The sequence below is a fragment of the Gasterosteus aculeatus genome, chromosome 12 (assembly GCF_964276395.1).
Source record: "Gasterosteus aculeatus chromosome 12, fGasAcu3.hap1.1, whole genome shotgun sequence".
Taxonomy (NCBI): domain Eukaryota; kingdom Metazoa; phylum Chordata; class Actinopteri; order Perciformes; family Gasterosteidae; genus Gasterosteus; species Gasterosteus aculeatus.
Genome location: NC_135700.1, coordinates 13,766,074 through 13,836,410, shown reverse-complemented (window position 1 = coordinate 13,836,410; position 70,337 = coordinate 13,766,074). Strand labels below are relative to the sequence as shown.

The 70,337-nt window shown below is 43.4% G+C and overlaps 6 protein-coding genes across 12 annotated transcripts; 4 read left to right on the top strand and 2 right to left on the bottom strand.

Moving 5' to 3' along the window:
• The first annotated feature begins 14,332 nt into the window (after positions 1–14,332).
• On the top strand, positions 14,333–33,789 carry LOC120830797 (chromodomain Y-like protein 2). The gene is made up of 7 exons (XM_040195713.2): positions 14,333–14,944; positions 23,497–24,103; positions 26,602–26,819; positions 30,024–30,196; positions 30,280–30,490; positions 30,627–30,770; positions 30,886–33,789. The coding sequence occupies exons 1-7, from the start codon at positions 14,921–14,923 to the stop codon at positions 31,042–31,044; spliced, it is 1,536 nt and encodes a 511-aa protein (XP_040051647.2). The 5' UTR covers positions 14,333–14,920; the 3' UTR covers positions 31,045–33,789.
• Positions 33,790–35,654: 1,865 nt separating this feature from the next.
• On the bottom strand, positions 35,655–37,817 carry cmc2 (C-x(9)-C motif containing 2). 7 transcript variants are annotated; one of them, XM_040195758.2, is made up of 5 exons: positions 37,329–37,605; positions 37,067–37,138; positions 36,534–36,604; positions 36,369–36,440; positions 35,655–36,271 (listed from the first exon to the last, which is right to left on the bottom strand). In XM_040195758.2, the coding sequence occupies exons 2-5, from the start codon at positions 37,101–37,103 to the stop codon at positions 36,188–36,190; spliced, it is 264 nt and encodes an 87-aa protein (XP_040051692.1). In that variant the 5' UTR covers positions 37,104–37,138; positions 37,329–37,605; the 3' UTR covers positions 35,655–36,187. The 7 variants fall into 7 exon arrangements, with proteins under 7 accessions (XP_040051692.1, XP_040051702.1, XP_040051720.1 ...); XM_040195768.2 differs by having other exon boundaries at positions 37,459–37,597; XM_040195786.2 differs by lacking the exon at positions 37,067–37,138 and having other exon boundaries at positions 36,534–36,650; positions 37,459–37,817.
• Positions 37,766–41,206, top strand: cenpn (centromere protein N). Its single transcript, XM_040195725.2, has 10 exons — positions 37,766–38,538; positions 38,708–38,753; positions 38,848–38,907; positions 39,089–39,162; positions 39,265–39,438; positions 39,536–39,637; positions 40,032–40,086; positions 40,233–40,342; positions 40,446–40,569; positions 40,887–41,206. The coding sequence occupies exons 1-10, from the start codon at positions 38,368–38,370 to the stop codon at positions 41,006–41,008; spliced, it is 1,038 nt and encodes a 345-aa protein (XP_040051659.1). The 5' UTR covers positions 37,766–38,367; the 3' UTR covers positions 41,009–41,206.
• A 588-nt stretch (positions 41,207–41,794) lies between these two features.
• atmin (ATM interactor) lies at positions 41,795–48,497 on the top strand. The gene is made up of 4 exons (XM_040195701.2): positions 41,795–42,196; positions 44,109–44,234; positions 44,489–44,688; positions 44,797–48,497. The coding sequence occupies exons 1-4, from the start codon at positions 41,966–41,968 to the stop codon at positions 46,544–46,546; spliced, it is 2,307 nt and encodes a 768-aa protein (XP_040051635.2). The 5' UTR covers positions 41,795–41,965; the 3' UTR covers positions 46,547–48,497.
• A 54-nt stretch (positions 48,498–48,551) lies between these two features.
• Positions 48,552–52,315, bottom strand: LOC120830814 (uncharacterized). The gene is made up of 3 exons (XM_040195737.2): positions 50,814–52,315; positions 50,465–50,675; positions 48,552–50,138 (listed from the first exon to the last, which is right to left on the bottom strand). Exons 2-3 carry the CDS (start codon positions 50,657–50,659, stop codon positions 49,302–49,304), a joined length of 1,032 nt encoding a protein of 343 aa, XP_040051671.2. The 5' UTR covers positions 50,660–50,675; positions 50,814–52,315; the 3' UTR covers positions 48,552–49,301.
• LOC120830820 (protein phosphatase 1 regulatory subunit 3E) lies at positions 50,952–54,798 on the top strand. The gene has a single exon (XM_040195745.2). It carries the CDS (start codon positions 51,598–51,600, stop codon positions 52,519–52,521), a length of 924 nt encoding a protein of 307 aa, XP_040051679.2. The 5' UTR covers positions 50,952–51,597; the 3' UTR covers positions 52,522–54,798.
• The last annotated feature ends 15,539 nt before the right edge of the window (positions 54,799–70,337 follow it).

Sequence of the window (70,337 nt, the reverse complement as noted above, 5' to 3'; positions counted from 1 at the left end):
AGTTTCCTTTTCACTTTTCGTTGGACAAAGTTGGATTACATTAAACCACACAAAGTTTAAAAGTTACGGCTGGACGTTGCTGTTTGTAAAGGGCATTCCAGTGGCCTGGCCAAACACTTCAGAATGACCCGGCGACCTAGGAAAGTCCCTGGGATTTACTGAGGACAACCTTCAAAGACTACCAAACTACTGCAGAGGAACACAACATTGTTTGGTCAACTGTAACACCACCGGGACTTCCCCCAGCCCCTCCATGTCCATCTCCATGCTCATCCGCGCAATAATGAGGCCATTTCTACGCTCCATTCATCATGTAGGGACCAAAACGGCAAATCCTTGTCAGAGCTGAAAGAGTGATTCCGGCTGCCAGTGCATCACTGCCGCTGCTCCGCTGTGGACACACAAAGTGGTGGACAGATTATGTTCACCAGACGGGGGCAATCTGTTACAGTTGATTTAGTCACAGGGATGACGGTACAGTGCACCAATAACAGTCTGCACAATAAAGTGGTATAAAAACAGAAATGAGTAGCCATCTTTGTTAAAGAAAAGGAACGATTGAAGCCCGTACAAGTAATCGCCTCCCACATTCGACATTAACCCCTGAATCGCACTGGAAAGAGAATACGGGGAAAAGTTAGAAACCAGCATGGGGGCAGTTTGAAACAGACACAATCTTATTATGCCGCATTATACAGACTCTTTAGAGCTGCCCACACGTGTATAGTTTCATCAGCGTTGTTATCATTAGCACTCTTCCTCCTTCGGTCGTCATCACTGAAGTAGTTGAATTACACCGTAGAACCGCGCGATACTCGAGCGCATCCGTCCACTGTGCCAGCAGCCTGAATCTGAACCCCTCACTAACCTTTAGTGAGCTAGTGCCCTTAAAAGTAGATGGACCTCGCAATACCAGCATTACCGTACGTGTGTTTGTTTTGGGAGGCATCATATAATGAGCTCTAATCCTGGAAATGAACACGTCTCTTTGCTTTTGTACAACCGTAATACGAGACGGCATCGGTGGCAGGCAAACCATTCTGTGCTGTAGCCATGTCTAATGGTGCTGTAATGCAGGGCTGCAGGGCTGTGTGTGCTGGGGGGAGACGGCCCTCCCAGCAGCCCCTCAGGCCATCGCCTCCGGTCCATTCCAGAGGAGAATCTCAAGTGTTTCATAATTTCCACTCATAAATGGCTTGCTTTGATCACTGAACTATAGCGTTATGTCTTTTTAGCAGAAAGCTGGCTGCTTGACAACCCCGGATCATCAACTTTGTTCATCCTTAAAATTATTTCTGCTTATAATCGAAAAAACAGACAGTTTATCTTGTAATGTACATAATCGCGTCACTATTACAGTACATTAAAAACGAACCGTGTAGGGAAAACAAGATATGGGTAGATATGAAAACCTTCCCTCAGGCAAACCATAACAGTCCCGATAAACATGGAAAATGGTTCCTTTATTTCATTTTCTTTTATTTCTTTATTCCCGTTCACTGGTCTCTGAGGAGCGCTGGCATCGATTGCTGATTTAATGAAAGCGTCTGTTCCTCTCCCCCATTCCTCACTCCTCCAGGTCACTCTGCTTAAAATGCTTCCGTTAATCAGATTTCAGTTTAAAGCCGTAAATAGAATGAAACGTCCGGGCCAGGATTCACTCCCCTTTAATCTAGTCTTCACTCGGTCGCTCCCTTTTCTAAGAGATTCCCAACTGGTGCAGTGAATTCAGAGGCCTTCTCTTCTAACAAGTAACGACTTAACAAGTAGCCTCTCTGTGACATAAGACATTGTTTCATCATTTAATCTAACAAGCGCAACTGGGAATCAGGCTTAAATCTGGGCTTCTCAAATTTGTTATATATAATGGCTATTGGTCAATTAAAACAGGTACATGCTGATGAAAATAATGGGCAAATCAACCAATACTGAAATCAATCATTAGTTGCAGTCCTGGTTGGTAGATACGTTGAGACAGAGTTTAATATCGTCCAATAGCAATCTTGATGAGATGCTGAAATTCTGTACAGCGGTTGATCCTATTACACAAGGGACTTTATTTATGTGTGCATAATTATAGCCAATCCCCTCAAGGTGCTCTTGAGACATCACAGTCCAGAGGACGGGAAGGATTTTAAAAAAGCGACCTTGACCTACTACCTCTAAAATCAAAAATCACTTCATACTTGAGGACAAGTGGACATTTTTCCCCAAATCTTAATTTGCTACAGGTGTTCCAGGCAAATAACGAGAATGGGACAAACCTTCAACCTCCAAAAATCAAAATCTCCCCAGGCGTTCCTGAGTCACAGCGTTGACTCGACCAGGCAGACGGATCTAAACCCCGAACCCTCGTCCAGGTGGAAGACTTGTGTGTTCAATGTAGTGTACAGTGTAAATGCTAAATGGATGTGTCTGATCTAGTCTTCAACCACTCGAAGCGTCTTGGGACTACACACCATTCTCCCGTTCACACAGTTTTATACACGGATAGCAAGGGCCACCTGCGACTGTACACTGTACACCAGGGCCGTCTAGTCAAAGAGTGTTTTTTCCTCATACAATTTGGGGTTAATCAGCATCAACATGAATTAAATAGAAGCCGATCCTCTGATTGAATGGAGACCCGCGTGGATACTCAGCCACCGTCTCCTGTACATGTTGTGTTTCCTATACCCTGTGTGCAGTTATACCGTTTGCAACAAACAACAAAGATTTGGGCTGATTAAGTTCAAGCTAAAAGGATCCTATAGATTGATATACTTTACTTTTTCTTTCCAGCACATGAGCAGCACTTAGACTGCCATGAGGGCTAATCATCACATTGTTCCTGATGAATAACCAGCCAAAACGATTATGCACTCTACAAAAACTCTTAATTAGCAAAATCTCTTCCTCAATCAAGTATCTAAATTACATTAGTACAGTTCAGTGATTACTGACCAAAAGGAGGATTCTTGAGCTGTAAAGAATACACTGGGCCATAAACGGGCCCATCGAATGGGTGACCACTCACTGAATGAATCATGTCCTAATAATTAAATTGTGTGGCATAGCGAGAGTGTTAACTTTAGTGGATGCACATTGAGCGGTTCTGACTTCTCAATAGGCTTTTAAAGAAATTAAGCGATGGACTTGGACAATAATTTCTCTTTTCTGGGTCATTGATTGTACTCTTTTTTGGCTCTTGCAGACACATTTTAAGATGTGCATTCAGGGACTCTTGCATTATCCTTAGAACCTAAAGACAAGTCAAGGCAGAGAAGGGAAGCAGCTCTGCACTGTAGTCATGAAAATATTTATTTTCAACTTTAATCTTCAAATATCTTAAGATACTCATTCAATTACGTGATTGTTCAAGAGGTAACCGCAGTAAAATGGGAATTTCTTTTAGTAAATTTGACAAATTAGCATTATGTGTAAGTCACAATCACTTCAAATGTAAGAATAAGGGCAAACAACACCATCTTAAGCACAAGGGTCCCTTGCTGACTATGTGATCTAATATCAAGGGTCTAAATCCGTGCATATACAGGGATGTGACATTTGTTAACACTGTTTAATTTAACGCAATGTTAAAATACATGTTTTAGTCAGAACTATCTGGATAACATTCATCATGAGTAGCACTTGAATCCCGCTAATGTCTTTATCTTAAAAAGGTCAGTAGGCTTTTCGAGATACTGTTTACTTCATGTTTCCACAGAAACCATAAAAGCCTCTTCATAGACTCGGAAAACAGCAACAAGCAGCTGTGTTTAGTATCTAAAATATTTAATTATTCAAGCTGGTCAAAATAACGCTGATAAATGTGTTGCAATAAGAACATTTGTTTAACACATGGAGACTGTCAAAACAGGAAAATTAGCCACATCACAGAAAGCTTTTTCTTCTTATTACGTGTTCATTTTTCTTTTTTTGACCTCAGAGAACCAACAATTTGCTGCAATCTGTTGGCATCCAGCGATTAATCTAGTGGCTGCTGAACAGCCTGCAGGACGTTTGATTTAAGGGCCGTCTCTGGCCTCTGCTTGAGCATCTGCATTCCATTTGGGGTTTATTCTGATACGCATGAGCAACCTGTCGGCATGTCATAATATTAAGACAATAATCAAATTCAATTAGTGTCCGCCTTCCTTCTCTTTTGCGCCTCATCCTTCCGCTGGCCATGTTTTAACAACTAGAGAATAAATGTTACTGCCTCTCTATCACATTTCCCAGCTATCCGAAGGGGCTTTACCAATATTAAGCTTCTTCCTGATCAATAAATAGAACTGTAGGCTAGTGCCATTTTTCACCTCTAAAGCAGCCTACCTGCCTCATGATGAGTGATACATCCCCCATGCAGGGTGTAATCTAAAATTACTCATAAAGACTGATTAGGGCCGAATCAGAACCGTCCTCTTCAGATTCCTGTACATATCATCAAAAAAAGGGCCTTTTAAGAGTAAAGCAGTCGTATGACAGACGAGCATTTCCAAGCACGAGGCCGGGGTATTGTGCGCGTCATGAAGCTTATTTTATAGGGTCCATGATAGATGTTGTTTAGAGCGATTTAAGCAGCCCTTATGCTGGTGTCAGCATCTGACCCCTCAGCAGTGATAAAGCTATCAGAAACAGAGAGTAGAACCAGAAGTGAAATATGGAGGGAGGGACATGCGAGCCAGATAAACTTCTGCATACTGGGCACCCGCCCAGCTAGGGGAGGGGAAAGCCTTCATTCTTATCTGCATACAATTCAGGAGAGCAGAAAGAAGGCTTTCAGTGAAAGAGATTGTGTCCACCAACGACCCAACTTCTAAAACAACTCAACTCTAAAAACAAGAATTGGAGTCGGAAACGGAAACAGAGTTTCTTCAAAAAAGGAACATGTAAAAGCACAGCTTTAAATCTAGTCATGCTCATAACGGTCTTGGAAATGAAAACCAATATCAGAAAAATGCTGATCAACTAAGAACAGATTTGTTGATCAATTGGTGAAGAGGATGAACAGACTGTGTAAGTTACACTGAGTCGAACACTATGTGTATCGTGCCTGTGTGTTTAGATTTCACCATGAAAATGATTTAGTCACTTGTGTGCTACCAAACACATCTGTAAGATATACGACGTTTAGCTGCGATGTAACATTTCAGTCACTTCCAGCTTGTAACAAGTAAAAGACAATATTGTACCCAATTACATATACCGTGCCCACTTTGACAGCCCACCTGGACTTATTTGTCTGCTTTCAGAAAACGATGAACTTGTTTATCCACCATGCTCAAACCCGTTGCGTAGAAAGATCTCAGTCAAAGGTCAAAGGTTTGTGGTAATTGCAGCAAGTGAATTTAACTTTGTTTAGTCGGCCCTTATTAATCTCAGAATTAAATAAACTGGCATTTGCAATAGATAAAAATCTAATATATAAATTATATACATTTGTCCAAAATCCGAATTGCATTTAAAAAAAAGCTTAAAATGAGCTAAATGAGAACAACGAATGGCGCAGGTAAGGAAAAGTGCTGGCACAAAAAAAAAAAAATACTTTATCATTGCAGTTACTCTTTAGGTATTGCACAGCCAATTGGTCATTAAAACCACCTCCCCTCTTCCCTCCCAGCTCTATAACACCGAGCCTTCCCCAAATGAGTGGTCGGTGTTGTCATGTGAAATTGAAACCTATTGGTTGTAATCAGGGAACACGACAGATCCGTCCCCTCTGTGGGCCGGTCACCTCTACTCGCTCGCCCTTTTCCTGTTCTAGTCTTTTCAGCCTTCGTGAGCCCCGTGTTTTATTCCTCATTTCTGTCCACACACATTGGCCTCGTCATTTTTCACCCAGCTGACTGATTACTGGGTACACTCTTCAGCCAATCTCCCACTTACAGCGTTTTGTCTTCTCTGGCTTTATGACATTATTACAGGGCTTTATCACTGCCATCAATACTCCTGACCCCACGGTGAGATGTTTCAACACCCAGTCCAGACTAGGCATAAACACCAGAAACCCACAAATCTCTAACACACACTGCATTACAGCGTAGTGTTAGATGGACAGAGACCTGAAGCAGCGCACATTTGATTGACATCATTTTTTCACTTTCAAAATAATCATCATCATCATCATCATCATTTACGCATCGTAAATGAAGTAAACTTGCTGTACGACACAGACTCGGATCAGCCTGCGATGTCATTTGTTTCTGTCTGGCTGCACAAAGTTGACTGCGATAACAGAAGTTCAATAGTTTGACTAAACAAGCATGTGTGAAGTTTGTAATGGGATTTCCAGTCCCCTAACTCGAAATGAAATTCAGTTTGAAATCAATGGAAACAAGGCAGTACTTCCTCTATCACCCAGTATATAGATGCAACATAGTTACATGGTCAAGACGTCAAGTCGCATAGAGAGCCAATGAAAAAAAGATGGTGGAATCTTATGGATTTTTTTATTTTTGTCTCCGTACACATCAAACCTTAAATGTTTACTCCTTTTTTTTAAAGATAATGTTAAACTTCAACTAAAAAAAACTGAACTGACATAACGGCAAACAATGGAAACGCATTCAAATCACAATATTAAACAGGATCACAATATTCCTGCAGTTCAGTTTATTTGCACCGTTGGAAAAATTAAAAGGATGAAAAGAATGGCCAAAATTAAAATGTATTGGCAGCTTTCCCGAAAGCCCTTTACAGAATGCAAGCCAAGTGGAAGTGAGATTTTTCATGTACATTTGTCACAAATTGTAACTCAGCAATTCTATGTTTCAGTTAATGCTAAATTTATGCTTGGAAAAGAAACATAAAAAAAGGCCTTAACATTAAATCCATTTTATAAACGGAAATGCGGATTCATCAGAGTGTATGTGAGGGGTGTCCACAGCAATGTTGCAGAGGGAGTATTCAAATATATACAACTTTTATTTGTTAGTTTCATAGCATGTAATTTCAATCAATGCCTACAACAGCAGAAGTACGTTTTAGCTTTTGCATAAACCTTCTCTATCTCCCGTTCGTAATGGGAAGAACTGAGCAATTACCAGACACTCACCGCAGTCTAGCAAATATGTGTCTAATAATAAACATTACAAATATTAAACAAAAAATGAGCAAACACCTAATCTAAGTTTTACACACACTTCCCTCAAATTGAACTGAAAATACTTGTGTGTGTCTATGTGTGCATTAGCGTTGGTTATTTGAGTGCAGTCATGCGTGACTGCCCCCGGATGGGTGGATTTGTGCGTGCGTGCGTGCGTGCATGTACACACCGGAGCAGGAACACATACAGTAACTTGATTGCAATTGGGAATTTTAACATGAGAGAAGCGTAATCTCGTTCTCACAACAGGCCGCCTCAATGTCAGAGGAGCCCTGCACTGGTGGCAATTACTATTGACATCACGCTAATTGTAGCTGAATAATTAATCCTTACTGTTCTGGAGTAGGGGGACGTGAAGAGGTGAGCTGGATGTGGCAGAGTTGAACACTTACGAGCAGTAGAATGGCAACTAATTGGATTCAGGATCATTGTATTTATGGCACAATCACAATGTTATCTATTCCAGTTACGGTCGGGTTTAAAGAGACACAGTTGCCTTAATTAGACTCTCAAGACAACGGCCTACAAATTAATAACAATTACGCTATGAATTAAAACATCCTCACACAATGTTCTTGAAGCTAAACATACAGTATTTAAACAATTATTGGATATGCAAGGCTGAATTGACATCAGGGAAACAAAGCACACTGTGTAAAGCGATTCAATTTGTAGCACTTGTCTTCCCTCTGCTGGACTATGTGTGAACGTCTCTCTGCTCTTCCAGGCAGTGCAGTGTGTTATACTTTAATTTAATTTGCATTTTATCATTTTTGCCAAGTATGAGGTCAGAGTAGACCCCTTGATTCAGGCATCTATTGTCTATATTTTGTATTATGATTAAAACCAACAACTGTTCCCTTGAAAAATACAAATATTCCCTTTATACTCCAGTGTTGCTTCCTGACCTTCGACCTGCCTGAAGGCACAGAGAACCATCTCAAAAAGGGACAGACAGAGTAACATTGTATGCAAGTGAAGAGTGCAAATATATTTCTTCTTCCCCACTAAAAAGGAACAAGAGGATTTTACATTTTAAGTGTAGCCAGACTTTCTTTGTAATGTGACACGAGTAGAACCCAATGGCTTCACTCTACAGTAAGACAATGTTGCCATCTAGTGAGTAAAAAAAGCTAAATTATTTTTTTTAAACCAATAACAGGCTTATTCCTACTCTTTGTGAAAAAGATATTCCATTGTTCATCTCATGGAAAAGAATGTAAATAGTTGGTTGCAGTGGTTTTCAACTAGGTACCTACTTAGTACCAATAATGGGGGACACTTCGGGGCAACAATAAAGTGCCCCCCCTCTCTCCCCTCAGTGGATGACATTGGGCTGATTTGCCCTGCAGATCACCTTTATATGTGCATGTGGCACAGTGTCCTGTCAATGATACATTCATTTGTTTATCAAGCCCTGGATGTTGAAAGCTTATATGGGGTCAGATTTCTGAGCATTTTCCAAACTCTCAGCACACAATAATACAAGTTATAGTATTTTGAGATTATTCTTATATTGTTCATCTTAAAAGTAATTAAAAATTCTAAACATTAAATATTGAGTGTGTTTCCACCTGACGACGGTGTAACTGGCCTCTACTCTTACCCTAATTATTTATGAATGGTTGAGTGTAAGAGTCAGACGGAAAATCGTGGAGTACAGCAGAGGAAATATGTTTTGACAAGTATATATTAGATGTTGAGCAATAACGTGATCACTTACTGGTAAACTTAGGGCACTGTCCAGGGCAAACTGTGTTGTGACGTGCAACCACAACTTGGGATGGGATTCATCTAGCATCGCTGCTTTAGGTGCTACGAAATGTTGCCTTAAAAAAAAAGAGACTTTGAGCATTGTGCAGACGTTCTTTGTGCCTTTAAGGTTTGGGTGCACGTGTCATTGGGAAAATAAAAATGTTTTCCCTACTTTGACTACAACCATTTCTGTAAGAATTTCAGGTGATATTTTGCATTGATGGAGTTTACCAAACAATTTTATTCAACATCAGATGTTATAAAGGCGCTATTCTTTCCTGGCAAGGACATTTGTGTTGATGAGGCAATTTGTTCTGCATCATCAACAGAGATGAGTGTATTGGGTTGGTTACACGCGTAAATAAATAAATAAAAACTCATGTATTTCTTTGAAGGTATTTAGATATTTCTAACCACAAACTATCGCACATACAAATGAGTGCCTTTGTCTGGTTTAAGGGGCGATTAAAGTTTTAATGGTGATGGTGGTATCACAAATAAATTGTCTAGCAAGAGAAGGAGCAGAGAAAATAGCAAAATGTTAACATATCTATAAAAACGTACAGCAGCAATTACACCAAATCATACAGTCAATTGAAGATCTCAATGACTAAACACACAGAACTCAGGAAAAGGTCACACTCAAAAGCACACACTTCCAAATGCACGGGTTTGTCAGCACTCACAATTTAATTAAGGTTTATAAAACGATAAACTAACGATTGCCTTTTCAGACAACACACAACTTTTGAGCTCAAAGACACAGAATTATGCATCATTCAATTCTGCAGCATTTGTTAACTTGCGAAAACTGCTTGCGCACGCACACACACGCACACACACACACACACACACACACACACACACACACACACACACACACACACACACACACACACACACACACACACACACACACACACACGGATAATTTAAAAACCATGTATACACGGGAAATGTATGCCGGAAAACAACACAAATCCAGAGGCAACGCAACGCATGAATCGAGGTTGGTGAAATGAGACGCAGCAATTAAAACACCTGTTGCGCCTCCCGACCAACGCAACGTCACTCAGTCGTGCACATGTGGCTCCAACAAACCCGCGTCACAGCGGCGTTTCCTCACACACAGCATCTCTCAGCAGAAGCCAAGCAGTGAGCCCAATCCGCCATTGACTCTCACGAGGCAGCGGCCTTACCTTTCAGGTGGTTCTTCCTTCGAGATCGTTCAGTTCCGTCTTCCACCAACTAGGAAATGTCCGCTGACGTTGGGCACGTGCCGCTGCCGGCTGGCCGGTCACGACCGCAGTTCCCAGCTCAGCGAACTTTACTGCTTCCGTAACTCGACGCAATTATCCGTCTACGTTTCTTCATTCACAACACAATGGCTGCCGTGACGTGCGGTGAGGTCCGGCTGGGAGGCACTGACTCTTTCAAAGTCACATTCACAAATAAATGAGTTTAACACAGTAGCGTAAATTCACCATTCAACTGGCTGCCTGCACTTTGACTACTGGCCATGTTTCATATCTCGTATCGTGTATTATTTATTGATACGGGGCAGATGAAATCAAGCGTTCTTATTGGTTGATTTTGCGTGACCTCATTTCAGCTTCTAGCTCGGTGGCGATCGCCTAAAAACAGCCCGGAAACGAGCAGTTTGGGGAAATGCGAGCTTTCGCAACCGATTTAGGGAACATTTTAGCCAATGAGGAACATTCAGGTGGACGTCATGTGCGAAGTGAATGAATGAGACGCAAAAATTAAAGTCGATCTCCTGGCTAATCATCAACCAACTTCTGGTGCTAGGCTTACAAACGTTCCCAATGCGGTTTGTCCGATGCATAGAAACAGTACGGGACACATGCTCTTACCTTTTCTTGTAAGTTACGTTAAGTTCATTCGCCTCTCCTTCTGGACAAACATCTCGATGACTTTGGTGGAAAGTCCTCTTTATCTTCTTTTAGTTTCTTCATTATTTTTGTCTCAATAGACATTATTGCTCGGGGTGAAAGTCGTCTTTGGCCCGATTCAGACTGTATGTTTTCAGTTTTCAAGGACTGCACTTGACGTTCGCTACTTGACTGTTTTAGCTAGCACATGCTAACTATGCTATGAGTCTGTAATACGTGAAGAAAAACAACAGCAGAACGAGCCCGCGTGCTCACGCACGCCCCCTTCAGACGGGCAGAGGTACTGACTCCTTACTGTTTTTTAACTGCGCCGTGATGTCAGATTAGCAAAACTAACATACGTGAAATACAGGAACCAGCACCATCGCCTCCCGGCGTGAAGGGTTGGGGGTTTTTCCCGAGATTGAAGGGCCCTCTGCATGTTCTCCCAGGGGCAGTACGGGTTCCACAGTCCAAAGACCTACAGCTCAACTTAATTGATGTTTTGTAATGTGCTCGATTCCTAAATCAATTTGTTGTGCTGTGATTGTAATTCTACACAAAGGTTATGGAAGGAGAGGGAGGGAGGGATGTCTAATTAGAGGGTGTGAACATTCTTTTATTTCGTGACGTAGATTAGTTCACAACTGTCAACTCTTAGAATTGGCCTTGCAAGATTGGAACTTATTCAAAACTGTGGATGTTTTTTCAACCATGAACCGTGTTTCATGAATGTACAGCTACATTCTTTAGTTTACAGCTAAAGTGCAGTGGCACATACCTATAAGACTTTACAGAATCTATATGGGCTTTTGATAAATGTACCTCGGTGCCCCACTATTTTTAAGGTGTGGCTGGCAAGGTCTAATTGGCTTCACTTCAACGTTGGTGTAGAAAGATGTGTAATATGTTTAAGCTATCACTCTTGAGTATGAACCTAAACCAGCATAGTCCAACCACATTGTCAGATATATTCTTGAAGAAAACTATACAGCAGTTGTTGTAGATACTGAGGCGCAAAAGCTAAATGCTAGTTGGCATTCAAGGGAATCAACTGGTTCGGTTTATGTTTCTAGGTGGAGATGTGCTGTGTAATGTTCTCACTGCCGTTGGCCCGACATGATTCTAGGTTGGCGATGACAGAATCAACATTACATTCAAACATCTGAGCGGACACACCCAGGAAAGAGTTTTAAGTGTGCACAAGAAACACACAGTATTGTTGCACCACGTGGAGAGGACGGTTAGCAACGTGGGAGGTAAACCACAGGAGTCCAGATGTCCTCCTGCCAGCTCAGGTGGCAAGACATTTTGAAGAGGAGAACAAGCAGCCGCAGCAGTGTGAAGCAGTACAGGGACAGCCAGCTGCTCAGAGCTGCAAGTGTGCACTACTTGAAGGAGTGTTGGTAGTCCAACTGGACGGAGTTATTCTCATTCATTTTTAAGATGCCATGAATAAAAAAGTGAGCTAAATTAGCAGGATGTTTCCGGATTTGAAATAATTTATTGCAAAGTATTTTACACAAGGTGATTGGTGCGTGAAAAACTTCATAACATTAAAACTAGCTGTAAAACCTGTTTAGTGATAATAATGATGAAAGTCTTGTTAAATACAGGGTACCTTTTAATTACGATAACTTAATGTTGTGTAACTTTAACTCACCTGAAAACAATAATTATCAAACAAGCGTTCTCTTGTTTGATTTGCATAAAGTGTAACGTAACATTTGACTTCATTTGTTAGAATCTCCAGAAAACTCAACATACAATAAAATGTAAAGACATTGTAAATAATGAATTGCATTTCACATGATCATTTATTCATGAAGATGTTATTTTCAGAAATACACACTGCTTCTTTTTTTTCACACAAGAACTGAACCCATGCTTGTAAAATGAGCATGAAACGGCATTACACAATGGCTAAAAACATAAAGTTTATTAATCATCATTAATTGATGATTTCTAAGCCGGAAAACTAAAATATGGCCTGGTTTGATATTTGTGGGATTGGGACTTGTTATTCAAGATGAACGGACAAGTCCCAATCCCACCTGTTACAACAGAAAACAGCAACTGAATCAATCAGAAATAGTGAATTTGTCAATATAGCATAAGAAGGGATTAATGATGTACAGTCGGGTACCTGCATCATTTGAAAAAGGTGGAATACTGCCAAGAGCAGATACATTTGTCACCTATAAAAACATGTATGACAAAATGCAGCATTATGTGGAAAACTTCAATCCAACTGCTATTTTATTATAAATAACGAATTTACCCCGGAGGGATAAAGTCTTTAACCATCTGTCACCTGACCAACAGCTAACTATCCAGACAACACTTCCTGTTTTGCCATTTCCTCATTCTTCCCACAGATCTACAGTCAGAACTCAAACAGGACAAAATGCCATTTTGCCACCGCATTGAGGAAAGTCCTATGTTTTAATAACATTTCTCTTCTCGGCCGGTTAGAACACAAGGGAAAGTCTACAAGAGCTTTTGGTTGCAGAAGGTTGGCGTAACAGATGTCCTGAATGCACAGTGTTCATCCACAGAGACGCACATATATTTGATCTGATGTACCATTTCAACTAAACGCCCAACCTTTACCTCAAAGCCAAATAGTGTTCTCAGCTACTTGTAAGATACATAGACTCAGGTGTACTGAGGATATTATGGAATACCAGGTAATGATGAGAAATCGTCGGGAAAGCAGGCGGGAGCTCTTGATAATACACTCTGAGCTCCATCGTGACATTCAGATGGAGTAGGCAGTTTATTTCTCAGCTCAGCCAAGACCAGTCACTTCATGTTGGTAATGTCGATGTAGTCTAAAAACTTGCAACTTGCACAAAACTACACATCATCTGCACTGAGTCCCAGAGTATCAGTATTTGTTTTAACTGACGCAGACACAGAACTGAACATCAGAATACCTCACAGTGCTGCGTAAAGTTCTAGAAGGGTGATTTTTCTTCTTCTTTCAGTGTTTTTTGATTGCGTGTTCAATCGTGCAGAGGAATGTGTGGTCAACATTTAAAATTTAAAGAGAAAGAATGAATGAAAGAAAGAAAGTCAATGACACAGCGATACACATTGCTTGCTTTCCACACAATCAGTTCATCTTTTAAAAATTCAATTTTATTAGAAACGGTGTAAGAGTCAGTTGGCTCATAATGATTTACATTAAGTATCAGTTTATTTTTTGTTCACTCCTGAGGAACTTGTGGACATTTCCGTTGCACCACATCACTTTAAAGTCACAAATAGCCGAACCGATCATTAATGAGAACATGCTAAATCATTTGATGCTTTACCACACCAATCTTCAGCTGTGGAGTTCAACCCTGACAGTGTTTACTGGATGACAAGCCCCGTGTCCTTTCTGGATGGGGCCATTTGTATCGGTGCAACAGGGTGAACGTTAAATAACACATGGTCTATTTTAATTATCAATCCATTTAGTTGGACAAATATTGCCACGGTAATGGCCATTTCTGTGGGGGACACTCCGTTCGATGGAAGTCGATCGGCCCGTGCGTGCGCCTCACGAGCGTCAACACGCACGATAGTTGTGCAGCTTCCTGTAAGTAACCATTCGCTGCGAACAGCTCCAGCTCAAAGTGCTCCAGGTGTTTCCTGAATAAAAGCTTCGACCCGGTCATCCGTGGTACCGCGAAGTGCACAGGTAGCGAGATCCGAACAGAAGCGGCCTCAGCGGGGAGCCTCCTCCATCCGGCGTGTCGTCCCCCGTTGGGGTGGTTGGATCGCAGCGGAGGGCGCGTGCAAGACCATCCGGCCGATGCATTCTTAGCCGGGGACTAATTTAGTGTCCTCCACTTAGCTGTCTCTCTCTCTCCCTCCCCCTCTCTCCCCCCTCTCTCTCTCGCGCTCTCTCTCTCTCTCTCTCCGGGTAAACAGCACCGCCCCGACGGTTGTTTGTTCTAAGTGTGGAGCGATCCGTCGCACAGCGCCGGGCTCGATTGACGCTGTCTGTTGATCTGCTAACTGCGGATTGCTCGGAATAACACGGCTGCTCGCTAATTCCCGTCTACCGGGGCTTTCACCGGAACACCGACAGAGTGTTTGGGGCCAACAAAAAAAAAAAAAAACCCACAGAGAGCGAGAAGGAAGCCGACGCGGCAGGCAAGAGCGCCGCGCCGCCGGAGTCCGCACCCAAAGAATGGCTTCAGGAGACCTTTACGAGGTAGGATAACCCGCGTCCGGCGGAACGGCTCCGCGGTACAGACCGATAGTGGAATTAGGAAGTGAAGCGGAGGGCGTCGCGTACGTTAAAGAACGAGAGAGAGAAAGCGGCGCGCTGGAGCCCTTTAACGGGCGAAACTAACCGCTCTCGTGCTCTTCAGCGTCGCTGACGTGTGCTCGCACTTTGCGTCGCTTCCGATGCACTTTGTGGCGATTGTTGGAAGTCGAGAGAAGAGATAACGTGCCGACCCCCCGCGGGGGGGTGAACTCCGCGCTCCGTCGCCGAGTTGAAAGTGGTGGTAAAGTGACAGCGACGTGGTGGAGATGTCCAGGCGGAGTGATGCCTCTCAAGGTGCGCATTATGTGCCCAAAAAGACGGTCACCGCGACCCCCCCCCGTTAACGTTTGGATGCCTGGGAAATTGAAACCCTCGACAGCTTTTTTGTTTTTTGTTGTAGGGGAGGTGGGCGTAAAAGTTGCCCAAATGGGCGGCAGGAAAGTACATCCGATTGTCAACAGCCTGTGTGTCATGCTGACGTGATGTCATGGTGTCATGATGACATGGTGTCATGGTGTCATGGTGTCATGATGTCATGGGGGCGACAGATGACGGGTGATGGTGGGTCGATGTCCACGGTGAAGGTCAAACAAATGTGTGATTGGACAAAACCAAGTTTTCCATGTTTCAAAGGAAGTTACGTGACACATTTGAGACATGATAGTGTCCAGAGGATGGACTAAAGAAAGCGATTGACAGTTATGTTTTCTTTCACAGTAGGTTACAAAAAGCAACTCAACTGGATGTTTTGAGCTTTTTACTTGGGCTTCTTTGGATTTGGCTGAATATTCATTTATTCATACAAAGTAACTGGCCTGCTTGTTTAATGCTTTGCACAAGTCGCATCACTGAGTTATTACCAGCAGCTGAACGTTACGCTAACGTCAGCCTCTGAGATCTGTGCCGTGGAGCTGGGTCAATGAACAAAGTACTTTTGCATTTAAATGAGTAATACTAGTTTGAATTGGCTGTTTATTCTTTAGAATAAAATGGCTCGATGTGTAGCAATACCTTACTAATCACTGACTCATTTTCTATGCAGCCTTTGTTTTTGTTGTCAACAATGTGTTGGCGGGGATCGCACATCCACAGTCTGTTGAGTCTTTGAATTGTTTCCCCACTGACATATAAACAGCCCCACCAGCGATCGCTCTGTTTTGGATGATCAAGATGGATCAGCTGACCTGAGTTGGCTTTTAATCAAAAGAAAAAATGTATATATAGAAAACAGTGTGTCTTATTGGGTTTTATAAGTAATTATTTTCAAGTCTATGCGTATGGAGTGCCAACAACGATAACCTAGCTAATGATTTTATGTAGAAGTGGTTCATTTGATGGAGCCACAGGAGATTGAAAAGAGGAATTTAGAAAGAAGATGTTTTATGAGGTGGAGCATGGGCTGATTTGCTTTGGGATGAGTAAGCATTCATCTCCAGGACTGAGGGAAAGGGGCTGAAACCATGTTGCATAAATCTAAGTAATTCTCCGGATCTATTTTCTCCTATTTCAGTATGCAGCCTGTAAGCACTCCAGTTCTGAGCGTCCCTAAATTTGGATCTTTTTCGTGCCTCACTGGAAAAATACGCGATTGATCTCAGTCTTAATTGAAAAGAAGGAGTAGTAACTTGTGGCATCATGACAATAAACCGATATGTAGGCTGATGTGTGAAAGTAGTTGCGGCTGAAGGTACGTTTTAGTGCTGACTTTGTAAAATGCATTGGTTGCAGCTGAAGCACAGTGAATAAACACAACAATGTCATTGTTGATTCCACAATGTAGTTACGAAGACAACAGCTGCTGGGATCAGCTGCTGTTCAGAGATGCTTTTGTTTATAAAGTGCATTCAATACTTAAACATGGATGCACACAAAAGGATTGGTAGAAAGCCTAGTTACTTTTTTAATAAATGTAGCCTAATTTGAGGTTCCCCCTATTCTTCCAAACTATCAGGACTGTTTGTGTTTTGTTGTTCCCAAAACCGGAACAAAATTAGTAAAAGAAGCTTTTAAATGTACCACAGAAACTGCATGGAACAATAAGCCTTGAGATACAATAATAAGTACTTTGTACCATAATTATAATCTACTGAATATAGGATGCCTCTGCGTAAATGTCTTATTTGCTTTTATTTAATCTTAATCAATTCTGTGCTGTTATGTTCATTTTTCAGATGTGTTAACAGTCCCCACTGTATGATTAAAGATCACTTTGATCTCGCTATAATCTCAATATTTACAACAAACAGCCTTTAAACGAGCAAGATTCAGAGCAATGATTTAAATATAATAAGTATAAGATTTACATGTAAAAACAGTAAAAGTAAGAACCACAATAACAGAGCACATAAATAAATCGATGCCAGGTTTTTTAAGGAAAGGCACGTTTTAGGGTGGAAGGGACAGTCGAAGTGGCTTTTGGTCTCAATTTCTGCCTCGTTTTACCTCTAACAGGAACTGTCATTGATCGGTTTGGGTTTGGTGTACGTAAAGTTACTAATTTAAATGTACTTTTCACAGACATAAGTCACAAAGTGATTAACAGGAGCAATTATTCAAAGAAGAAAACATAAATTACACCATGTGACCATACAAAGGCCAATCATTTACTAGAACGGTTTTTAAAACATGAAATCGGTTTCAAAAGCCACAATAGTATTTAAAAAAATGCAGATTAAAAGCAGGTTTGGAGCATGAATTCTACTCCAGTCCAAACACGTGTATCTGGAGCTCATTTTCAACCAGTCACATCATCAGCAAACATTCGGGGGGGCAGGCAGAGCATTCCACAGCTTTGGTGCAACTCCCTCAAAAGCTCGGTCACCACGGGTCTTAAAAGGCGAGTGCGTGGGACGGACCGAAAATGTAACAAGTTTGTCCCGAGAGAGCGAGCTGGTAAATAAGGGCCAAGTATTTCAGGCACAAATGCAGGAGTCTGACCGAGTGAGAATTTTAAAATGGATCCTAAACGCTGCAGGGAGCTGGTGAGGAGATCTGAGTGTGGGGGTGATGTGAGACCAACTATTTGTCATGGAGAAAGCTGACTGCAGCATTCTGGATCACCTGCAAACGTTGCATTACATGTCATTTAGCTGACGCTTTTATCCAAAGCCACTTGCGTGGCATTTTGAACCCATGGTTTTCACATTTTACAACCCATCAACTGGTAAATTGGAGACTTACTGAGTGAGGAGAAAAGCGTGTGACAAAAATCAACGCCAGATGAGATAAAAGCACGTGGAATCATCTCTTGTTCAGGTAATACAGATCTTAGTTACTAATATCTCTTAAGTTGAATCAACGAGATCTGAACAGCTGTTTATTATGGGGGTCAAATGACAAGGAATTGTCAAAAATGTATTTGTTCAGTTTACACATGTAGAAATAGGTGGTAGAGGATAGTGGACCACTACTCTGCTTCCTCTGGTGCAAGTCGGAGGCAGATAAAAGGCAGAAGGCACAAGTTGCACCGACAAAAGCGGTTTAGTAACACTTTCCGTTTCAGCATGAGCTGGAAGAATGGAGGTGGGCATGTCCTCCCACAGCTGCCAAAGGCTGTTTCAGCATCTCCACCTCAAAGCCCGGTGAGAGGAACATACAGCGGCCTGCTGGGGATGTCGAGACGGGTGTGTAGTGTGCACCCTGACACCACATCGGGTGTGCTTACATGTCTGTCCACACTCCGTCATGCTGAAACGTAGTAAGACCCGCACACCACAAGTACAACCAACAAGAATATTCATTCCACATATGCTTCAATGCAGTGGGGGAAAAAAGTTACTACGACGTCTAATAATAAAACACGCTCTATGTGTTGAACAGATGCACCAGGTTGGAGTCACAGTTAGCGTGGTGCTCCTCTCTCCTCATTACATGGAATATTATTTAGGGGTCATGCAGTAGTAATAGGAGAAGATATGCGAACATCAGTTGAAAAAGATACTAAAATGGTGCATACGGGATTTGCAATAGCCACAGGGAGGGTTGTAGTGGCCAAAATAATAAGTCTAATGTAGGACATTTTATAACAAACTAATGTTCGGAAGAAAGAAAGTTAAACAGTTAGTGTTACGGATGACACAAGCACCCTTTTCTTTTCCTTTTTACAATACTACATTTTGAATCGGCAGGACGAGAACTAGTTGACGTTGGCTGTTAGCAGCATGCACAATGATTTTTGCACTTTAATAACACTTAGATGCATCAACTTAGGCGTTCAGGGCTTGGCCACGTGGTTTTTAGCTGCCTGTTAGGAAAGCCCCCACGTGTGTCATCTGAAGCAGCACACTGATGATCCCTGCAGTGCCTCCTGTCAGAGGAGGAGCAACACCAGCGGGCCACTAGGGTTTGAAGCAGTTTAGTGGCTCAGTGGGTCGGAGAACGCTCTCCAGGCGGGCCTGGTCTGAAGTGTGACCATCGTCATGACTCCCTTGCCAGGGCAAGCCATGCAGATGTGCCTAAATGCGCTAAATGCCCTAAATGCCCGACCCCTGCTCCAGCAGCAGAGGCGTGGCAGGTCAGACACACAACCTCAGAGTTCACCCCACCGCCGGGCCTCAGAGCACCGGTGAGCTTTCCAAATTAATGGATTCATTTTTATTTATTTAACATTCAGAAATAGCTTTTTTGTCGTTTTTCTTTTTTTGGAACAAAAAACAAATTCATAGAAATAGAGGGTGCTGTCAAAATGTGACACATTAATGCTACGTTGTGTTTGAATGTCACCATGCTAATCATGACTCATCAATAGTTGGAGACAAACTTGTTTTGCCCATAGACTGTAGATAAATGTGTTTTCGCTGCCAGCAAACACTTCCATATATTCAGTGACACAAAATGGATTGGTTTTCAAAAAAAAGTGAAGTGAGAGATAAGCCTGTGCCAGTAAACGCTCTCTCTTTAGCGTGGATCGGCCTCTGATGGGGATCCCCATTCACGTATTGTAGAGATCGTGGTGGAGTTCCCCACAATTACTCTTACTTATTACTAGAGAACCTTTATAGCCCCCGATGTTGGACCCAGTTAGTCTGAGAGGGCATATCTCCGATTAGTTCCCCACCTTGCAGTCCATCGGCAGAAGATTATGTTTCTAAACTGAGGACGACATGGAACGAAACCCTTTCGAAAGCCTGAATTCGGTGCAGGTTGTGGACGCTCGGCCAATATCCGTTAGGCAGCGGACAGTGGGATAGAAGAGCTGCCACCAGTAGAACAGTTAATAGCACCATGGACAGCACTAATGGCAGCCGTGGTTCTACTTACCCTCACTGCTCCAGAGAGAGTGGTAAAACCCCCCCGACTGCTTTGACACTTGTTGAATGCTTCTGCGGGTTGGGACCGTATGGGCTTCGCCTGCAGGATGGCCCTCTGGTGACCTTGCGAATTACAATTGTGTCGACTGGAGCGCCCGTTTTTTCACTAACGGGATAAGAAGCAGCCTTCTGTTTGCACCGGCCTATAATTGTACACACTGATTCATAGCAACGTTTCTTTGATCACTATGCAAATGTTTGTTTCTGTCTCCAAAAGATTTCTTTTTAATTAAAATGGTGGTGATCTTTGGCCTTGCTGCCAATGAGATCAGCTTTGATCTTATTAGAGATGGACCCGATCCAGTATGAACACCAGAGAGAAGAGAAAGCAACTGTGTTTTGAGGTACAACTCAACAAGCTGTAAACATAACATCAATATATTATAGTTATGAAGTTCTTGTTGTAAACAGTTGCCCGTTAACTCATTCTGCAAAGAGGCGACATTAGCTTTCATTTTGGCGTGTGTGGCCATTGAAGTTCAATACTTGTGAGTCTTAAGGGAAACAGCTGACTCTCACTGTAGCGGTGATTTGGCGATGGACAGGTAGAGTCCAGTCAGAGCTTTCATCCTGCCCGCTGTGGAAAGAAAACACGGAGGGGGTGTCGCATAACCACAAACAAGTTTGAACCCAGCCATTTACAAAAAGTAAACTTAACAAAAGTATATGTTACTGCATGGACATCCTCATCCTCTTTGTTACACGTGATGGTCATTGCGTTTGGCTGCAGGCTGTCGTAGGTTTCGGTCCTTCTGTAGGTTGTTCGCATGGCTCGGATATTGTAATTTCACAGGAGTGGACTTCAATACAGTCGTTTAAGCACAGCTGTTATAACCTGTATTTAATAACCTGTATTTAATGCTTGTTTTGTCAGCCCGCGTTACAACCAGAAAATGACTATTTCATCATTTTTGAAGTCTGTTCCCTTTTTTCCTTCAGTTAGAGTTGTGCGCTCCGTCCCACGTACCATATTATGTTGGCTGTGAGCCTCGTTTGAAAAGAAGACCATGGTTGTTTTGGCTTTTCACTGTAGGCAAAATGACCAGGAATCCCATGGTTGGTTAAAACATAATAATGCCGTTTTGTATATTGGATGGCTTAATGTAGAAAGAGCTTTTTAGTTTTGGGCCTCATGTCATCGTGGCTGTTTGAAGAATCAGGTGAATCAAGTCCACGCTGAGCTTTTTCCTTCCTTCCTTCCTTATTTCCCCTTCTGACTTTTCACCCGTCTGTCTCTGCAACGCCGTTACGCGCGACAGCGTCTGGGAGTGTAAGCCACCCAATCGTCTGTTCCTTTGTGTGACGGCCCCGCGGCTCACCCATCAGAGGCTGTTTACTGCTGCTAATGTGCTCAGCACATCTGAGAACATGATGAGCAGTTATTACCACAGCTGCACTTAAGTCGCTGATGAAATCTTCCCATTCGTCAGGCTCGTGGCCACGAATGTTTACACGTCCCTCACATATACTTATGAGTATTGTTTAACATACACTTAAACTTAACAGTCTTAAAGACCAAATAGTTGTATTCAGTGTTCAGCCACACGTTGCGTCTGATATGTTCTCGTGTGTGATTGTTAAAATGCAAGTTACATGTTTGTCAGCATGAAAGGGCCACCGTGTGACGGAATGCAAGGTAACCATATATGTGTAGATATCTGACCAAAATATGTGTACACGGTGTCTGAAATGTGCAAGAATGTGTTGCTGATTTTGATAATGGGTGTGTTAACATATTAATGACGGTTGACTGGCAACCTGTCAAATGAACGTGATTCACTGACATTAAATCCCTCTGTGTTGTCTGCTAAAACCTAAATTATAAAAGAGAGACGTTTACACTTCACATCTAGAAATCTAAAGTCCTGACCTTGGAAGTGAACAATTTAAAATGTAATCTAAGTCTTTAGCCTTATGATGACACTCTTATCATAGTAATTATTGTTCACTGAACTTAGGTTAATTTCCTTAATATTCTCATTTCACGCTGTACATTTTCACAAGGATTTCCGTAGTTTCCGCCTACTGTCCCTCTTTACGCACAATTTGTTCACTCACTGCAAATGATTATGTAGACATTTGACGACATGTACTGACGGTTGTCCTGGCCAAATACATGCAATTAACAATTGCATCCCAATGTGTGAATAAAGGCAATTGCTATTGTGATCTTTCATACAAAATAACCTTTTCATACAAAAGTAATCCCTCTCAACCGTCACTTAGGACCACCACAAGTGTCTGTCTGTATCTGCAGAGACCCGGTCCGTTCCTTCTCGTTGTGCCGCGTTGCTTTCTGGGTATCAGCTGTTGTTTGGCCAGCGGGTGTGAAGCCCCCCCGGCCGATAGCAGCGAGCAGGTGAGGACTTAATCGGAGCAGAGCGACCCGGTCACGTCGCTGTGTCCGTCTCTCCCCTGCTCTCTGTCTGGGCCGTGGATGCAGGTGTGTCTGGTCGCGACACACACACAGACGCACACACGCAGGCAAAGCAGAGACACCACAGCAAGCCGACAGAAGCGTTTGCTCGACAAGGCAGCACCTTAGTGCAGTGTTGTGTGGAAAATGTAAGTTCTGTTTATTTGCTGTAGAAAGTCACCGCAGGGAAACCAACACCATCGACACGCTGTCTCTCTCATGATAGCGAGACAGACAGAAAGACAGCTCGTTCAAGTCCTTTATGTGGTCCCATCGCTTGAGGTGACTGTGTGAGATAGTAACATTTGCTGGGTTGTGGTCTCTGCTGACTTTGTTATTGTAGAATAAACAGGCTTTTCCACTTTGTGTTCACTTCACGGAGCTGTTGTTTCTCACACAAACTCTCACAGTTTCTTCATGATATCAGTCTGCAGCTCAGCTTTGGTGTCTTATCAATCTTCCGCAGGGAATTCGCTTTTATCTTATGCTTGACATTTGTCACAGAATGTACCTTTTGGGGAGGCCCACAAGGGCCGCACACTCCCACAGAGCGCTGTTAACATTTTTTTGAGCTGTTTCATTTTTTTACACTATATTAATGACATTTATTTATTTTCATAAGCTTTAGCGTGTGCCGGTCAGGTTAATCAGTACATCCAGTTTATGGGTCTTTATCTGCAGTATTTAGACAGTGAGAACCTTAGTTATAGGATGTAGTAAAAATTCTCCCTTTTCTTTTTTTTTTTTTTTCAACATTGTCCTGCGTTCAGGTGGAGCGGATTGTGGACAAGAGGCGGGACAAGAAGGGGAAGTGGGAGTACCTGATACGGTGGAAAGGTTACGGAAGCAAGGAAGACACATGGGAGCCCGAGCACCACCTGCTGCACTGCGAGGAATTCATCGACCAGTTCAACAGCTCGAGGCTGCACTCGCACAGACGGCACAAGGTTCCGAAAAATCGTCCACAGCTCCTCATCAGCAGCCAGCCATCTGCTACAGAAAACTCCAAAGCTCGGGCTGAGGCCCGTAAGAAGAAAAGGACGTGTGGCCCGGCTGTCGGGGTTAGAGTTGGAGCCGTTCTGGGGATTGGAAGCGGGGGGACGGCACCCACCCAGAAGCAGAGAAAAGTGGGTGTTGGACCCGGGAAACACGCTCTAGGGGACGGAATTAGCAAAGTCATGACGTATAAGGCTGTGGCTCCACCGGGAGGGCCCCACTTTGTTCCCCCTGCGAGGGTTCCTCACAACGGCCTGCAGAATGGAGAGACGGATCCTCTCATGTACAGGACAGCAGCAAGGTCCCACAGACTGACATCCGACCGAGTGGACAGAGAACCGGGAAGCGTGGACGCCGCTGGACAGTTCACTGCTCAGCTGGGTAAGTTTACAAAGAAAACTGAATAGAATTAGAAATAGTCAGGTAAACAACCTCACTTTAAACTTGTAATAATGCAAAAAACTACTAATAAAGCTCTGGAAAAAAAATACTTTACTCAGCATTCAAGTAGTTTGCACCAAATGCTTAGATAAGGGTAATCATTTTGTTTATTATTTATTCCATATTTGTACTTTAGCAGCATTTAACAAACACCATCTTCCACAACCATCACAAATTTAAAGGACTCTTACGTACTAGTACAGTACACAAAAGTGACATTAATAGTACAGGATTGCGGTAAATGCTGAATTGAAATATAACAGTAGCACAGTCAGACACGTAAAGCTGCGGCAGCATGATCTGTTAGTGACAGAGACGACTAAACGAGGTAGTTTTTAGTCATCAGAGATTGGAGTTAAAATATTGGGAAATGACATGAACGGAGTGTTCAACTCCGCTACAATGACGTAAATAACCTGGTTAGGTATCGCTTTAGAACATGAAAACCAATCATTACTGTGCATTGAAGATATGAGCGGGTTCATTTTACAATAATAACATCTCTACTGCCTTATCACAGCGATTGTTATAGTTACGTGAAACTGAGCTTAATCTGTGTAACGGTGCCGAGAGATTCTGAACTCAAAATCACGTCTGACCGGTCTGCACTGCAATGCGCTGTTTCTTGGTGGCTGCTATGCATTTATTGGCCCATCTGGTGATATCTAGGGTAAAATTAGCTACGGCCGATATACTGGCTCCTTCCTAATGGAAAAATATAGTGACCAGTGGAGTTTTCTACATGGATATGAATGATATAGTAAATAAAAACTTCCTCATATGGTAGTAAAATACATAGACATTTTCTATTTCTTTTTAGCAGGCAGACCTTTATAGAGACATGTGCTGACACGCTCTTAAAACCTCCCTCCACGGTTCTTTACCAGGAGCAGCTGATAACACCTTTTTAAATTTCACTCCTGGGTCACAGTCCATAACCAGGCCTGCGCCACCATAGTTAATCATTACATGCGTTTTTAGAAAAGTCATTCACGGCTTGTTTAACAGAAAATCCACATCAGATCGGTTGTTATTCATACCCAACTACACTACACTCATCTCTTTGTTAAGATGAACGTGGATTTTGTCCATTCTCACTGTGCATAAAACCCCAAAACAGAAGATTAAAGGCAGCTGACGGCATGAGGACAAAACATTCCTTTAACAGTACACTGAGCGTTATTATGCTACCCCTTGAATTTTCGGTTATGCTGCCATGTTATTGAATGTTTCCAACAGAATGTGAGGCTGTGAATATAAAGGGTCCGTGGGATGTTTCAAAGCACCACAACTTCACAGTGAGACCTGGATCCCCCCTGTGAACATATTATGAGGCTCAATTTAGCTATTGGCCGGTCAGCCATTATGGGTCCTAATTAGCTAACCCCCTGCCAGCACAGAAAAACCATAAACTAAGTGAGATATTAATTCATACTGAATTATGAGCTTTCAATGATTTTGCAAATGTCGTTAGCTGATGGGAGCATTCTGCACCAGCTTCCAAAAGCGGCGCCTTATCGTACCGTAAATTTGTCAAGCATCAGAGTGACCAAAGCCTCTCGTCCTACAACCATTTGAAATCACTGCTTCCGCTGAAAAAGGCCAAGGATGCAGGCTGGTGTCTGTTCACGGTCTTCCTTTGTTGAATTTAATTGAAATAGACTCTTCATCTGAGATTCTCTTTGATAATAATATTATATTATATATAACATTTTAATTAAGGGTTAAACGCAAGATAATTCAGTTTCTTTGAGGAACCAACCAAGACTTTAATACACAAGAAAAATGTTTCTTTTTTTTCTAATTTAGTTTTCTTTTCTAGTTTCAATCAGTGGCCAACTCCAGAGTCACGTTGTCCTGATTTTTGAAGGGCCGACTAAAGATCCGCTGCATTATTCATCTTGAAATCACTCATGGTTAGAAACACCGACGGAGGCTCCCATTGAGAGCTTCGTTGTGGTTTAAAGTCTCCACCCTTTTTTCGCACATATCAAACTCCCTTTACTGTGGAAACTGTAGCTTTTTTGCAGTTGCTCTGGTGGGAGAAACGGATTGTGTTCCTTAGTGATGTGTGGCTTATTTGTGCATCTTTGATTCCCACCACTGCATCGTTACAGCTCAGATGAAGGACACACACAGGGCTTAACTCGAGGCTCTTTAGTTTTTCATCCAGATTACTCGGCTTGCACATCAGGCTGTTTCTGAACGTAGCTGAATCGCAGCACTTTTTGGATGAAATGATAAATGTTCCTCGGTTTGTGGTATCCAAGCGTGAAGTATCGATGTAATCAACAAATTCTCAATTCAACGAATCCCACAGTGACAGCTATGCTGGCATGAAGAGAAACTACTGTGATATTAATCAGATATAGGTAACTGCTCTATATATATATATATATATATATATATATATAATAAATAGCACCTCCCTGTGTCAGGCACCCCTCTGTCCAATGGCAAGATGCATCTGCACAGCTCGGTGAAGCGGAAGTTGGCCGAAGAGAAAGGCTACGTGTTCGACAAGCGGCTCAGGTACAACGTGCGACAAAACGAGAGCAACTGTCGGTTCCGAGACATCGTGGTCCGGAAGGAGGAAGGCTTCACGCACGTCCTGCTCTCCAGCCAAACAACGGACAACAACGCTCTGACGCCTGAGGTGAGATCTCGGGATGCGCGTTTGTCGCCGCGGTGCCGTGTTTGTCCGGCATGCGTCGGTGCATCAATGCCATGTAGTTCTGTTTGGGGAAATGTCCAGCAAATGAGAAAGGGGCACTAACCCCACTACTGCTTCAGGGAAATAGTTCAGAGAGAGAACCTTTATAAACTAGGGTTTTATTTGACAGCTGCTACGTGTGAATGTGTTGAGCGGCATGAATCCCACGCAGGGCATTGTTGGAAAAAGAGTCGCGCGTACTCGACAAAAGACGGTAATGAGGTTTAATACTAACACAGAATTTCCCTCAAATCGAGGAGAGTAATCAGGGCTACATATGATATATTTCTTTTTTTCTCTCCCCTTGTAGCACCCTGAATGGTATGGGCAGTAGAGGGTGAAGGTATGCGGCGGTTTATAGAGCCTGGTGGTGGTCATGGCGTGTAACATGTGACACTCTGGGGTTTACGTGCCTTTTCGGCCAATAACGGAACACTTTAAATCTTACACATTGTTGAGATTTTCGCTTTCAGTTTCACTCGCCTCTCTCTCTTTGTTGCACCCACACGGTGGAGTCTCCGCTCCTTTGACTTTTGACACGTTTACTCCCAGTCCCCTCTGCGATCTGTCAATCACGTGGCAACTCCGTATCAATCCAAACTGTTGTGGCAGCAGAACAAACTGTACATTCTTCATTCTGGAGTTGTGTGCCGTGATTTGATGCAATCTGCGGCAGTGATGGACAGCGACGTATGAGGTGCCGTCATTCACAACATGGGATCCAACACCTTTCCTCTTGTAAGTGTAGTGTCCATGTGTAGGACTATAATTGTCACTGTCACAATGTGCCGCTTTATTTCCAGCCATTCTCAATCAAGAGATTAATGGAGAGATGAAACGACAGCTTAACGACACTCTGGACGTCTGTAACATGGAATGTGGTTGAATGGCTCTCTGCTCCGCTGCTGCAGCTTCGCGCGTTGTTATGATCCACTCGCAGAGGCTGCCTGCAGGAAACCACCAGCCGGTGATTGGTTGCTCATTTGCACACTCCAATCAACAACAAGCTGCTTCATTAAATATTCCCCTAGAAGTGTTCAGTGTCTTTCTCTTACAGCTCAGTAGAAGCTTTCCCCAGTCTGGTCGCTCTCTGGCTTTTTTTCCCCACAACTACTGCAACATTTTTGTGTTCTTCTGTTCAATTTTTTAGGTGCGGTTTACGTTTTATGCTTTTTGTCACGATCAATAGGCCTTCAAGTCGCATTTCCTCTGCACTGACTAATGTTGATCCTGCAGAGCGGAGAGGCCATGTCCAATTCGGATCAACATATACAATTTACTTTGCCGATTGGATAATTAGGCATGTTAGCAAGAAAATTCCACAGATGATGGATCGTGAATCTAAGTAAACAGGATCCTTCTCCCCTCAGATTGTATGATGACACCGATGATGTCTCTTAGATCTTCCATGAAGGGTGCTTCTCGCTTTGATACGGCGACGTGCGCACGGCAGGCTGTACTTCACAGGCCCTGGAGTCTGCGTCTGTGCGTGCTCATGTGTGTACTTTCATGTGTGAGCGTAAGCCCCGTAAGCTGTGGGTTTATCAAACAGCTCCCTCCCTGTCGCTCAGTCTTTGAAGCAACAGGAAAAAGACAGCCTGCCGATGTTCCTGCTGAGTGGCTTCTGAAGATCTTCTGAAATATCCATTTTTTTATCCATACACTCACTGAGCTCTGAACTGGTCCTCCTTGTGTCTCCTTTCTAACTTAACACACACTCCTGTTTTGTATTAATTTCTGATAATTCTACCAAGCAACATAACTAGTAAAATAACCTGCTGTTAGATTTTGGTATATAAGTAAACAGAGAAGTAGTTGACTGTTTTTTTATAGGGAAATTAAATTGGAACACTTATGTCTCTCTGGGACTAATTGACTGTGTCCTAAATCAATCCCCGTTCACTGTGTAGTGAATCATATTTACTGTCTGCAATTTTTATTATCCAGCGTTTCCATGGTACTCTACTGCTCTCTAGAGTAAACTGATCATTGAACGAGGATCACGGCTATAAGAAGCCAAAGAAAGCCAAGCAATTTCTGCATGAGAAATCAAAAACTGCCCGACAGAAAATGCAAATAAATAAACAATCTGATTTAGAAAGGTCTAAAGAACTGAAACCGGGGGAAAAAAAATCTGTCAAACCATAAAATACACAAATTAAAAAAAATAAAAAATCATTGATTGATATGCTCACCCCTAATTGTAGTGACGTTGTGCCTTTGCAGCAGATGCTTGCTGTTGCAAGTGTCTTTGGTGTGGACCGCACCTTTTGTTGGTCTATGAGTGTGTTTGAGGCGTTTGTTCACTGCACATGAATGTCACTTTGAGTGCTCTCCTCTTCCTCTCGGTTTGACAGACTGGAGCCAGCATCTGCCCAGCTCTGCTTCTTGTATCCCAGCCTTGCTAGAATAATGTCTCTCTCAGTCTCACACACACACACACACACACACGCACACCACATCGGGTTGAAACTGCGGACAGATATGTGCTTTTTGAGACATGTGGAATTAAATTCACTTTGAGGTTGAATGGTTATTATGGGTCGAGGGTGCTAATCTGATTAAAATGCAGCAAGAGTGTTTGCAGACCGCACGCAGCGATGTGATGCTGTGTGCTTTTCAGCCTTTTTATCAGGACGGCTGTCAATGTACGCTGGCTCTTCTTCCCTCCCGCGAGATGGAGGCCAAACCTGTTTGTTGATGCTGAAAGATGCACTGCGGAATTATCTCCATCGACACAGACTGTTATGTCGTTGAGTTATCATGCTGCAATTGCTGCCGATTGATTATCTTGGCAATTCTTCTAAATATTTCAATCAAGAGATCTGAAGTCATATATTGCCTTGTGGTTACTTTTCCAACTTGTCTCCTGTTGCATTTTACAAGTTAGTTGCCGAGGAAACAAGCTGCCCAGCAAGTCGTCATGTAAATATCTCGTATGCAAAAACATTAACATGCTAGAAACACAGTGGCCTTCGTATTTAAATTAAATTGTATTTAAATTAACCATAAACATATACTTTCCCCAAATTGTTTTCCCAATAATTTTGTAATAAGCGTTTCTATCTATATGTCATCCCTTTTCTCTTCACGTGTAAGCAGAGTTCACATTTTAATGGGCATCTCCTCCCGTTTCCTTTTTCTCAGATCATGAAGGAAGTGTGTCGAGCCCTGGGCAACGCAGCTGCCGACGACAGCAAGTTGTTGTTGCTCAGCTCCGTGGGGACGGTTTTCTGCAGTGGCCTGGAGCCCTCGTACCTCATCGGCCGCCTGTCCACCGACCGCAGAAAAGAGAGCAGCCGCATCGCGGAGGCCTTGCGGTAAGAAGGAGTCCCTCCGCTGTGAACGCCGACCCTCTTTGCACCTGACCGAGTTGGTACTGATTGTTGCGTGGCCCCTGCAGGGAGTTTGTGTTGGCATTCATCCACTTCAGGAAACCCATTGTGGCGGCAATAAACGGACCTGCTCTGGGTTTGGGGGCCTCCATCCTGCCCCTATGTGACGTGGTGTGGGCCAGTGAGAGAGCCTGGTTCCAAACTCCATGCGCAGCCCTCCACCTCACCCCCTCTGGATGCTCCTCCTACACCTTCCCCCAGATCCTGGGCGTAGCACTGGTGGGTCACAGCACTGGCGAGTCCACTCCACTTTATCTAGTTGGACTATTCCTGTAACCACCTGATTACCTGGTCCTAGTTTACCCGAGTCCAACATTTGGATTGCATGCCATATTGAAATCCCCCTCCTGTCCAGGCCAACGAGATGGTGTTCTGTGGAAGAAAACTCTCGGCACAAGAAGCGTGCAGTCGAGGGCTGGTGTCACAGGTCTTCTGGCCGACCACATTTAACCAAGAAGTGATGCTGCGTGTGAAGGAAATGGCGTCCTGCAATGCAGTGGTAGGTCTTGTGCTAGACCCAGTCGGCATAACCTTTTATTTTTTCATTAATTATTACACGTAACCAAATGACCCTCTTTACCTTTCTCTGTGTGTGTGTGTGTGTGTGTTTAAAGGTTTTGGAGGAATCCAAATGCCTGGTGAGGAGTATGCTCATGTCAGTGCTGGAGGAAGTGAATGAGAAGGAGTGTCAGATGCTGAAGCAGCTGTGGTGTTCAACCAAAGGACTGGAGTCACTCTTCAGTTACCTGCAGAACAAGGCGTATGAGAAGTGAACATCCGGAAAACAATTGTTATCTACAGAGCGATATCCAGGGGGACAGCGGGAGGATCTCACACTGAAGGAATATACGAAGTGTCTTTGTTTTCATCGGTCGGCAGAAGGGATTCTCTGGAGTTCTGTTTGCTTTCATGTCCACCAACAACAGCTTCATTCTCTTCTTCCGTTGGTATCGACCTGTATTTTATATTTATTGGACCCAGAACTGTTCAGATGTTTATTTTCTAGGAGTCTAAGAGCAAAGGGCCGAACATGCATTGCTTAAATAAACACTGGCCGAGGTTCTTCAGGGAGGTGCAGAGTGTTTCTGTACAAATGTGAGACAAATGTTTATGAAATCATCAGGCGTGAAATCAATGTATGTCAGATGGCACATGGTAATATATATTTATTTCAAGAGTAGCTTTATGAATATAAGGGTTTTCTTTAGCTCTGAAGTGTCAATCAAAGTTTGCATTAACACTTTTTTGCTCCTGTCATGCACATTCCATCTTCTCTGTATGGACAGAAGAAAACTAGCAACAGAGGCTCATTTATGTCAGTGGATCACATTCAGCAACTGGTTTAAATGTCATGAAACACTGGATAATTGATAGAAATATAAGCTATTTATCATCAACCTAGTTAATGTCCATACTCTTAAAAGGTTTTTATTACACATAACAGCAGACATGTTGTTTGCCAGCAAATTCACCATTTCACCATAGATTTACTTCTGTTATGCAAAACTAAGATTAATGCTCATTTACTAATGCGCCCGTGTGGTGATTGGTGTACAAGTACATAGCAGATCAGCCTTTTGTTGTCAGCATCCTTCTGTCTTCAGTTATCAACTTCAATGAAAGACACAACGGTGTGATTCATCTTTTATTTATACAGATTAAATATGACTCCTGTCAGGAATTTTCTTTCTAGGGAGACTCGGGGGATTGTGAGTTTAAATGCAGATCAGAACGCTTTGTGCAAATAGAGAACACTGGAGGCCTCATTTGCTGGCTGTAAACATTGAATCGTGTACATTCTTAATTGATTGACATTTTGGAACGAGAAGAAAATTACTTTAGATGATTAAATGAGGTGTTGACACATAAAACATGGAAGGATTATTAATGCATTGTATTCTATATAGTTTCAGATACATGCAGCATTTCATATATATTTAACATGGCTTCTTGTTATTAATGCAGATAGTTATTTTGTGAAATGTGTGGTTATCAAGTTGATGTTACCTGATGTTACACTGAAAAGTGATCAAATTTCTTGGTCCTCAAATGAATCACATTGTGACCACAATAATTATCCATGTTCTATATTGTGGAAATGCAACAGTCCATTTGTGTAGCTGGAGTCGACTTTGTCCTTCTCTGCGTGTGATAACTCAAGAGGTTTTGCAGTGTAGCCTATAAGTAGGGATCTTTTTCCTTTCTTTTTATTTTACCCCGAAAACAGTAGTTGTGTGAAAATAGTTTCTAAAGATATTTTGTCCATATTTTCCGTGGTACACATGCAGCACAGAATAATATATAAAGTAGACTTGTGTCTTACTAATTGCATGTAACATACTGTACATATACATATGTTGCCTGCCTGAATACCAGGGTATGTTTTGTATAAATATTGTAAGTAGAGTTAGAAATGGTGCGGTTTATTTTTGTATTTATTAGAGGTAACCGTTTGAATGTGCACTGCCACGTCTCCTAATCACTCTTTCTATGGTTTCCCAGAAAGTCCTTGTTGGACGAAATGAGTCAGATAATTGAAAAACCCAGGTGTGTCAACTCCATCGGCACTCGATTACGTACCTTTTCAAACAAAGTTCCTTTGTTGTAAATTATCAAAACCATATTGGATAATTCAACATATAATGTATTTGAGTTTTAGAGTTACAAAATGATCAATGAAATACTTGTTACAGTATTTCAGAATACAAAGTGTGTATGTTTGTTTGTTTGGGTGTAAGGAATGTTTGCAGTGGTTTTGATGAAGCATTGAAGGACATTTAAATAATAGAGAACTCAACTGAAATGTATTTTTAAGAAACTGCACACCTTCACTTAAAGTTTGGGAAAAATATAATGATTTGTGGCTGCATTTTAGTGCACCAGAATTTATTTGAACTATTATCATCAGAAGAAACTAACGGGCAGTTTGGCAACCAAAGAGTATATGTTGAAGTAATCTCCCAATGGTGGGTGGGATTTTATTTTATTTATTACAAGAGGGATCCCTATCTTTGCTTTTTCAACTAAAGTCATGTTATGTTGCTAAAACAATAGCAGCTCTTGTTTGGCTTTAGGTGCCCAAGAATGACCTGGTTAATGTAACTTTCTCATGACCACTGAGCATTGTATTCATGTATTCATTGATTTGATGTAGTTTGTCAAATATTCAAAATTGTCATGCGATATCAAATGCATTTCTTCACTTGTACGCATTGAATCCAATTTCCACCTCACCATGTTCGAAGTGTGCTTAAAATTTGGAGTAAATTAGTTGTATCTTTTAAAAAAAGAAACTTTGCAGCATTATTTATGGGAAATTACTGGTTTTGACATGTTTGACACAATATCGTGTGGTCTTGTTAATGCGTGTTCCATCATGTTTTTCCCCCACATTGTCTCAAAGCACACCTCGGGGTGCCTTAGAACTATATGTTAAAGATTGATCCGTGCATTGTGATGGACGGAGTGAGCTGCTTCAATAAAGAAAAAGTGCTTTCCCCTTGTGGGTTTTATCTGAACGTTTTTAAAAACCCTTTTTTATTTATTACCAGTCAGCTAATACAAACGAGCTAAACATGAGATGTTTAGTTCCTCCAAGATTATATATGTATAGATATATACACACACACACACACACACACACACACACACACACACACACACACACACACACACATTTACCAATTAGCAAATGCATGTTCAGTCAGTCTCTGAATTTGAAACTGCTTTATTTTCTATATAACTCAGATATAAAAAACATGAGCATTAGTCTGGGTCATTTTCCGGTAACATCTTTGTCTTTTACCTCAATTGCTCAACAGGATTACTTGATGTTTCCTGTATATATTGTCCTTCCACAATTTAAATAACAGGCCTGATACAATCAACTGTTGATGTTGAAATAATTAAATTAGTAGGAAAAAAAAACATTGTTGATGAATTTTGTGCTGTTTGGCGTATCGTAAGCTGGATACTTTGGGGCATTTGCGTAGTAATGGCTTTCTTCTGGCGACTCAACCATGCAGCCCATTTGTCTTCAAGTGCCTCCTTATTGTGCATCTTGAAACTGCCACACCACACTTTTTCAGAGAGTCCTGTATTTCAGCTGAAGTTATTTGTGGGGTTTTCTTTGCATCCTGAACAATTTTCCTGGCAGTTATGCCTGAAATTTTGGTTGGTCTACCTGACCGTGGTTTGGTTTCAACAGAATCCCTACTTTTTCACTTCTTAATTAGAGTTTGAACAGTGCTGATTGGCATTCTCAATTCCCTGAATATCTTTTAATATCCCTTCCCTGTTTTATACAGTTTAATTACCTTTTCCCGCAGATCCTTTGACAATTTGTTTGCTTTCCCCATGACTCAGAATCCAGAAACGTCAGTGCAGCACTGGATGAAAGATGTGATGATGAAGAGTCCAGAAACTCACTGACCTTCTATACACACACACTTTACATGCAAACAGATCACAGGTGTGGATGGTTACCTTTAGTAGCCATTCAAACCCGTTTGTGTTAACTTCTGTGCATGTTATCAGGCCAAAATCACCAGGGTATGTAAACTTTTGATCAGGGTAATTTGGGTAGTTTCTGGTATCATTATGATTTAAAAAGAGTAAACACGGTTGAATGATAATCAATGGCTTCACCCAAACACTAACCATAAGTGAAAGAAAGGTTTTTGTGTCATCATTCATATTCTCTGAAAAATGGACCAAGAAATCATTAATTCTGCCAAGGTATGTAAACACATGAGCACAACTGTATGTGGAAACTGCGCTAATAAAATCCGCCTGATACCGAGTACTTGAATGAATGAGGAAATGAAGGAGCGCTGTGTCATTGGCTGGGCTGCTGTCAGAGGGAGGAGACTGTGAAAGAAACTCGAGGTTTATTGAAGAAAACCTGCTCGCGACCAGGTTATTATGTTCACAGGCTCAGTTACCATGGTGACTGAGCCTGTGCTTTAGTTACCTCCCTTTCTCAAACAGACAAGCCTGAGTTCCCCTCGTCGCAGGGTTAACAAACTCTGAGTTTCCACTAAACCCGCTTCTTGAAACGGACCCCTGGTGTCTACTCAATGCAGAGGACTCCGGTGACATTTCATTACCTAAATGTCAACTTTCAGTAAGGTCAACACCGGCCAAGAGAAGGAACTAGACAACGGTGTCTGGTGGCAGATTATCTCGATGCACATAGAACGGGTCGAGGTGGTTCTCTGTTCAGAGACTAAACACTCTCCAGTCAGACTACTCCACATGTGACACATCACCTTTAACTACAAACTACAACTGTGGACTAACATTGTCTTTACAGCATGATCAGGGTTGTCTTTTAGACATACTGATACTTTGTTTTACAATAAGGACACATTACATCGAAGAATGGATTCTTATATTTCCTGATAATTTCACTTTATTAAAAAGTAATCAATCTTACAATTTAATATATTCAATCAACTCAAATAAAAATTCAAAAAAATCCATGAGTGTGTTTGACATGCATGTCCACGGGTGTATGTGACCTTTAAGGGTCAAACACAGCCACTAGTCATCCTGTTTGGGGTATTTTTTTTACATTTTTGATAGTTTCCATGAATAAAACTGATTATTCTGTGTATTCTTAATGTGTCCTGCCAGCATAAATAACATTTGATGAGTAATTTGCAGTTTTGCACTTCTCCATTTCATGGAGCTGTAGAGTACTGCAGAGGGGAGGGGGGGCTGGGGGGTAGGAGTAATCATAAGAGAACAGTCTCACTCATTTTTCTCATCAAATAGTATCACAAGAACATGTTTCAATCCAAATACAACCCCCAACTCCCCAGAGTCATAGCCAACCTCTGAGGCATGTCCCACTATCTCAATACTTGGAACTTGGAGTGCCAGAGTCGGCAAAGTGGCAGTAAAAAAAGCCGTTCAGAGCTGCTCCTTGGGCCTCGCCCTCAGCTTCTTTCTCATCTCCGCGGCGTGCTGCTTGCTGCGCTCGCGCTTTTCCAGTCTCTGTTGATTGGGGAGCACACAATGAAGTCTTGATTAAAAGAACCTTTCTTATACAAGCCATCTTTTTCTCAAAGCGTATGAATAACGACAGACGGACCTCTTCTTTTAGGCAATGGCGCATATCCCGGTCCACATCGTTGCACGTGCCGAAGAACTTCATGACACTGTGCTGAGGGTGGAAGAAAACATCATTTTGGTCCTCTGTGCGAATGAAGCACACAGCGACAACAACAAAAAACGGAAATATCGGCGCGTGACGTACCTCCTTGTGACACTGCATGAGGCGAGTTATCAGTTCGTTACACTCGGCCGTGTGGAGGTGAGGCGACAGGTCGGAGTGCATGCTGAGTTAAGGGCTTACTGTACCACCGGCGCAATGCTGAAAGTCCACAAAAACGAGAGGGGCACCGATGATGGAGTCGTACGTTACTGCTGGGTATCACTGTGGGAGATGTTCTTTGGTGGCAACACATTCCCTCGTGGGACTTAAAAACAAACACGGGTCGGCTATTGGCTGTACGGCTTTTCTCAGTGAAATGGGAATATGCTGAGCATATTAAGGCTGCAACAAATCACTCTTTTCTGTGATGTTTTGGTCTATTACAACTGTCTAATAGGGTCATCATAATGACGCCGATGAGAACCAAAAGGTGACATCTCCGAATTGCCTCATTTGCATGAAAAAATGTCTATTAAAACGGTTCAATCCCTTCTAACAAAATGTGTCGTGGTTAACTTGGTCGCTGTTATGCATCACGTCCACTCAGGGCGAGGGAAGGTTTTCCTGAAGGATACTACTGCCTCCCCAGCCCTCTCCTTCCTGCTCTGTCATTGAGATGATGGTTTTGGTTGAACACTTTAACTTACCTGCGGACACAAAGAAAAGGCACAATGAGACGGAGAGAACGCAACAACGTGACACGACTTAACCTGCATTCACCCGGACTCCTTCTGGAACGACCGAATGGCCCGTGAGGTCTAGAAACACGTGGTCCGTTTGGGGGGTAGAGGTGTACAGTAGGACACAAGGTGACAGGGTGCACGGCGCTGTCCTCACCACGGGAACGGATCGGTCATTTGAGAAGTTTTCCAGCGAACCTCGGTCGAAGTGTCACGTTAGCGGGCGAAATGCTAACAACCGTAGCTAACGTTAAGGCCGTGTGTTTAAGCAGTAGAGTTCAATTCACCCAGAAGAATAACGACGCAGGCTCTTGTAAATCCTCGATAGTTGCGACTAAAACGTTTGGCCTTGGAGTGACATGAACGTTAACCTACAGGAACAGTAGGAGACCGACAGGACACGCTGGGTGCTTTCGTAAGTGTTTGGTGAAGTGAGTGACAATTGTTGACAGCGAATTGACGCTCCGCTTTTTTTCTCATCCGCCAATGGAGTGCGTCCTTCTGAAAAAGAGGCGGGACGGTCGAAGACGGAAGTTTACAGAAGAATTCCCCGTTACGTACTTCTGGTTTCGCTAACGAATGGGTTTAACGTTAGACAGATAAATTGTTGTGACAGCTTTGTACAGTGTAGGATATTCACCAAGTCAAAAAGTAGGACCTATTTTCTTTTTTCCTACCCCATGAATCGTATCAAAATTTTATTCTGGAACCTTTTGGAACTTCACTCCTAACAAGTTTTGGAAGCTGCCCCCCGCCTCTTTTTAAAGTAGTTAAAACTATCTCCGGCTGGACCCTGCGTCATAGTATTTTTAAGACTAATGTAGTCTTAATAATGTTATGACAACAGGGGACATTTAGCTGCAGAAATCAATATTTTATTGCTTAGTACCTGCTTAATATAATGTGCTATAGTTAAAAGTAGGGTTGAAATTGCAGGCATCTCGTAGTTGGTGAATACAGCAGAATAAGTAGTACCCCTCCGACACCACAGGGGGCGCTGAAGGGGGCACGAGGCCCTTTCGTCTCCGCATCTGATTGGTCAATTCGTGTTCTCTTCGGTCGGCGGTTTGTTTGTATCAGAATTGCCGCTGTTACTGTGCGAGCTGTACGGAACCGGCGGCTTTACTCCCCGTTTACTAGAACTTCACGTACAACTTCTAAAGCTAACGTTAGATATCCAAACCGCCTGATCGGGAATGGATGACTCCGCGAAACGTTTGCTGCAGCGACTCATGCGACGGATACCGACTCCGACGCTGCGCAGCGCGCTGGAGAAGTGGGGCCGTTTGACCACCGAGCAGCAGAAGTCAATGGATTTCACCCAGTCCAAATGGGCGTTAACGGAACGGCTGCTCGGTATATGCGAGGTAAACAGCACCATTTTTTCCGAGATACAAATTAACCTTAGTTGACCTAAAATATAACGGCACGTAACTTGATACACATGCAGGTGTACACGGCGTTTAACGTAAACGTTAAGCTAGTTGGAGCTGCTCTGTGTTTCCTCTCCTTTAAACATCTGACGTAACGTTTCAGGAAAACGAGCTGGCGGTGAAACAACTCACAGACCTCGAGATGATACGTGAGTCGCGTGGAATTATCTCGCTAACGTCACACTCATTCGGGCCACCAGTCACGTGTCTTGTGTCCCTCCACGTTGTGTTGTTGTCTCTCAGATGTCATTGACAACCCAGACCAGGGGATGTGGTATGCCTTCCAGCTCATGGACCCTGAAGGTATGTTCAAACAGTTGCTTTTTACTATCCAAACACTGCAACTGTTGGGATTGTAAAAAGCTAGTTGAAAGGTTGTTAACAGCAATCAGTCCGATATCCTGCCGGTGTCTGGATCCTTTTTTAATTTTATTTTTTACAGTTGGATTTACTGTGACCTTTGAATCTCTCTTTTTTTCCCCAGATGATGCTAAATCTGTAGACCTGACGCAGTTTAAGGAACAATTTAAATCCCACCTCAGAGAGCTTGTGAGAAATGTAAGAAGATTACCACCCAGTTAGTAATTGTATAGCTGCATCATTGACACACGTCGAATGGGCTTCTGTGTTTAAGTTCTACGTTTTTGTATTGCTTTCAAGGTGTCTATCAAAATGAAGAAGCACACAGACGAGGCTGTGTGGATTCGTATCGCATGGGGAGACACGTTCTCTCGACCCAACCACCTGAAACCAACATACATTGTTCACTATCTTCAAACCCCGTATGTCTTTGTGACCAGCATCACTTCAAAGCAGAAGCCTCTGTTATCCCAGGTGAACACCTGAATATTCAATCCTCAAAATACTTTGTACAGTTGCCGTGTGTCATTGTTTTTCTGTCTCCATTCTAAGTAAGTGATGTACTTTGCAGGCCTTGGTTCTGTCCACCAGATATCAAGCTATTAAAGACGCTAACCTCAGTGGACGTAAACTCACTGCTATTAGGGACCTTCTGATGAAGAAGTATCAACAGGTAGGCCATTTTTGGAAGTACAACCACCTAACAAAGTCAGTCTTCCCCACTCAATCATTTACAGAGGTGTTTCTGGTTTCAGAGTAAAGTTGTCGTTGTGTTATTGACCTTGATGACCACCTGTTGAGTAAGAATATAAGTTGATGTGTTCATAAAACTTAACTACACTTAAATATTTAGGTGTATTGATTGAAGAAGCTTGATGTTTTAGGATTGTAAACCTAATGTCACAGTTCATGTCTTGGGATTCTCTGAACAAACAAACTAAGTCGCGTACTAACTTATCGAGTACTAACTTATTTCAACCATAAACCTTCTGTTTAAAAAGGTAATTCCGAAAAAGATTGATCTGGTGTTTTATATGTGGTGTTTTGTTTTTGCTTTTAACTTCCAGGTGTTTCCCACCAAGTATCCAATTCCTCCTCCAGAAAATAATCAAACCATTTCAAGTATGTTGACAACATCCTTTGATCAGAGCAAAGCCGCTTTAACATCTCTTTATATGAATATTTTATGTATTTAAGCTCAATGTGTTCCTCTAGAAGAATTCTGCATTGTGGTTATGTTTATTTAGCTTTTGTCCTATTATTTATAGACCAGCACATAGAAAAAGAACAAGCTGAGCTTGCAGCAAACCGACTTCAGATGGCCTGTGAGGCCTTTGGTGGCGGGATGTTACCTCAGCTACAGTCTGCCGTTTACAAGGTATTCAGAGGCTCGCTTCGCTGTCTTGCTATACGAGTTCAAAGATTGAAATAAAATCTCAGTTTCACCCTGTGAAGATCTCATGCCTTGTTTTTTTCCTCAGCTGGAGACAAAATTCAGAGACCACTCCAACAAGACCATGACAGAGCGGGAGGAACCCTTCAGATGTGTTGTCAAATTCACAAGCACTAACCTCCTGGAGTCATTTCGACACTGCGCATCTTCAGGTAACAATAGTTTGTTAACCAGAAGCATACACCAACCATAGACACGGGTTGTATCTCAGTAAAAGAAGTAAGGATTTTCCTGGCAACTCCATAAATGACCACAAGAGGCCGCACACATGCACGCACACACTACACTAGAGGAAATATCGCCACTGTAATGCTCTTACAACCTTATTCATCATGAATATATCCCAGTCAATTAAGTGTTTTACCCCCACTGTCCCTTGATAATTTGTGACATTTTTAACCATGCCAACAGAATCCTAAGCATTTTCTTTTTTGTGGATGTTTTATCATTTTTTAAATGTGTTTTACAGGAATTGCCTCCACCCCTGTCACACCACTGCTCTCATGTATCCCCCTAAAAGGAAGAAATTATTTTCTCATCACAGACAATGGTCCTGGTCCTTCATCCCAACGGGGCCAACCACAGGTTTGAAGGATTCACCGTGTGGCCTGTATTGTCTAGTTCATCTGTAGTTTGCTTTTATCAACCCGGTCTACGTGCTTACAGTTGTTAACATGTGCTGACATGTTGGCTATAGATTATTTTATTGTATTACCTTTTGTTGGTGTCAAAGTGGCAAAATGTATTATGCATGAAGTGTACAAATTAAATTAAAAGCAAGCTTTTTAACATTCTTGTATTTTCTTCACATCAATTCTTCCCGCACTGTAATATGTTTTTGTTGTGCATTTTGTTACAAAAATACATGGTGGAATATTGGCTTTTTATACAAGTCTGAAATCGAATGTCATTAAGTTGTGATTAATTAGCATTTCAGGTGCTGGTTTCAGGCTTTATATAAACACTGGTTTGTGCACAAAGCATTGAATTTTACAAGTCCGTCCCCGATGCCCACATGCACATTGAAAGTTGATGGTTACTCCTGTCAATACTGACGGTGAAGTGATTCCTTCCCATCACACCTACACTGAAAGAGATGGGGTAGAGTTCAAAGGCGCCGTTACACTCAAAAACACATTTTCAAACTGCATATAAGATGGGTATATTTTAAATGCCTTTTTGGCCTGACAATCCTTTTTACACCCACTATGATCCCATCACGAGCCATTCAGTCTTTGATACCTCGCAAAAGTAAAATCACACAACTGAAAATTAACAAATTTACATTCCGTTTTTTTAATCTATTAATATAGAATAAATCCTATGTTTTTGGTAATAACAATTCTAAACAAGACACATGGTCAAGGCAGCGAAATTCGAGTCTAAACGGAAGTGTAACATTACACCGGATGTGACGTGTTGCGCCGTCCCAACGTCCTCTCGGCGAAGCAGCCTTTCAGACAATGCTGAGGGACTGAATTGCACCCTTCACTCAATGCCTCGTCCAGGCTTCTCTTCCAAACACAGATGGACTGACAACATAGAAACATGGCTGCCTCTGCGACGAGCAAGGCACGAAACAGAGATAGCAACGCTGCTGACAGTCCGCGGCGTCCCGGAGAGCCTCTGTCGCAGTCACGGGACATAATAAAACCTTCCATCACGGAGCTGACCAAAGAAGTGAGGACGAACATCCTCTGCACCGTGGAAGGATGTGGCAAGATTCTCCCCAACACACCTGCGTTGAACATGCACCTCGTTAAATCGCACCGAGTGAAGGTAAACGACGGCTAACGCTCGCCTACTTTAGGCTCCCACGTGACTGCGATGCTAACTTGTTATCGTGTGTCGTTACCCTGGAAAACGCAAGTCATCCCAAACATCCGGGGTGTAGCAAACGTCACCGTGTATAGGCGTTTATTTTTTTTAGCGTTTGATAAAAGTTGTTTTTTGGTCTGCAAGTGACGCCCCGTGCTGTCCCCCCTGTCAGATGACGTCACCCATTCACGCCGATGGTCGCGGCTTTTCCCCCTCTTTCTGATTCATTAGTTCCCCTCTTAGATTCTCCATGGCAACTATTTGTTGTTGCGGACAGGAATTATTTTTAGAAGTTTTCTGCATTTGACGCTGATGGCTAGTGTGCGAAATAAAAGCGTGTATTCTGACGTAATGGTTAATGGCCTCTTTCTGACCACACGCCACTATCGGTGGTCTCACTTCTAACTGACTGGCTGCTACCAATAAGACATCTAATCCCCCCCCATGAATAAAGTTCTTTGCTGGGAAAGGTTGCCTTTTGTTCCAACGAGATCTTGGAAGCCTTTCAGGTTGTGCAGCTGCAAGAGTGAATAAAGGCACAATTCTATACAAAGCAAGGGTGCAATCAGGAATACTAGTTTGCGTCTATTCTGTTGTCAAGTCATAATCTAAGTGTAACTTTGAGTGTGTGTGTATAGTTTGCTGTTTGTGTGGATTGCTTCTTGTAGGCCTGCTAAACGTCTTCCAACGAAGATCCCAAACCCACATCCTTGTGTTTTAATGCTCTGTCACACTTTCATCACAGACGACCTTTTTAGAAGTTGTGTAAATAGAGAGGGGGAAGGGAGCAGAATATACTTCTATCAGCAGTGGAAATGATATCTTGTTCTTGACATGATATGGAAGAAAAGCGAACTGTGCTCACTCTATTTTATTCATTCATTCATTATTCACGTCTGGCTGCAAGAATGAGCCCTGATGCCCTGTTGTCGGGCACCATGTGCGTTTGAATTATGTACGCTTGCTACCACCTGTATTTTTACTGCACGCAATGCACAGAAGTAATGTATTATATCACAACCCTATTCTAGTGGGTTGTGACGACTTACTTAGTTTATTTGAACTTTTTTCACTCATTCCGGTTCAGACTCCTTCCCCCAGTTCATAAAATGTCTGTTTAGGGCAGATTCAGCTCATATTTCTGTCTATATCACCGGCCTAATTCTACTGTTAGTCTGAGGCATCACTGCGTTGAACTTGGTCCCAGAATAAGGAAATAAACTCGCCGATGGCCACTTAAGAGACTGAACTCAACGTGGTCTGGCAAAGGACGGGGATGTTGAGTTTCTCCTTCTGTTGGGCCACAGCCAGCTATTGAGTGACCTGACTCAGGGGTCCACGTACGACCAGATCGCTAAAGACAAATCACCTGTTTATGCTAACTCCTCATGATAAGCCAGAGGGTGTTTGTCAGCTCTAGCTGTTGGGCTTCCTCCAGCGCTACAGCAGATGGAGGTGACTGCGACCACTGCAAGGCTGCAGTTGTAACGACCGTTCTGAACGTTGATGGGTTTTTCTGTTTACCGTTCATTCAATGTATTCAATCTTATTCAGTGTGCTATCCCCTGAACATTTAGGTTCTATATGGAATATCTGAGATCATAGCTGTCAACCCCTTCCTGTCACCTTTCAGATATTGGTATAATTTCACAGCATTGTAGTTTTACTCCATAGTTCATTTTGAGTATCTTTTTCTTTACAGCAGTTGTAGATTGTAGGTTAAGGAAAACCTCAGTTCAACTTTCCAACTTTAAATGTACTTATTCATTCTTTAACACTTACGATAAGCCATGGCCACTGAGTAATGAACAGCTGAAATGCTAATATGTCTCTGCTTTGTCCTCTTTCTTTTGTCTTTCGCTGGTATCGTCAGGATGGTATTGTGAATCCTACCATCCGAAAGGACATGAAGGGCTCTCAGAAGCTCTACTGCTGTCCAATTGAGGGTTGTCCCAGGGGGCCCAACAGACCCTTCTCCCAGTTCTCCCTGGTTAAACAAGTAAGCCGTTCCTTCAATGATATGTAACTCTATCCTCGCGATCAATGAAATTGAAGGATGAGGTTTCAGTTCTGTAGAATAGAAATGTTGCTGCTCACCAAATATGTTTGAAACGTCAATTTTTAAAGGAATGATGTGAATAAAACCCTCTTCGATCTGCAAGCCCTCCCACAATGCTGAGAATAAAAGAAGGAAAACAGATAATATCAACTGTATGCAACGTGTTCTTTGGTCTTTCTTTTGTTTTATTGTAGCACTTCATGAAGATGCATGCAGAAAAAAAACACAAGTGCTTCAAGTGCACCAACGGCTACAGCACCGAGTGGGACCTAAAGAGGCACATAGAGGACTGCGGCAAGACGTACCAGTGCACGTGCGGCTGCCCCTACGCCAGCAGGGCGGCTCTACTCTCACACATCTACAGAACCGGTCACGAGATCCCTACAGAACACAGGCATGTACCCGCCAAGCCCAACGGGATTGTCCTGAAGCTTGTCCTAACGTTTGGCTCAACATTAATTTGTCTGGCTTTCTCTTGTGTCCCTTTTTTTTCCTTTTACAGAATTCCCCCAGTGAAAAAGCGAAAGATGGAGAAAATGTTAAGGGATCCTGAAAAGGTTACGACCAACGAGTCAACCTGTCCGATCCGGCCCGCTAGCACAGTGCTGACAGAGACTGGGCCCCCGTCCGGTGCAACTGTCCACATCGCGGATTTGGTGAATCAGAACTCCAACCCCCGCAGGAGCCTCCAGAAGCTGCTCCTGCCAAAGCCCAAGATGGCTTTGGTCAGTGTTCCTGTGATGCAGCTGGCCCACCTGCCCGTCCTCCTCCCGTCTACAGACGGCGGCGCTCTGAGGTCTGTGGTGCTGGCTGTGGACAGCCGAGGCTCCGTCGGCACCCTCCACCTGCTGCCGCACGGAGCTGTGGTGCCCCAGCTGGACGCCAAGAGCTTGTGTTTCAAGGACAGCATGCCCACGTCCCGCTCGAGCCTCGGGCCGATCAGCACCGGCGTGCAGGCGAGTCTGGACCCTGCCAGCACGGGTACCCTGGTGGAACAACGGGGAAGAATCACCTCCACCAACATTCAGACGGACAAGTCGTACTTGTCGGAAATGCCCACAGGCGCGGGGGTCGCCGAGGGGATGGGGTTGTACCCGGGGGGCGAGTCCTCTGTGTCGTCCTGCGCCCAAACAGACATAAGCGTGAGTGCCCAAGTGCTGCTGCCGGTCAGTGTTGAAACCCAGACCTTCTCCTCCCAGGCGAGAGCCACGTCCTCCATTGGAGCTCAGACAGACACTCAGAGCGTTGCCGAAATTCCTTATCCTCCTTCGCTGGCGCCGCCATACAAGACCAGGCAGACGCAGACGTCTCTGGCAGACGACAAGGCTCAGCAGCACGCCATGATGTGCTCCGACCTCTTCGGCAGCGACTCCCTCAGCGTGTCCACTCAGACCGCTCTGGACATCCACAACACGCTCGGCGGCAGCAGCATCTATGAGGACCCCAAGTCAGCCGGGGGAATGTGTTTCGGGGTGCAGACGGATGAGCTCAACTCAAACAACATGGCAGATAATCAGACCCAAACGATGACCTTGTTGAATGACCTTGAGCACATTCTGTCCGACAGCATGTCGGGCCACCAGGAGCTCACGGCGGCGTCGGAAGGCTGCGGGTCGGTTCTGGGTTCTGTCCAGGAGCAGCACAATGGCATCGACTTTGACTTTGAGGAGTTCCTCAACGCCGTGCACATCCAGACCCAGACGGAGGAGAGCGAGCTGGGAGGACTGGGCGGGGACGCGCCGCTGGAGTCCCTTGACATCCAGACCCAGACCGACTTCCTCCTGATGGACGAACTAGACCAAAATGAGGGACCAAGTCGAACCCAGGCCAGCGACCTGGAGCTATTCGATACTCAGACTCAGACCGACCTCAATTTCCTCCTGAACGCCGGGAGCCACATGCCCCTGAGCAGCATCCTGCGACATTCCAGCTTTTCCATGAGCACCGAGTCTTCGGATACAGAAACCCAGACGGATCTCCCTTTATTCTCCTCCGGCCTGTCCGCCCAGACTCTTGTGAGTCAGGGGGAACACGGCAGGCTGCTGAACAGCACAGAGACGCAGACTGTGACCAGCCAGGCCGAGGGCCTGGGTCACCTCTTCCTGACGAGCAACGAAACGCAGACGGTCATGGATGACTTCTTGTCAGCCGACCTGGCGTGGAACATGGAGTCTCACTTCAGCTCCGTGGAAACCCAGACGTGCGAGGAGCTTTGCGCTCTTTTTCAGCACCCCGAGAGGCCCAACAGCTGAAGCCCTTCTCAGTGAGTCTGCCTGAGCAGGATTCTCCCGTCCGCTTGGCCCAGGAAGAGGAAACGGTTGGCGCTGTCCCCCAGTGGACCACAGTCCAAGCAGTAAGAAGTCTGCCAAAAAAATGTCTTAGAACATTCCACTGGAGACATCATGTCCAGAGCCTTTCCGGGTGCACATCCTGACCGCACTTTAATTGCTCAACGGGCATGACTCAGCCACTCCGGTGACAGTTTACGTATTTATTTGCACATAAGGTAATGTATTGTATGTGTATTTTGTCTGAAATGCCAGTTTACTTTAATTTTTTCAATGTACAACCAGTGTGACTGGTTTTAACTGTCTTACTAGCGATTTAAAAATAACTCAACATTTCCTCAATGTAAGATCTGCACCTTTAAAAGAGATGACATTGTTAGCTGTGCGTGGTTGTCAACAAAAGGCTTATAATTTAGCTTATAACATATGCCGGCGCTCAGCAATGCATATTCTGCATGAATACAATGTGGTCTCAGCTGTACGGCGAATCTTGTCATACATTTGGTTTATGTTTGGAAATGTGCATGAAGCATTCACGTGGTCCGCAGTAGAGGAACATTATATATCTACTCTAAGCTTGTGCATCATTGATGTCGCCTTGCCAGTGGCCAGCAACTCTATGAACTCTAAAAACATCCTGCAAGCTTTGCACCCAGTAGGAAAAGTCGACCAGTGGAAGTCGGCTTTATATTTTTCATGAAGTAAAATCCCATAAAGCCTTTAACAGTGAACAAGGCTTTGCTTAAAGCCGTTAGGATGCATCTCTGAAACAAAGCGTTACTCATACAGATGTGGCACAAGCAAAACTGTTTGATCTTGTAAGTTGTTGCACACATTTAATTGAAATGTGATTGTGAAGTTTGATGTTTCTTAAAATATATTTTTTCTGTGTGTTTTGGGCCTCTGCAGCCAGTCAACAGTCAGTTGAAGTGTGTAGTTGTGATTAATAAGCTATAAGGATATCCAGCTGCAGTAATGTTACTGTACAGAGACGCATAGCGGTTCACCACTGATGTTGGACGTATTCACCCCCTTATTTTGAGGATCGCTTGCTAGAATCATCAGGTTGTCCAACCTTAACAGGCACCACTTATTCTTTCTTTAATCCGTTCTCCAAGTAACTAAAGTTAATGTTACGATTCCATTATATATTTGCACCAAGTTACCTCTTTTAACCAGCGCGCCCCCTCACTCTGTATTTTACTTTGGGAGCCTCGAGCTGAAGGCCTTGATTACGTGTTCTTTTTATTTTTGTTGGTGCCTTAACCTAAGTATTAGTTTTTCTTCTGTTACAGACAATGTGCTGCTTTAAAATAACGATCTGAATTGCCCACGATTTATGTTGCAGAAAAATGAACAACTTTGGGATTTTCATCGCTTGCATGAAATATTGTCCTGGATAGTTGCTATTGATTTCTGTTCTGTCACGTGGAAACGATGCTATGCAGCATTTTATGGAAGATAACTAGTATAAAGGGTTTCGTTGAAGGGTCGAAACTGAAGAATCAACAGAACGGAGACAGTGCCCCACATATAACATGCTCTGTTTTTATGCATTATGTCCAAACTGTTTAAGGATAATTTGCCGGTGGTTATAAGGACTTTGCTGTCTTCACAGCTTCTCCCTGCTGACACACATGTTTGACTTGCTTTAAACATAACTATGTCGAAGCCTCTCCGTCTTAAGTGTCCGTTACAGTGCTTTATTTTCTCTTTATAGGGAGCGCATGCAGATATTTTCCCAGCACAGAATACTTGTTTGAGAACAAGTTAAGTTTGTGCCTGTATGTGTAGAGTTGATGGTTGCCTTGATTTATTTTTGAAGCTTCACTACAGATGTTCGTAATAAACTTCTGAAATTGTGCTCATGGTCACTAAAGAGCACAGTGGAATAAATTGTACAATGTGTTATACATTTTGTTCTCTTGTGTAAATCAAGTTTTTTGCATGTCCAGACACATTCAGGTAGGACTATTTCAATTCTTTTAATTAGGCTTACACAGCAGCTATTTTAATTATTGAACAATCCCACTAAGCGGATCAGAGGTAGTATAGAGAGGCAATGTAAGAAGATCCTTTTGTAAAGAAATCAATGTAACAAGATCCTGCTGATCTCCCCCCCCCCCGCGCTACATGCATCTCACATTGTAAATAATGTTGACCAACATGACTTGCAGCATTAAGGACCTCAGCATAATGCTGCGCTGATACCTGGTACAATAGTAACCCAGAACCCATCCACATATGTCAGGGACACCCTGCTTAAAAGTTAAATACAATCCAATTTGACAGCAGATGCAGTAGTTTGGCGACGTGTGGAAGTCATCGCGTGTGGTCTGCAGTGCATCGCGGTCCTAACAGTTCTGCAACTCGGGGCTCAGGTTTAAGTGGAAGCAGACGCACTGCCTCGCTCCTTATGAGGTAGCTGCACCGTTGCTAGGTAACTGCAACAGCTGAAGAAGAACTCGTGGGAACTAGAACAAAACAAAGGCTCTAATGACACAAATAGCTTAACATTTAAGGATCTGTTCACTTGACTGTTATGTGTAGATCCTTCTGATTCCAGCCAGGACTAGTTTGCCTTAATGAACATGTCACATACTTGTATATATTTTACCAAGTAATGTAATGGAAACAACAAAATGTGAGTCTGAGGCAATCACGATAAAAAGCAAACTGATAAAACTGTTGTTTTATCAGTTTGTTGAATCTGAGATGTTCAAGTGACTGCATAGTACATAGTCCTGCTCGGGTACACGTGGGCGTGTGGACCTGATGCTGCGCTGGACTGGAGGACCTGTGCGAGCCTCCTGGCCAGTGCGTAGCTATGGCGGTGCCCGGTCTCAGGTTTGGAAGACATGGGTACTTGATACCTATTGGGTGCAGAGAACAAGTCGGGGTTGAGCTGACATGGCCGGTACTTGGAGGTCAGGACTGCAGAGTAAGTGGGAAGCTCAGGGTCAACAACGTGCTCCACGCCAGCTGCCTTCATCCTGCTCTTGGCATTGAAGATATTTCCCCCTGTAGATCCCCCTTCTTGGGCCTTCTTGCCACTGGCTTTCCGGTGATTCGCGGGCTGTAACGTAATTGGTGGTAAAAATGTTAAGTTTTTAATGGGAAACATCATTTGAGGCCTGTGTTTCTGAGGCTTAGCTGCTCCGTTGTCCGAGTATTTTGAGCGGAAGTGGTGAGCCAGCGCAGACGTGGCCCTGAGTGCCTCTTCCCTCTCGGCCTTTTCTTTGAGTGGAGGTTTTGACGTGGTTGTCTGGATGGGAGTGAGGACGGGCCATTCTGAAGCATCCTTCTGCAGAGCTGCCGAGTCGGTGTTACCCGAGCAGCCCGCGTGCTGGTTCGGTGCGAGGGATTTCTTGAAGCTGTTTTGCGGGCCCCCATGAGACTCACAGCGGTTCTCTGCGATCCAGGTTGAGCTGTTGGCATCAGGGGTTGCCGGGTCAACGCACAAGGGCATTGGCTTGTCAGCCTGCTTTGTTTTTTTGCAGGTTTTTTGAGTCAAAAATATACAGCTCAGTGGAGCAACTCTTGCCCAACCATGAACCTGTTAACAGAATAAGAGTTTTAATATGTTTCAACTGAAAATAATTACTCATTGAGCCATATCAATGCTGAAAGTATGTGGGAATGATGATAGAAGGTACGACTGAGTAACTTTTACCAATATTCGGATAAATCCTGTGACTGTGAAAATACTTGGAATAATAATGAATAAGTAATTGCAGCAGATGGTTTATACATTTGTTCTTATCTGAAAGGGATTTTTCCGCTGACATTTAAAATCAACATGCATTGTTGGTACAAAAGCTTAACGATACATCACTAAATCAGATCAAGGCAAGGTTACTAAGAAGATATTCATTTGCTTACAGCTTCTTCCAAACCGGAGTAACAGTGATACTCGTGTGGCTCCATTTCTTTCATGAAGTCCTCCTCGCTAATATCTAGAAGGACATCCACATGTCCCCTCTCCGGTTTCGGCTCCCAGAGCTCCTGTTGTGTTGGAAGCTCCTGGTCGGATCCATTCACAGCTGGGGGCTCCGCTTCTTTTTGTGTCGCCATCATGCAGTCATGGTGGTAACTACAAATAAACAGAACCAGGAACAAAGAGCTTTGTTTAAAACGTTAGAAACGTCACATCAATCTTTACTCACCGTGTTGATTTTGACTCATAAAAAACTATAATAAAGTTGTCTCATAAAGTTGTGTCACTACTCACCGTGGTCACTTTCCTTTCCGGTCGACAAAGTGTAGTAACAGCAGTGAATGTCTGTAGCGACGAGCTGCAACACCGTCGCCATAGCAACCCGTAGAGGCTGCGCTGAGAGGATGTGACGTGACGAAAGGGGGCGGGCTGAATGTGCTGCTGTCAGAGCTCCAGATGAAATATAACATCTGTGCAATAACTCATCGTAGTACAATAGAATAAAGTAACACGGAGGAGACTTAATGGTCGGGAAATGATGGCATGAATAATGCAAATTTTATTTATAATGTCGTTTCTTTACGCTTGACTGGGGACATTAGACCAAGGATCGAGCCACAGTGTGAACTAGAGGAAGTAAACCGGCTTGCCTCTTGTGAAGGAGGAAGCCATTTTGGTTGGGCGAGACATTCACTTCTGCACGTAGAGCTTCAGCTGACGTCACACTCGTCAGCTGTGAGAGGACGCCGCACGTCACCACATGGAAATAATGACGAGCGATGCTCGCAGCCGAGAGGAAAGCGGTTTCCTTATTTAATATATACATATTTGCAATAAGCAGACAGTGTGATGTATATTGCTTTTCATCACACACACCGAAATTTAAAGTAACCGATCTCTAAGCCCCAACAAGCACTTGTTTCTATTGGTCCAGAGCTGCACGCTGTCAACCCGTGACGCAGCCGGAGCGCCTATCGGCGAGGGGGAGACACTGACACCTGACGGCCGCATCGCTCGACGCGCAGGTCGGTCATCACGACCGACTCGGACTCCGCAGTGCAAGGAACTGCTGCATTTTATGGAAGCTGAGTGCGCGCGTCACGCCGTGATCATGCTGCCCCCTAAGAATTGCCTGCCGAGGAACTACAGCTGCATAGCCGGACTGTTCGGCAGCCTGGCAGCGGCGAACCCGCGCCTCGACGACGGGGAAGATTTCGACACGATGCACGCCACCTGTGAAGCCATCGAGAGCCCCGTGGTGGAAGAGAGACCGAGGGGCAGAGAGGTCTTCCTGAAGCCGCCACAGAGTCCGAGTCTGCGCCGCAGGTGCAAATCTCTGCCCACGCCCACCGAGAGAGCCAAGTTGGAGATATCCCGCAGCAGGAGTCCAACCAGTCAGAAAAGGGTCCGCTTCGCCGACTCCCTCGGCCTGGAGCTCATTTCGGTGAAGCACTTCGACGATACAGATGAGCCAGAGGTGCCGGAGCGCATACTGGCCAAACTGGCCAAGGGACACCCCGACCTCCATCACCTGGACACCAAATTCCCGCGCGCCCCTGCGCAGTCTATGCTGATGGAGTTGCAGTTCACCAACCCGGGGACGCTACCGGGCTTTGAGCAGAAAGTGAGGGAGGTGAAGGTCCTGCTGGAGACCGTGCAGGTGGACGAATTCAGCATGTCCGGGTTTGTGCGCGTGCTGAATCTGGCTTTCGAAAAGAGCGTCTCTTTGCGCTATTCTCTGAATAACTGGCTAACATGTATGGACAGCCTGGCCTCATACGTGCCGGACTCCAGCAAAGGGGACACTGACAAGTTCCGTTTCAAGATAGTCATGCCCACTTACCTCGACAACGGAGGCACCTTTCAGTTCGCAATCAAATACTGTGTCGGCGGGACGGAGTTCTGGGACAATAATAACGGGAACAACTACAAAGTTCGGCGTCACCGGTTCAAGATGTCCCCGCCGCGGGAATGGGAGAATGGATGGATTCACTTTATCTGAGCGCTGTCGTGCTTGTGGTCTGCAGTGGCACACTGCGTGCGTAAATTTGCGCGTAACTGATCACCGGGCACCTTAAGTATGACTGTGGCTTATTAAAGATGTTCTTTTCTCAAACGGCGAGCTGCACACAGAGCCGCGACACTGAAAAAGACTTATACTATACTCATTATAATTCGAATATTTGCCCCGACGCGGTAACATATGTACGATCAAAGATTGGCGGTACACGCCTTGATGGGTGCCTGGAGAGGGATCCTGGTAGATAAATTGCCTTGACGTCAGGGCCTTCTGTTGGTGACCTTCGGGAGGGCACAGTCACGTTATGTAATGTAGAAACACGTGACATGGGAAACGTGCAGGGCATTGCCAACTTTTGGCATCACTGTGCCTTTCAGGGGATGCTGAAAAATGATGCGATGGCAGGGAGATGTTTTAAATGGTCAGTTGTGTTTCGCATGTGTGCAAATATATCGTGTTGATAAGAACCAGAAAGCCTCACATTTGGGCTAATATGGATATCAACCTAGTATAATATTCTTATATATATAATATTCCTCTCCTGCAGGCTGGGGGAAACACACACACACACACACACTTTGTCTTATTGAGTTGACAGAACTAAGACATTTGGTAGGTTATTTTATAAAAAACAACAACAACAACAACAACAACAAAATAACCAAACAATTACCCTCTGTCATACCATTGAAAATGCCTTATTTAAAGCCTTGATGTGGGAAGTTGTGCAATGAATATTTTGAATACAGTATTTTCTTCATTTGGCTTGACTAAATGCATTTTATGGCTGTCATACTTAAACTTTAACAACTAAAAATTAAACTTTTACAGGAACCGAGATTTAGTTTGTGGCTTTTAATCTTCATAAACCAGCAATATATTTGCACCTATTCAACACACATTGTATATTTCTTAGCCGAATTATAAAAAATAAAAAATAAAGTTCATTGTTCAAGGATTGCTAACCAAAGTTCAAAGGGAAAGAAAACGTTGTAGCTAAATTATAACTGCATCATCTATGAAAGCATAAAGTGTGTGTTTATAAAGAATGGGCCTTGACACTCTCATACTCTACTGTGATAGGAAGGAAACACTGTAAGCTGTAAGCAAAACCAGGAAATACATTTATAGTAGCAATGTTTGCCAGGTTAAATTTACCTCAGACCCTTTCTCTTCTTCTTCAGGTTAATCGTTTTAAAGCAGTTTTTATTTTTGCAGCAATTATTTTCTAGCGGATACATTGAAAACACAATGCGTATTCATTTCTATGGTTGATTGCACTGTGTAACTGTTTTCCATGACGCAGTGTTCTTGATCAAGTAGCTATTTCACTGGACAAATAATTTAAACTGCTGTGAAAGTGTATGATAATATCCTCACCACTGTGCATGAATAGTGCTGCGCTTAACACCTGACTGAAGGGGTGTCAGCCGCCGGGCTGTTTGACACTTCATTTTCATTCCTTTGACCATAAATGATGTTCACCAAGCAGTCGTACCATTCACAGACAAAAGCGTTTATTCCCCTGGTGGTCTGTCTTCCACACCTGTACTTTGTGGTGAACATGCTTGCCCGTCGTAGGAAAACACGTTTAATTCCAAAGTAAATCTTCATTGTGCTTTCTGTAAGTGTAGAATATCATGAATGATTTTGGCAAGTTGAGACTCCAGTTTAGCAAATAGAGGAACAACAAGCTCCATGCTTTTATTTCCAGTGCTCTGACTGTAATCGGAAGATCACTTTTGTTTACATCATCACGGCCGTAGAGGGAGGCTCTCCATTTTAATAGCCCATCAGGTTGGGATGTGGAAAAAGACTATTCCTGTAAACACTTTGTCTTTGGAGCCGTTCCACCATCTGCAATGTTTGTCTCTGAATACGATGTTGTTAGAATAGTTTTGCTAAAGTGATAGATGGCCATCACAGTTAAAGTGACCTTTCTCTCCATTTATCACACACAGACTTGCATTTTATCGCCTGTTAGTTTGAGTCCACCGTGGATATAGACGCTCTGGGATGGACAATGCTTAACGTGTGTTATGTTGTTGAATCAGTGTGTATTTGCACATTGTTCTGTAAACCTTGTACAAACATTCATACTGGGCCAAACCAGAACTCATTATATGAAGCATCACTCCTCACACAGATTAGATTTTTTAGATTTTAACATTTGGTTTTGACATGTCCCGACCAGATTTGTGATAACATAAAGGACATTGACATGCTGTAACATGGAAACTAGTAAAATACCTGCGCAAAGTTTTACTGCTGTTTGCATCTCTACCATAAAGCTTGGTACCATAGAGCTACCAGCTACCATAGAGCTTCAGAATTCACAGGTATATATTTATGTATATAAATGTCTTAATGTTTCATATTGAATGTCTTCCCGTTACTGTTCTACGTTTTGTGTGTGTGTGTAAGTATTTTCAAAGCGAAGTTGTGAGGTGAATTGGACAAGTTGTCTTCAGATGATCATGGGAAGTTGAGAAACAATGTAGTTGCCCAAACTCAAAGAAATCCTAAAGCACACTAGCTGCTATATTGAATGATCACAATATTCTGGTTACTAACTGCAGTAATTTGTCTCAAAAGAATGTTTTCTGCAGAATCTCCCCTGATATATGTAGCACAATGGGAGCAGTGTATCTGAAAGAAAGGATTACATTGGAAACAACTGTGTACACTGCCTTACTAAAATATAAGTTTGCTTAGCAATGTGTAGCTGGAGGAATGAAGAATGCAAATGCTTGTTTGTTAAGAAGTTGTGATTACTGATGGATGCAAACATGGACTCTGGACAATGACAGGGGGATACATCTGGGCAAGATCGGTAATCCCAGATACTAATAAGCGACTTATGATTGTAGATGTACTGAGCAGACAGGTCTAATGCACTTTGAGGGAGAACAAGAGAAGGTTGAAAGTCACTATATATATATATATATATATATATGTATATATATATATATATATATATATATATATATATATATATATATGTATATATATATATATATATATATATATATATATATATATATATATATATATATATATATATATATATGTATATATATATATGTATGAAAGATGGTTTCCATTATGTGTAATGTTTTACTGCTTTTTTCTGTCAATTTGGGAAGCCTAAATTAGTCTCAACCATTCTTTGGTACTGAATTGACTGTTAAGTCTTTTGGTTTTGTAAATCCTATGCAACCGTCTGTAACATCTGAAGTCATTTGTCTGTTCATCTATAATACGTGCTGTCTTTTGTTTTCTCTTTCGAAGTGAACCATGTTTGCATGTCTAAAATACATGTATTTGTACTCTTATATTTTGGTAAAACAATGGTTAATAAAGGCATTTGTGATGGAAACTAAATTTTTAACCAGATGTTGACAGATATATATATATATTGCATGTGCTGTGTATATGTACATGCAGCAGATGTGTATGTAGGTGCCCTGCTGTTCCCGTTCATAAGGCAGCATACTGCAGTGGGCTGTAGTCATCGCCATTGTAGACATGGTTGAGGACATGTCCTTGAATCGATTGCAGTCCGACACCACGCCCCCCCCTGCATGTGGGAAGGGGGGGTTGGGCCTGAATCACATAGAAATGTACAAGAAGCAGCATATAAAAGCTCTTATAAAAAGATTATCATAGTATGTTTTATCTTTTTCACTTCAAACCACATGCAAGTAATTCCTCAAGGGGAAAATGTTTTGTTAATGTTTAACTGTAGATTGACTTAATAATGCAACTGCATGTTCCAGTCAGTCATCAGTTAAATGTATTCTGGTTAGCAAATATCCAAATACAATGAATATAAAATTTCTACTTTTAACAGTGAATATGTGTTGCATTTAAAGCCTTGTCAGTGCAGGTGTATGTTGTGTATATATTGGGGAGGCTCTGTGTCCGATTAGCAACGTGATCCTGCCTAACCTTCATGCCAGTGATGACTTTTTCACCCACATTCAGAGGGAGTTGAATGTCTACTCTTTAAAGCATCCTGAAAGTTTCTAGCTGCTCCGCATTCCAGCTCAATGATTTTTTTTTTTAACTACTAAGTCCATATGGCCACTCAATAAAAGCCTGCTGGGAGATCACAATTTAATTAGTGCGAGTCACTCGGCGGCCCGCGCAAAGTGCAATATCAAGTAAACACCCACAATAAAGATAAAGAGAGATCAGATATCTAATGTCAGACATGATCATTTCGATTCGCCTGCCGTGTCAAACACATGAGATATTCTGTACGAAGATCGACTAGTAATTTCACTGCAAACTTGACTTTTGGCACAAGTGTGTTTCTAATACTGAATATGCAAAGGCAAGGAGCACGTTTCCTGTATTTGTCAGGGTAATCACCAAATGTGGTAAACCGGAATCAATGTTTTATCACGGTCTGTGTACCAACAGCTGCTTACGTAACGGCTCATGCGATGAAGACACCAGGATTGTTCTCTCCCTCAGGCGTCGGGCTTTATTACACTGCAACCTCAGAGCCTTTTTCATCGCCACTGCCTCTCCTGGCTCATCCGACTTTCGGCCTGCTGCTCCGTTGTTGTGGTCACTTCGACGCACCCGAATAGTTTTCAGGATTTCTAGCATTAAAAAATGAATGTGAGGCATTCAGAAAAAATGCTGTGCCAGAACATTGATCCTGCTCAGCCATATTCTAGGGAATATACGGCCATTACGTTGGCTCAGTGAGCGCTGGATCTGAATAATGAACCGGCTAAATGGTATTTGACCACGTGGGAAAATGTTTGTTGTTTGTAAGCGTCTGCTCGTGCTAAGATGGCTTCCTCGTCTGGTTGATTACAGCAATCTTCCTCTATCATTCTAAATCATGTTGCTTTACCCCAAACCTTTAACCTGTTAAAACAGCTCTTTCTCCTTTGCCTCAAAACACATTCTTTCCTTAACACACAATTATTTCCTTATTCACAAAGAGGTAACAATCCAATGTGGCAGGCGTCAGAGTGAATCCTCGTCAAACAACCTACTTGTCTTCCTTACTTATTTTCCTCCTTCTTTACAGCACATGTCCTATAAATCCCCATTGAATGGTCCCAGTTTCCTTGTTTTATTATCAGTATATATTTTATTTATTGTCTCAATTGATTTGATCCCATGAGTGTGTATTACTGTTTATTAAGTGTGTGTAATTCATTTTATGTCTTTTGCTGGAACTATGGGGAATTAGTGTTATAATTAATATATTATTATTATGGACATCCCATATGAGCCCAACTATGTCACAGGTGAAAGGTCCAAAACACACGAGTGCTTGTTGTGAGCCAACGTGATGTTTTTACAGTGTACATTGTGAAATATTGATGGCGGCGGCAGCCCAAGACGCAGGAGGAAGTGCAGTGAAGAAGATACAGTTTTATCTGTTGGGCCGTTCATGTTCAACCCTGTAAGTAGGTCGACGATAAACAGTGAGTTACGTCACAGCTTTTTTTAGGTAAGAAAACATGAGCTCACACACACAAATAAGACCTGGATTTGTGGGAAGCGTTCCTGACTTATAGCTCTCACCGGAAGTTTCCACTATCTTGTGTTTATGAGCCAAAAAGATGATTCGCTTCTCCGCACACTATATTTAGACCAGGAAATTCTTCCCCAACAAAACAATGGCAACTTGCCAAAGCTACATGCCATACTTATGTCCGGTAAGCGTTTATTTATAGCATTTAGTATTTTTTTTACTAAACCAAAAATGTTTAGATACTGCTGTCACTTGCTAATGTGAAGACTTTGTTAATGTTGCGGTAATGCTTGAAAATTGCACAGAATACATGTGTCCTTCATCTGCTCATAGCGGCTAATATCAACATGTGAAAATCATAGCAGTTCACCGCACTGTTTTGATTTCCGGGTGCAGCAGGCAGCTGTTTACAGCAAAGATTCTTTCACAGACCATGACAAATTCCTCATATGTCCAACATACTTGTTTCTGATACACATGTTTCTGATTCTGATTCTGATATTAATGCACTCACATCACTTTACATGCAACTGTTGGGTCTGTCTGTCTTTTGAGTGTTTTCCCCTCCCCCTCCTGGTTGTCAGCTGGTCTAGTTGAGATCATCAAGCAATTCCTGCCACCTGCTGATGATCTTCTTGATTGCCTCTACTCGCCTCCAGTATGTAAGCCCAGTGTCCTGCTCCGCCGCCTCGACCAGCTCATCTCCCTGCCTCGCCAGTTTCGAAGACAAAGTACTTTTTTTTTTTTTGCAGTGGTCGGCCAGAGGCACACTCGTAAATAGCCTATTGACTGTTTCCCAATTCTCATCAGCTGTGCAGCTAGTCAGCACACTTGTATAAATTATATATTTGAGTGATTGCATGTCGAGGAACCTCGTGGTGGGAGGAGATAATCATTGATGTTGGACCATTGAGGTCTGGAGGTTGAGGACAGGACTCGTGATACGGTTGGGTTAATTTGATTAGGTCATTTGCATGGTGGGTGGCGCAGGGATGCAGTGGTCAGCACTGTCGCCCGCTGCCCGGGCCTTCCGTGTCGTCAGTTTGTATGTTTTCTCGCCGTTAGTTTAACTGCATGAATGGACAGGAGCATAAAGGTGTGGCTGAGACGATGACATGGATGCAAAGATACGACTGAATGGAATAGTCTTGACTTTTTCTATTCTTACCGAGCTTTATAGAATATTAGAATGTCAGAGTTGGTTGATTATCTGGTGCTAGATTGTCGGGCATGTCCATGTCCAGGTATTTCTAGCTGCACTCAATGCATGCTTTGTGGATAAAACCATTATATTAGTTCAGCTAATTAACTGCTTCACATAAAGTTAATTAGCCGAAGTGATGTGTGTGTGTTTATATATATGTGTGTGTGTGTGTGAAACATTATGAATCTCCTCCTGAACATTTGTTGAGGCAAAATACAGCGTGAAACTGCTCCTTTTAGGCATGGCCTTCACTAGAAAAATAACATACAAAGATGTATGTTGTATTAACCTGGTGTGTCTCTCCGATGTGTCAGTAACCAGAGCCAAAGATGCCAGACTCTCCCTGTGTGTCCCTTTATATGCTCAATTGTCCCTCCTCATCATTGTCCCTCCTGCAGAGGTGCCATGGTACATTTGTCACCAGGAATGACATCACCGATTCTCGCCCCGCCTTCTTTTCTAAATAAAAACCGTGTCTGCTGTTGACGGGCAGGACAGGGCCTGTGTGTGATTCGGCAAAGCGCCACTGGTATAGTGGCAAATATTAGTCGGCCTGTTTGGTTTCTGCAGATGAGGGCTGGAGATGTATCAGGCACAAAGAAGTGGTCAAGCTTGAACGCGAAATGACTGCCATATTGTTTATACGTATCCCTCCGTGTGTGTGAAGGAGGGGGGTCTGTGAGTATATTTAGATCGCCCTCTCTAGCCTCTGGTAACCTGAATCCTATCATTTTCACCCTAGTGGCTACATCTCCATAATCCCTGTTACCTTTGGGTGCAGAGCACTCACATCGGGTCTCATGAAATAATGATGTGGCTGCACTCTCGCTCTTCCTCTCTGTGTGGCCGTCTTCACTCCCCGAGCACCTCCTCCTTGTGTCTCTGACTCGCTCCTACAGACAGCGCAGGTCACATGCAGCGAACGTGTGACTGGATGTGTTGTAGCCTTAAAGTGACCCTTAACTTAGCCACTGGTACGACCTCCACGCTTTTGAACATCCACCCATGGGTGCAGGAGTCCACAATCTGTCCAATAGCTAGAAAATGCTGGATGAGACCAGGCTGAATCAAGCTCAATATTTAATTGAATTGAATGAGATCATATAGTTCTTTATGTAATTCTCTCAGCATGCTGTTTATGTTTTGATTTGTGTTCTGGTACAGCCTCACATGTATACAGCTGGAAATATTTGTAAATATGCCTACATGAAGACGGACACAGTTCTGATGTGTGTTAAAGGCTGTTTTAAGCACACGTGCTGGGGGAAGTTCATTCTGTGTGATGAACCAAACCAATGTGCTTCATGCACGTGTGCACCGAGACTCAGCATATGAGATGAGTTTTCCTCCTGAGGTTTGGAGTTTACTCTCTGCTGCCCTCCTTCTGTGACCCGTGTCACTTCAACTACGACAGAGAAACAATCAAGTTTCACACTTCATCAGCACGTCAGTGAGACGCACTGTGCAACCTGTTCTCACGTACATCCTTAAGTATTGACAAAGCCAGTTGTCATCAACCGTCTCTACTTCAACATTTCTGCAAAAGCCACTCAGCAGGAAATACCCGTCACACACAAACACCCACGCAGCTAAATCCCCGTAAAAGGGTGTAAATCCTCAGCAAAGTCAGGTTAATGAAAGAGGCTTTGTTGGTGCCCCATCTGAAGGCCTGTGTTCTTGCTCACAAACCCACTTAATGTGTCTCATCTGTCCGGCCGCTCAACAGGTTCGCAGATTACAGAGAACAAAGCCCAGAATATGAGCCTGCTGGCAGCAGAGCGGCACAGGCCCGTGTCTCTGGGGCCCAGTCATCTGAAAACAGCGTCTCCCCTTCTCACACTCCATCTGGACTCTTTTCCACTGTCAGTGTCACCGTCATCATCACCATTACCGGCGAGTGCACGCCGATCACCCTCACGCTCTCTGATCCTATGTATGTTTTTTGAATCATTACCTAATTTGCAGGCGTCGCACTACACGGAATTTGCACACACTGTGATAAACAGCCACCACAGACTCGCACACATGTTTATGTGGCTCGTCAGCAAGTTCATTGCCCTTGTTATTCCCGAGGTGTGCGAAAGCTTTTCCCCTCTTCGCCTCACTCATTTGCCTTCATCATTGCCAAAGACTTGACTGTTGCCATGGTGACCTCCTATAATGTTGTGAGAACCCAGACTTCCTCATCACGTGTCAGGTGAATATATACTATGCGGTCATACCGGCAGATGTTGCACACGGGCGGAACTTTCTTTTTCTAAATTCAGAAAGCGGTGAAGAAGAAACAAAGAATTTGAAGAATATGCGCCAATTCATCACAGCTGCTGTCAAACACAGCTGACACTTCCGTGCAATGAGGAAGACGTTTTGGCAGGAGATGAGTGGATGGGCTTACAATTTTGGCTTCGCCGTGTGAATGTGTAAGAGACAATAGAGCTGTGCTCTCAAGTGTTCTCCACCCGGTGTTGTTTCAGCTGTGGAGCCTTTGGGAGAGAGAGAGAGAGAGAGAGAGAGAGAGAGAGAGAGAGAGAGAGAGAGAGAGACGGAGAGAGAGAGAGGGAGGAATTTCAACAACAGGCACAACAGACAGACAGATAAAATGACAAACAGCACTCCATCCCTACTGACATAGGACCTTTTTAAGAGAATCCACAACAATGTTTGTATGTGCCTGAGTGCGATAAACAAACCTCAGAGTCTTCCACGTGAGCTGCACATTATTTGTGGGGCCTTTGCATGTGATCAACAGGAGAATGATTATTAATGTTCTATGGTGACAAATTCAAATGAGAAAGAAACTGGGGTTGTGACTTGGTACGAGTGCAGGCTCAAGTCAGACAATCAATTGCCAATATGCAATTGTTGATTTCCAGTTGCCACACCTGGTTGCTTATTATCGAGGAATTAGTTCAATGAAAAGCTAATGAAGACGAGAGCATGGTGCATTTATTTCATAAAATGAAATAATAGCGGGATACGATATGTTTCCAGTTTCCCTCGCAGTAGAGCTGATTTATTCATTTAAACAGAAACAAATAAAGATAATCGTTTCATTTGACCCAATAGCTGCTTTTGAAAGGTTGCTCTTTCCTGTTGTGACACATCAATTGTTGAGCAATTTTTACTTGCTGTGGGCAAAAAGGGCTTCACACTTGTGGAAGATTGGTTAGTCGTATCATACATATTTATCCACAGTGGGTGACTGCATAACATTACCCTTTACATATATAATAATAATAATGTAAATTATCTGTGTGTGTGTGTGTGTGTGTGTGCGTCAGGTATTGTAATTCTTCTCACAACATATGTTGAGGTAAAAACAGCATGCCTTGTTTAGGCATGCCCTTCACTAGAAATACCAAAATACCTGATACCGTTCCAAGTAAAAGTCTACCCGCTATAATTATTATTTTCTTTAAACATGAAAAAGATGTTTATCAGAACAATAATCCTTTTCCCTGATCATGGCTTTCTGGGCATGAGTTTTATTCATGATTCATGTCTGACTTTTTCATGACAAACGTACAAGACAACTTACTTTTGATGTCATAGCTGCTTTAAACATCCATTCGTTTAGCCATAAACTGGCGTCATTATCAAACTGAATTCAGAAGTATAAGAAAAGGCATCCATATTCATCTCAAACCTTCCCAAAATCAAGTCATAAAGAACAATAGAATGGTCTGTAGTGGGTTTCTGTGGCCGCGAGGTGGCAGCAGAGTGATGGGTTCTACCAATGGGAGCCTTAACAAGGAAATAAATGGCAACCTTATCCTCAAAGCCTTTAAAGGGTTCTGCTAAAAAATCGTGCATAAAAACACCCTCATTGGCTTCCTTTCTCTCCCTCTCTCCCTCTCCCTCCCTCTCTCTCCCTTCATGTCTTGTGGGGAGGAATTGTAAGGACTGCTGCCTATTAACAAGAGTCTGTGAGAGAGATGTGTTGAAGCGAGGCCAGCTCCGCTCTCAATCCGAAGAATGTGTTGGCATATACAAGGGGCGCCACTCAAATGGAACTTTAATTCATTTACACAAAAAAACAGAACAATCGTAAAAAGGCCACACCGCTGAGAGCCGACAGCTTCGGTAATACAGGCAGGAACACAACTTCCTTTAACCTTTTTTAAAAATATATATTTTAACACACACCAAATGGGGAGATAGCACGTCCCTCTGACGGTGTGTGTGTGTGTGTGTGTGTGTGTGTGTGCGTCAGATGGTAGAGGTGGGCTGTGAATGGGCCTTTGATGTAACCTGCCAAGTTTCCCCTGTGGACGGCAGCTGTTGTGATAAACACACTGTCTAGTAGCAACAGATCCTCCCAAGATGGTTGGCCGCCCCTCCTCTCCCACTTTCCCTCTCGTTTCTCCCAAGGCTGTGTTTAATCGGAGGGAAATGAAAACAATAGCCCTGCCGGTCTGCAGGCCAGCAGCAGCTCTGCCAGCCTGACAATAAGTCAGAGAGTCTTTGAGGGAAAGAGAGCGATCTACCAAACCGTTTGGAGACGGTATTTAAAAAAAAAAAAAAAGGTTTCACACAGGCAGCCAATTGCAGATTGATTGGTTGTGTCATCTATATTATTCATCCAGAACCGAGAGATCGGACCCTCTTTTTGTCAACATGTTGGACGTGTTCGATGGAAACCAACTTTTATCCTTTTACATGAGTCCAGAAAGGTGACAGAGGTCACAAGACTTTACCACAATTTCCTTTAGTCCCTTTGGGAGTCATTTTCCCAATAGAGGATCTGATTCTTTTTTTCTGGGCTTACTCTGACATCTCGCCATTCTTATGAAAAGAAAATGATTATAAACTGATCTTCAAAAAAGATTTGGGAACTAATGCTGTTATTTCACTCATACCAGGAAAGTGGAAGGGGTTTTCCCCTCCAAATAAACAGTAATAACTATTACACTATACACTTCTCAAAGTATAAAAAATACAAAATAAAAATCTTTTATCTGTTTACATTTAAAAGTATAGGTGTACGATTTTTAATTAAACCTAGGAAAATGTTTCACATACAGTATCTATTAATTCGGCAGTTTAAATACAAACTTTGGATACAAGTCAGCAAATAATGACAGAGAGAATATCCCACTAATTAAGCGTTTTTTCTGCCATGTTTTATGACAGATGAAATGTTCAGGTGCAAACAGCACACACACATTTAGTCATCAAAGTGCTGTCGGGTCTTGTCAAATGATGTTGGTTTCCATGATCTTTGGCGCTCCACAGTCGTACCCACGTTGTTGAGTGAGTGTTGGAAAAAGGGTTAGAAGACACACAAAAACACGCGCCGTGGTCGCGACAGACCCAAACCACAGGCACCCATGTAGAACGAGTCCTTTATCCCTGCACTGACCTCCTCTGTGAGTAAAGTAACTCACTCAAACTGACAAACTGTGTATGCGTTTCCAGCTCTGGAACTACTAAAAGACACTCATCGTCCAGAACGCGCCTCGTGCTTTGGTTTTTCGGTTTTGCATGCTGACCCTCTTACCTGCAGGGCTCTGTTAGTCTGCCCTGTGACCTTAGAGTGAACTGCCTGGAGTTGGCCTGTTGCCCGCTGAGGGTTGTGCAGCCCTTTTGGCCCCCGCGGTACCTGTCTGACACACTGATTGGGTTACTGGCTGTGTGTCGGAGTAAACAGGTACTTCCCCACCTACCCGGGGCCCCGCGGCGCAGCGGGCATCTGCACAGGCACACAAAGATCCTCTTACATTTTCCACTCTCCTGGAAGCACAAGCCACGGGCGACCTGTGTGTGCGCAAATAAACATACGTGTAGATTTTAGTGTGTGCGTGGCTGTGAGCTTACAAAAGCTCTCGGAACCCTCCGAGAGAGATTTAAGTGAAGGGGAAGTTGAGGAGGACTAAAAAAAATCACTGTGTTTGAGTGCATATGTATGCGTTATGCGCGAGGTCTGTTTATAGTAGTTAATTCATTAAAAAGTTTCCTTCCCCCTGTGAAGGTATCTGCTACAAGCTTAATGTATCTTAGTGGGATATTATGTTTCCTTCTCACACCGTCTCTCTTCTCTGCACATGGCCTCTGTGCAATAGCCCAATAATCACACAACATTACAGAAATCAGGCATCCGTCAGTGAGCCAATCCATCATGGGAAGGTTGCGCTGATGAGAAGAAACGAAAAAAAGAGCTTGAGGAGGAGAAAGAGAGTAACAGACACGGGGTAAAAAGAGGGGGAAGAGGGGACGGGAAGAAGATGTAGAGCCTTGATTACGGTGGATGAGGGAGAGGATGCTGGCTGGTGTCAAGGGACATATGAAACCTGGACAGGGATGTAGAGGGTGAGGGGTGAAGCTGCAAAAAGTGTATACTATATGTGTGTGTGTGTGTGTGTGTGTGTGTGTGTGTGTGTGTGTGTGTGTGTGTGTGTGTGTGTGCGTGTGTGTGTGTGTGGGAACATGAGGGTTTTGTGGGATCATGACAACATCAGACAAAAGGTTGCAGATTTATGCTGGTCACAAACCAGTAAAACACCAAAAACAACACAGCACTGTCATGATCTGAGCCCAACAATGGCAGATTGGATAAATGCAGCTGCTGGACTACTTGGAAATTCAACAATGTATGACAGGCCAGACCACAACTAGACTATTATGTTACCAGAGGATGGATATCAGAGAGTTAGAGAGAAAATAACTTATCCAGTCTGTGTGCACATGTACGTGTGTGTTTTAAGTATGTGAGGACCGGATTATGCAGCAGCAAATAAAAAAGAAGCAGCCGAGTAAACAAACCAAATCACCTCAGAGTTATTGATACCTATTATCGGCGTGGGACCTCTGGAGAATCCTGGAGAGGTTGCATCTAACTGGAGGGTGATAAAACTTGGAGAAATGAGGCAAAGGCTGGAGAGAGGCAAGAGGGGAGATGGAGCCAGAGGAGTTTAAAGGAGTGGAAAAAAAAGAGTGAGAGAGAAGGAGAGAGTGAGAGATTTCAAACGCATGGCTGTGTGGTTGGCTGTGTGCTCCTGTTCTGCTGGGCGGCCGTGGCTGGCTAAATAAACAATCCTAATTGGCTGTGGAGCCCCACTAGTCTGGGGTTTCACTCGCTTTCATCCCCGGGAAACTGCTGGGAACCTGTGGGAGAGCCGAGGTGAGGCATCATGGTAAACAGGGCGAAACTGGATTGAATACACAAAGGCCGCTTTTTTGTGTGTGTGCTCTTTCTGTCGTCAGAGGAGCGGCGTCACGTGAGGATTGGTACGCGTTCTGCGGCGAGTGGCCTCCCCTGCTAGAGACCAATGTGGCCACCTGCTTGGCACATCTGGGGGATGAGAAATGCACACACACACACACACACACACACACACACACACACACACACACACACACACACACACGTGCTTCCTTGTACGTTTAGATATAGATGCAGACTTAGACACGCACACATATGATTCGTATCACCTAAACACACACGGACACAGACAAACACAATAGCTGGTTCCTGGATGTGGCGCACACAGCCAGAGCACAAATGACTCAATTACACTAACAGTGTTACAACCTTGACTCGGGAACAAATAAAACACTGCACACTTCATCCATCATGGACCACTTAGCTGTAAACAATTGATGAAAAAATAAATAATGATCCTTTCATTGTAGGAACACACACGCTGTCCAGCGCACAGTACAGTACAGTACTTTTCAGAATCAAAGTCAGAAACATTTCATAGGAGGAAATTGAAGAAACTGGTGTGGCAGGAGGTCTTAGTCCTGATGGACCTCAGCCTCCTGCCAGATGGAAGGGGCACAAATAGGGTCCTGGAAGCAAACAAGTCCTGCAGGGACGGCAGATTGCAGCCGATCGCCCTCTCTGCAGAGCGGATGACACGCTGCAGCCTGCCCTTGTCCTTGGCTGTGGCTGCAGCGTACCAGACGGTGATGGAGGAGCAGAGGATGGACTATGATGGAGGTGTAGAAGTGGACCATCCTCATCTTTGGCAAATTGAATTTCTTCAGCTGCCTCAGGGGGAACAACCTCTGCTGGCCCTTCTTGGTAAATGGAGCTGATGTTCTATTTGCAAGTGTGTGTTATAAGAGAGAGACCAGCCCTGTTTTACAAAGTGAGGATATTAAGAGAAATGAGTCAACAGTAGGTGTTGATTTTGGTTGAGCTGTCACACAGGGATTTAAAATCAAACTTGGGATTCTCTTATCTGCCCAAAACTGATTTGGATCAGCAAGCTTTTATTACTACGTCACTCTTCTGCCACAGGTAACCTTTGACACACCGTTGAATGTATATGATCTTGCCTGCCTTGAATACGTTAAGGACCACATGCAAGTAGTGAAGACTACCACTTCAATGTGATGGAGTTGTGAAAAGTAGAAGAAAGACCGGCTCCCAAGCTCAACTCTGGCCCTTCGCCCAGTATGGCTCGGGCAGGGGGATTGTGAAAGCAGTTGACATGGCGGAGACCAGGAGAACAAAAGAAAAGAATAGTCGAGGAAGAGATTTGCTCTGTGGGGAGACACAAGTACTCAGTACTTGATGTCTTTGAATGTTCTATGTTACAGGCTCAGAATCTTAAAAAGGAAGGAAGAAGAAAAGTGCCTTATCATTTTCAAACCACTAAATACCGTGTGTTGCACACTTGTATATAAGGCCTGCAGTTTACAGCAGCAGCAACACATGGCCTTTTCTAATTAACTAATTCCAATGAGCAAAAGAAGCCATGAGAATATAAACGGATTTAATCAAGAAACCAGAGTCTTTAGCCAAGTGAATTTGTGAGCTGCACAGTACCTCTTGATCTAAATGCTTATAATCAGCATGCTAACATGCTCACAATGGCACTGCTTAACATACTGATGTTTAACAGTTATAATGTGCACCATGTTCACCACGTCACTTCCATGTGCTATATGCTGACTCATGTCTAACACAAGGGACACGTGAGGATGACGGGAACTGGAAAAACACCAGAACTTTGAAGTAAGTATTAGAGTATTTAAGAGAGGCGGTGTTATTTGTGAAATAATCAGCACATGTGTTCAAAAAATGCTAATTAAAAAATGAGCGTTTGCTGGCTGTCATCTGGAATTTCAGAGCTCGTGGCAGTTTTATGGATGGAGAAGTGAGTCAAAGGAGCGAGCGCACAGAGGACCTTGACCCAAACACAGCGGCCCAGCCAAACACATGCACACCTCCGTCTGCGCGCACACACATGTGTGGACGGGTGAGTGGACGGTGATCCAATTGCTATACCAAGACTAATACACAACCACACGCACAGAGAAAGACGCAAACGGGATAGAGGGAGATGGAGGGACAGCAAGAGGGAGGCAGGGTGGAGGCGGAGTGCTGCACGGATTGGAAGGATGGGCATGGATTGGGATTATTTGACAGAGACGGGGGGGATTATTTTTTCCAGGGACCTCTATGAAGATGTCGTGTCATCGGCATTTCCCTGACACCTCTTTCATAGCCAGGGACGGAGTGATGAGAGGGTAAGGAGGGACAGGCTGAGGACGCGCTTCTTCTGAAGGTGGCAGGCGGCCAACAACAACAGCCGACTCCAGTAGGTCGGCACAGGAAGGGGGTGGTGGCGGTTAGGGGGGGGGGGTGATGTGTGTTGATGGGAGGTAGGTGCTGTTAAAGACCTTATGTTTGCACCCTGCACTCCTCAAGCTTTCCGGTTTGTTGTTCCCGAGCCAGAGGGCCCTTTCGGCTGGGCCGCTCCCAGGGGAGTCGTTACACCACATTCCTATCCCATTATTCCAGGCGTCTCTTCGCGAGCACCACCGTACCCGGATCCGTCTGGCTTGTCTTCTTTTCCCCGGACGTCCTGTATTTTCATCCTCGTCATTACCTTTTTGGTTATTGGCTGCTTCTCCTGAGGGGAAAGCCGGTGGTGTGTCAGAGAAGAAGGGGATGGAGGGGCAGGGGACTGAAAGGCTGCCACAGACCCAGTGGACATGTGCATGTGTGTGTGTGTTTGTGTTGGTTTGCGAGGCCACCTCGTCCTGAAACTAAATCTTGAAAAAAGTCAAACTACTACTGTGTAAAAAGGGAAACAGTTATCCTTTTTTTTTACATGACGCCAAAGTGAAGGACAGTTGGATCACATCTGCTACAGAGAACAGGTGTCACTCCAGCTCCCCGTGGAGCACTGATGGCCCAGCAGGGAAGCAACCACCAGGGCCTCTTATTCCTTCCTTCTACTCATGTACTCTTACTTTCTCTCTCTGTTGGTCTCTTGTTATCTCCTCAAACCCCTGCTCTCCCCTTCTAAAGGCCCTTCTCCTTCTCACTGGCGGAGCCTTCTTCCGTTGGGTCTTTGTGACCTGCGAAGTGAGGAATGTTCTTCAGAGGCTCTTCAAGGTCTCTGATGGGAGGGGCCTGGAGCCTCAGGCCTGGGAGGAGCCTCGTGACTGACTGACAAGTACAGGTGAAGGTACAGGTCAACCTTGTGTCAGTGAGGACACACACACACTCACAGGCTCCAGCCAGGCTATGCACCCATGGGAAAGAGTTTAGAGGTCAAGTAAAGCGGAGTTCTGCTACAGAAGAAAGTAGAATCTCCCTGACTCCCACATTTGTCCCGTGACTATATTTAAATGGAAATGCGCCCTGCAGTTTTCTCTTTTTTGCGTTTCCTGCTCACTGAGACTTGTAGAGTCTTTTCTCAAATTAACTTGAGTTTACTCAGATAGGTCAGAAATAGAGCATACATGCTTTCAATTCTGATATCATAATTATTAATTGAAATTGATCTAATTGCGCCGACAGTTTCACCACCTGTAGTTTCTAAAAAAGCAAGGGTGTAAAGTACACTACATAAACTGTGTTAGTTTAGTTTTTTCCTTGTTCGGAGGAAACACATTCCTTAGTTTCACCTCTGACCTTGGAAAGAAGGAAGGGATCCTGCAGAAATAAATGAATAAATAAACAACATGGAGAAAGTCCAGGCTTCTCTCCAGCGATTGCGCTTTCTCTTTCTCTCTGTGTCTCTCTCTCTTTTTGTCTCTCACTCTCTTCTGTGCATTGATAATCTCCTTTAATTTTTAGACAAAGATTTTGAGGTGCATCTTGTTCCACTCAAGTAGCATTACATT

What these genes read in the sequence shown, in the direction of transcription:
- LOC120830797 (XM_040195713.2), top strand. Translation starts at nt 14,921, where the DNA reads ATGGCTTCAGGAGACCTTTACGAG. An exon ending in ACAACGCTCTGACGCCTGAG is followed by an intron (nt 26,820 to 30,023) that starts GTGAGATCTCGG and finishes CCTTTTTCTCAG; the next exon opens with ATCATGAAGGAAGTGTGTCG. An exon ending in AGATCCTGGGCGTAGCACTG is followed by an intron (nt 30,491 to 30,626) that starts GTGGGTCACAGC and finishes CCTCCTGTCCAG; the next exon opens with GCCAACGAGATGGTGTTCTG.
- cmc2 (XM_040195758.2), bottom strand. Translation starts at nt 37,103, where the DNA reads ATGACAGAGCAGGAAGGAGAGGGCTGGGGAGGCAGTA. An exon ending in TCATGCAGTGTCACAAGGAG is followed by an intron (nt 36,441 to 36,533) that starts GTACGTCACGCG and finishes TTCCACCCTCAG; the next exon opens with CACAGTGTCATGAAGTTCTT. An exon ending in GCCATTGCCTAAAAGAAGAG is followed by an intron (nt 36,272 to 36,368) that starts GTCCGTCTGTCG and finishes CCCAATCAACAG; the next exon opens with AGACTGGAAAAGCGCGAGCG.
- cenpn (XM_040195725.2), top strand. Translation starts at nt 38,368, where the DNA reads ATGGATGACTCCGCGAAACGTTTGCTGCAGCGACTCATGCGACGGATA. An exon ending in GGCTGCTCGGTATATGCGAG is followed by an intron (nt 38,539 to 38,707) that starts GTAAACAGCACC and finishes GTAACGTTTCAG; the next exon opens with GAAAACGAGCTGGCGGTGAA. An exon ending in AGAAGCCTCTGTTATCCCAG is followed by an intron (nt 39,439 to 39,535) that starts GTGAACACCTGA and finishes TGTACTTTGCAG; the next exon opens with GCCTTGGTTCTGTCCACCAG.
- atmin (XM_040195701.2), top strand. Translation starts at nt 41,966, where the DNA reads ATGGCTGCCTCTGCGACGAGCAAGGCACGAAACAGAGATAGCAACGCT. An exon ending in TTAAATCGCACCGAGTGAAG is followed by an intron (nt 42,197 to 44,108) that starts GTAAACGACGGC and finishes TGGTATCGTCAG; the next exon opens with GATGGTATTGTGAATCCTAC. An exon ending in GAGATCCCTACAGAACACAG is followed by an intron (nt 44,689 to 44,796) that starts GCATGTACCCGC and finishes TTCCTTTTACAG; the next exon opens with AATTCCCCCAGTGAAAAAGC.
- LOC120830814 (XM_040195737.2), bottom strand. Translation starts at nt 50,659, where the DNA reads ATGATGGCGACACAAAAAGAAGCGGAGCCCCCAGCTGTGAATGGATCC. An exon ending in ACTCCGGTTTGGAAGAAGCT is followed by an intron (nt 50,139 to 50,464) that starts GTAAGCAAATGA and finishes TTCTGTTAACAG; the next exon opens with GTTCATGGTTGGGCAAGAGT.
- LOC120830820 (XM_040195745.2), top strand. Translation starts at nt 51,598, where the DNA reads ATGGAAGCTGAGTGCGCGCGTCACGCCGTGATCATGCTGCCCCCTAAG.